General features: G+C 43.6%; 1 non-coding gene across 7 annotated transcripts; it reads right to left on the reverse strand.

Annotated features, from left to right (window-relative positions):
• Positions 1-30,660: 30,660 nt before the first annotated feature.
• LOC127300191 (uncharacterized) lies at positions 30,661-39,164 on the reverse strand. 7 transcript variants are annotated; one of them, XR_011745073.1, is made up of 11 exons: positions 38,801-39,164; positions 37,802-38,010; positions 37,587-37,719; positions 35,726-37,505; positions 35,506-35,584; positions 34,908-35,043; positions 34,723-34,806; positions 34,124-34,629; positions 32,832-32,900; positions 32,543-32,700; positions 30,661-31,514 (listed from the first exon to the last, which is right to left on the reverse strand). It is a non-coding gene; the product is annotated as an uncharacterized protein (transcript). The 7 variants fall into 7 exon arrangements; XR_011745072.1 differs by having other exon boundaries at positions 34,908-35,584; XR_011745070.1 differs by having other exon boundaries at positions 35,506-37,505.
• Positions 39,165-72,089: the final 32,925 nt, after the last annotated feature.

Below are 72,089 nucleotides of genomic sequence, written 5' to 3' on the forward strand. Positions count from 1 at the left end.
TCAAGCCATGGCTAACCGAATCCTTCGGGTGCCATCCAACAATCACATACCATGGAGGAGTGTCTATTTAGGTTAATTAATTTGGGACTGGGAATCCCATTGCCAGCTCTTTTTGCAAAATTATTGGATAAGCGGATGAAGCCACTAGTCCATTGGTGAAAGTCGCCCAACAAGATTGAAAGATAAAACACCACATACTTCCTCATGAGCTATAAAACATTGACACAAATAAGAGATAATAAATTTTGAATTATTTAAAGGTAGCACACGAAGTATTTACTTGGAATGGCAGGAAATACCATGTAGTAGGTAGATATGGTGGACACAAATGGCATAGGTTTGGGTTAAGGTTTGGATGCACGAGAAGTATTCCCTCTCAGTACAGGTCTTTGGCTAGCAAGGTTAATTAGCAAGCATAAGAGTCGAAGGAAACAAACAAATATACATGTGATAGAAACAATCATGCATCTTCCTTGTAAGCACAAACAATTTTAACTTCAGAATAATAAGCTATGAGCTAACAAGAAAAGAAGACAATGAAACAACTACATGTATTTCCCTTTTCTACTTAAACCTCAAAGTGTTATTGCAATTGACCAATGCTAAGTTTGCCAAAACCAAATAGATTCATTCAGTGCTCCCAAAGTGATACCAATACTAATAACAAGATCAATCATATAATAGAGATTGCAAACTAAAATAAGATGCGTAATATGTAAATGATAAGACATCTCATTAATATTCCATAACGATAACTCACACCAAGGGATACATAGACAACCAACTAAAGGAGAGATACTTCCACACTGCAACCCATCTTATATGATAACTTCCCTACTCATGATATAACACTACTTGATAGTAAAAAGTAAAAGATAGTGATGATGTGATACCGCGGCACTCCCCCAAGCTTGGAACAAACCAAGGGGATGCCAATACCGATGATGAATTACTCCTTCGGTGATGGTGGTGATGAATTCCCATCATCAGATTTCCAAGGAAGAGGCTCTCCATCAACAAACGACATCTTGGTCTCGGGAATCCTGAAACTAGCAGCATAGCTTATGTGTTTAAACCTGTTTTCATACTCACGGTTCTGATTATGAACGTCATAGAGTTGAGCTTGGAGTTTGTAGTCTCCTTCTCATGTGCATCAATAAGTTCAGACACAATCTTGTGGAAGATGTCCACCTCACGCTCAGCCATCTTCTTGTAGTTGAAGACCTCTTGTTCTAGCTTCTCCATCTTGTCTTCCAAGCTTCCTTCTCCTTTAGGACCCTGGACATCTTTGATCTGCAGCTCTCCATCAACGAGCAGCAACTCCTTGGGGTGCATCTTCAGCTCGTTCATGTACAAGTTGTCAACGTGCTTGCAGGAGCTGTCTTTCGGAGTTTCCGACGAAGACATGATGGCTCTAGATCCGAAGCAAATCCTGGCAGAAACAACTCGAAACAAAACACGTCGAGAAAATGATATACGGACCTCCAGGGGTCCGGGGGATTATATAGCAGGAATTTGTATGTCATAAGGAAAGTACCAGGTCGAACCAGAGTCGGAAAGAGGCGACGAGGCGGCCAGCTCATAGGGCGGCGCGGGCCAAGGCCTGGCCACGCCGGCCTATGGGGGCACGCCCTCGTGCGTCTCCTCCACTCCGTTTCGATCTCGTAATTTTTTCATATTTTCCAAAAATAGCAAAAACATTGTTCGGAAAGTAAATCGCGAACTTTATATTACCAGTACTGTTACCTATTCAAAGTCGAGTTCTGGCGGTGTTGGGGGGATGACCCCCGGTATGCCAAAGGCATGCCAAACCGGATGGTTTGAGCCATCAAGATACCGGTTTAATATTCTTACCGGAGCTCAAAGATAAGAATTTGGCTAAGTGAAGCTAAGCCGGTATCCCCAAGAGGGGTATACCGGAACCGGATAAAAAGATACCGGAAAGACGGCCTGTCGGCAGGACTGGTCAAAGATTCTCTTTAGAGCTAGAAGACAAGGATGAGCTAAGCAAAGCATCTTTAATCGAAGCCCTGGCGCCAAAGAGAGGGGTGACGCTGAAAGAAGCCGGAGGACGTCAGCGTCCCTGATTAAAGAAGACCCCGGCGTCATCCATGATTAAAGTAGCTTTGTAAAGTAGTTTGTCCAGTCAAAGATGCCATTAGGGTTTCTTGCTCTGTAAGCCACCCTCTCCCCTATATAAGGAGAGGGGGCACAGCCTCTTACGGGCGCGTGTTGACAGAAGAGATTAGACGATAGACCTTGTATCCAAGAACCTGTATCCATGTTGAGATCAATGAAGCTAGCGATCTAGTAAAGAGTTCTTCCTCTTGTCTCTCTTCTTGCATACCGGCCTTTGGCTGAGTTCTTGAGGAAAGCATCCGGAAGTTCATCCCATCTAGTCGCAAACCCTCCCCCGAATCCTCTAGCGCCCATTCGGCCCCAACTTAAGCCATCCCATGGCATCTGCTCGTTCGCCACGATGACAGTTGGCGCCCACCGTGGGGCAGACAGTGGCGCTTGCTGGAGTTCACATTCGGGCGGGCATCCTCGACGTCGCCGGCCAGCGTACGGTCTCCGCGTTGGTGCAGCGCATCTACGCCATGGACTTCATCAACGACAACGCGGGCTGCTTCGCCAACGGCGGCATCTTCCCCAAGAACGGCTGCATCATCGAATTCGGCAGCCACCGCATCTACTTCGTCACCGTTCTTGTGCGCCAGTGCCTCTCGCCGGTACTGGTAGCGCCGGATCCGCCAAAGTGGCTACATGCTGGCCGCACTCCAGGCAGCGTGGAGGTGATGATGGCAGGCGCGGTCGACGCCGACAAAGAAGCTGCGGAAGAGGGCGCTGGGCGTGCGGTTTCGACCCGTGCGGCCAAGCCACCGCTGGAACAAGGTGCAGGCGCAGCGGGAGCATCATCCGCGCCACCGGAAACACCACTCCAAGCGGCGATGAACGTCCTCGCCACCCCCATCGCACAGAACATCGACCCGGCAGCGGCTCAGGCGGAGCTGGAGGCGCAGCGCCAGAAGATGCTCGAGAGTGGCAAGGACATCGCCAGGGCGCAGCGCGAGCTGAACCTAACCCTACGTGAGTATAACGCTGCCCATGGCTTTGCTTCTGTTAGCGCTCATGCTGCAAGGCAACCGGAAAACCGGCTTAAGGCTCGCAATCTAGATCAGGATCTGCGCAAAGAAATTGCTGCCGGCAAAAGCACATCTGCATCTGTGAGCATTGTAGAGAAGCCTAAATACAGTAGCCCGGATAAAACAATAAAAGCTGCTAAAGCTGCTGTAGCACTGTGTGACTCGCTTTCCGGGGACGCTCTGGCAAAACAAGAAGAGCGTGTCTGGGAGCTTCTTGAAACTATCGAGCAGCAAAATGCTGAACAGCTTGATAGGCTAAACAAGGCTGTGGCTTCAAAATCCGCGCGTTCGACAAGGAATGCCGGTAGCAAGTCCCATGGGCAGGCTTCGTCCCCCCATCCGGACAGAAGAAGAGAAAAAGAAGTGAATGCGCAGCAGATGACTGTGTATGATCCGGTTCTTGCCGGAAAGCAACAAGCCGGGCAATATGATGCCGGCAGAAAAGGCCAAGGGGCAAACAGAGGCTACGCCAAAGAGGGCTATGCCGGAAACAATTATGCCGGTAGACAAGAAACCGGGCAAAATTATCGAGCTGCAAGGGCGGCGTATGATGAGGAGGAAATAGATCCCCCAAGGTACCGGCAGGCAAGGGCCGCGGTACCAGAATGTTACGATGAGGCTGATTCCGCAAGACCAGCAGCATACCGGAACCCATTGGGAGAACGCTTGGGAGAAAGATACCTACCGGAACGGGATGCGAGGCACCGTCTGGATAGAGTATACTTGTCAGAAATGATCGAGGAAGAAGGTCCCCCGGGCCCAAAGTGTTTTGGTCCAAGGATCATGAAAGAAAAGCCACCAGTTCGCAACTTTATGATGCCTCGTGACACAAAAACATATGATGGCACCACGAAGCCGGAAGACTGGCTCGCGGACTATGTGACCGCGGTGTACGTCGCAGGCGGCGGAGGAACTGTAGCTGGAGGAGGAAACCGGCGATGGGCCGTGAGAATCATACCATCGTTTTTGGTTGGACCGGCAAGAATCTGGCTAAACAACTTGCCGGCAGGAAGCATAAATGGCTGGTTGGATTTTGAGGAAGCTTTAGTGAGCAATTTCAGCAGCACCTATCAGAGGCCAAACAGGCCACAGCAGCTCGCTCTGTGCATACAGCGCCAGAACGAAACAGGCCGGGATTATCTGGCCCAGTGGAACACTACAAGGAACTCCTGTGAAGGGGTAATCGAGGCACAAGCCATTGCTTGGTTCAGCAGTGGGTGCAGGAGAGGTTCACCGTTGTGGCAAAAGCTGCAGCGGAACATGCCGACAACGTTGGCAGAGATGATACGTGTGGCTGATAGCTATGCGTTGGGAGACCCAACGCAGCCGGCAGTGCAACCTGAGCCGGAACAGCAGCGCCAAGAGCAACACCGGGATAACCGGAACAACAAAAGAAGGGAAGATTTTCCGGATCGAAGGTACGGACCACAGCAAGTTGCTGCAGTGCAAGAAAACTCTGAGGCCAGCGGCAGTCAGAGGCAGAGAACCGGATCGCAGCCATGGGCGGGTCCTAAAAAACAGTGGGTAGAAAAGAAGCCTTGGGTTCAGAAAAAGAACTGGCAAGAACCTGCAAAGTACACCATGGAAGCTGCCATGGACCAACCTTGCCGGTGGCACACACCGAATCCGGCACACCCGTCAAACCATCTGACGAAGGATTGTACCTGGACCAAGTATTTGATGCAAAAGGGAACGGTAAAAGATGCACAACCGCCGCAAGACATGCCGCGGCAGCAGCAGCTACCACCACCACCACCGCTTACCGGGGCAAACGCCTTACCGGTGCAGCCAAACCGGCAGCAATATCAGCAAGTCAACCAGGTGGTGGAAGGCAATGGCCAACCACCTCCACCGGCACCTTTGGGCCGGAACATTTACAAAGATCCAGATATGTGCTGCGTTGTGTTCGTAACTGAGCCAACCGACAGACAGAGCCTATATCGCCGTTCTATGGAAGTGAACGCGGTGATGCCAGTAGTACCAAAGTACATGCTGTGGTCTGATCAAGAGATCTCGTGGTCATTCAAGGATCACCCTAAGATCATGCCTAACCCGGGTGGATATGCGCTTGTCTTGGACCCAATCATGCAGGGGCCAAATGCTCGAGTCAAATTCAGCAAGGTGCTGATAGACAATGGGAGCAGCATAAACATCATGTACCGGCACACCATGAACATGCTAGGCATAACAGAAAACATGCTTCAGCCAATGCGCACGACGTTCCATGGAATCGTTCCGGGACTGTCCTGCGCACCGGTTGGAAAAGTCCGGGTGGATGTGTCGTTTGGAGGACGTGACAATTGCCGGGTTGAGAACCTTGAGTTTGAAGTGGTGGACTTAGATAGTCCTTACCATGCTTTGCTGGGGAGACCGGCATTGGCTGCTTTTATGGCCTCGACTCACACGGCATATCTCAAGATTAAGATGCCGGAACCTCGTGGACCCTTGACTGTGGTGGGAAACTACAAAGTCTCGCTGGAAACAGCTTCAGCCGGATCTAACCTGGCAGAATCGCTGGTGATCGCTGAAGAAAAGAGGAGGATGCAAACTGCGGTTGCGCTGGCTCAGTCCTCACAGCTGAGTTTGGCGGCAATGAGTGCAAACCTGGGCGCACCGGCATTTAAGCCGACAAAAGAAACGAAGGACATTGTGCTGGATCCGGCTTACCCTGAGCGCACCGTTCGTATCGGTGCCGGCATGAATGAAGCATAGGAAAGCGCGCTCGTCAGCTTCCTCCGTGAGAATCGGAATATCTTTGCCTGGTCTACTGATGACTTGGTAGGTGTTCCGAGGGAGCTGGCTGAGCACTCGTTAAATGTCCGGAAAGATGCAAAGCCGGTAAGGCAGCCGCTGCGCCGGTTTGCTGAAGACAGGAGAAAGATCATTGGAGAAGAGGTGACAAAGTTACTGGTTGCCGGTTTCATTGTGGAAGTACTGCACACTGAGTGGCTAGCCAATCCGGTGCTGGTCGAGAAGAAAAAAGAAGAGAACATGGAAGCAAAGGCTCCAAAGGTGTGGCGCATGTGCATCGACTACACCAACTTGAACAAAGCTTGCCCGAAGGACCCTTTTCCTTTACCGAGGATCGATCAAGTGATTGATTCCACTGCAGGATGTGAGCTGTTGTCTTTCTTGGATGTTTATTCCGGTTTCCACCAAATCCCCTTGAAAAAGGAAGATCAAATAAAAACTGCGTTCATTACCCCGCACGGGGCTTATTGCTATGTCACTATGCCTTTCGGTTTGCGCAACGCTGGTGCAACATACCAGCGCTGTATGCAAAAATGCTTGTTTGATCAAATTGGAAAGAACATGCAAGTTTATGTGGACGATGTTGTGGTGAAAACAAAGGTAAAAGAAACCTTAATCGATGACCTCCGGCAAACATTTGATAACTTGAGAAGATTCCGGATGAAACTCAATCCGGCAAAATGTACCTTTGGTGTCCCTGCCGGAAAGTTGCTTGGCTTTCTCGTATCAAGCCGAGGCATTGAGGTCAATCCGGTAAAAATCCGGGCAATTGAAAGAATGACTATACCGCGTGATCTCAAGGACATGCAAAAGTTTACCGGAAGCTTGGCATCGCTAAGCCGGTTCATAAGCAGGTTGGGAGAAAAAGCTCTGCCGCTCTATGCTCTCATGAAAAAATCTGACACGTTCGTCTGGACCCCTCAGGCAGACGCAGCGTTTAAAGAGCTAAAAACTATGTTGGCCACAGCGCCTATACTGGCTTCACCTCTAGAAAGGGAGCCTATGCTATTGTATATAGTAGCAACAAACCGGGTTGTGAGCGTAGTGGTTGTAGTTGAAAGAGAAGAGGAAGGAAAAAACCGTCCAGAGGCCGGTATACTACCTGAGTGAGGTGCTCTCCCTCTCAAAGCAAAACTACCCTCACTTCCAAAAGATGACCTATGGCGTGTACATGGCCGCCACAAAGCTTAAGCATTATTTTGAAGAACACCCCATGAAAGTGGTGAGCGAGGCACCCATTTCCGACATCATGTGCAACAAGGATGCTAGCGGTAGGATTGCAAAGTGGGCAATCCAGATATCACCATATGTGCCTGTGTATGAAAGGAGAGATGCCATAAAATCACAAGCTTTGGCTGATTTCCTCGTTGATTGGGCGGAAATGCAATACAAACCGCCAGATCAGAGAATAGAGTACTGGAAGATGCACTTCGACGGATCCAAATTGAAAGAGGGTCTAGGTGCTGGTGTGGTGCTTACCTCGCCTAAGGGAGATCATCTCCGGTAAGTTCTGCAAGTGCATTTCAGGGCATCGAATAATGTCGCTGAGTATGAGGCTCTGATCCATGGGCTCAAGGTAGCAAGAGAAATCGGTGTGCACCGGATCATTTGCTATGGAGATTCAGATCTTGTGGTGCAGCAATATTCCGGAGATTGGGACGCAAAAGATGCTAACATGGCTTTGTACCGGTTTCACGTACAAAAGATTGCCGGCTTCTTTGAGGGCTGTGAGTTTCACCATGTACCGCGAGCGGAAAACGAAGCCGCGGATGCTTTGTCCAAACTGGGCTCATCTAGGCAGGAAATTCCTCCCGGAATAGCCTTGGAACACTTAAGAGTACCATCAATCAAACCAAGCCCGGAATCGGAATCAATTTTTGTACCGGAATCACACATAGTACCCATGGACGTTGATGAAGGTAACCCGAGGACTGCTCCGGTAAACTCGGGGACTACTCCGGCGAGCTCGGGGACTGCTGCAGCCGCACCGGAAGAAACAATGCTGGTGGATAGCATGGAGATAGATGCACCGGTGTTTTTGGTTCGAGAGACACCATCGTGGGTTAAACCTATTAAGGAATTCCTGATCAACGGCACCTTGCCGGATGACGAAAATGAGTCAAGAAGAATCCAAAGAAGATCCAAGGCATACACATTCATCAATAGCGAGGTGTACAAAAGAAGCGTTACCGGTGTCCTACAAAGATGTGTAGAACCGGAAGAAGGAAAGGAAATGCTTGGCGAGATTCACCAAGGAGAATGTGGGCACCACGCTTCATCAAGGGCGCTGGTAGCAAAAGTGTTCCGGCATGGGTTCTATTGGCCCACCGCATTGGAAAATGCTGAGGATTTGGTAAGAAAATGCAATGGGTGCCAGAGGTACGCCAAGCAAAATCATACCCCAGCGTCCGGTTTAAATACAATACCACTAACATGGCCATTTGCTGTTTGGTGCCTTGATATGGTTGGCCCATTCAAAACTGCAAGGAGCAGCATGACTCACATCTTGGTTATGGTGGATAAATTCACCAAGTGGCTAGAAGTGAAACCTATCGCAAAGTGTGATGGGCACACAGCTGTGAAGTTCTTAAAGGATGTCATTTTGCGGTATGGATACCCGCACAGCATCATCACTGACAATGGAACCAACTTTGCTCAAGGTGAGTTCAAAAGGTTTTGTGAGGACAACAACATCCAGTTGGATTTGTGCTCGGTGGCACACCCGCAAGGCAATGGCCAAGTGGAAAGAATGAATGCTTTGGTACTTTCCGGTATTAAACCGAGGCTCATCGAAGCGGTAGAAAAGTCACCGGGATGTTGGCTTGATGAGCTACTATCAGTGTTGTGGAGCATAAGAACAACTCCAAACCGGTCCACCGGATACACTCCATTCTTCATGGTATATGGAGCAGAAGCGGTCATACCAACCGATATCATCCATGACTCACCAAGGGTACAGCTCTATACTGAGCAGGAGGTCAAAGAGGCCAGAGAAAATGATGTGGATTTGCTAGAAGAAGCAAGGGAATTGGCATTGGCAAGAACAGCCATCTACCAGCAAAACCTCAGACGCTATCATAGCCGGAAGGTTAACCCGAGAGTTTTTCGGGAAGGAGATCTGGTGCTACGCCTAGTGCAGCGCACTGAAGGCCAGCACAAGCTTTCACCACCATGGGAAGGTCCCTTCATTGTGAGCAAAGCTCTTCACAATGACTCCTATTACTTGATCGATGCACAGGAGTGGAAAAAAGGAAAGGCGGACAAATCCGGAGAGGAGAGCAAACATCCATGGAACGTAGCTCTGTTGTGCCCTTTCTACTCTTGAAGTTGTGTAGTAAGAAGTTCCTTTTTTGTACCTTATATGCTATGAATAAAAAGATGTCGGAACCTCGAATGAATCTCGGGGACTACCCCTAAAGTTGCATGCAATATGTTTATTTTTTCAGTTCACCGGTTGCTTAGTGAACATTTTTTCTTTCCGGTTTAGTAGCGTGCTAAACCTACCGGAGTCTTCGACTCTGCTGCTGTCCGCAAACCGGCTTCATGGCAAGCAAGATAAACCGGTAGCAACTAAGCACGCGAACTGCGAAAAGAGAGAGTGGGAACAAGCAATCCGGAAAATTTAACTAACCCCGGTTAAACCGGTTTTTTGCAAAATTTCGAAGTTATTTCTAAGTTCAAGAAAATGCTTGTTTGGTGAAAGAATCTTGTGCTCATACGCAAAAGAACGCCCAGAGAAGGCAGGCAGAGCCAAGGCAAAAGAACCAAGTGTGCATCGAATTGGATGCGGAAACAATTTGGAAATCTTTGCGGTGCAGGATAAAATCAAAACCGTGAGCAAATATGCTAAGGCAAACATAAGATAATTAACTACCGGTATAACTTACCGGCATAAACTGTGGTGCCACAACCAAAGGCAAACTTAGAGTTTTACATCATAAACCCCGGCATACCGGGGTAGAATTTAACGAGGCATTGTTTTAAGTCGAACAGGACCAACAGATATTTCACAGGCAAACATTTAATAGAAGATCATCAGGCAGCGGGGGCTTCCGGAGGAGCATCGCCAGCACCGGCATCGTCCAGAGGCTCCTCATCGGCTTCATCCTCCTCCTCGTCGAGATAGTCCTTGACGTCAGGAGGGGGAGGGATGAAGGTGCGCATGTCGGTGTACTCCGCGATGTGGTACGCACGATCTTGCCGCTTGGCGGTGAGGATCGGGTCCAGATCGGTTTCCGCGCCTTCGCGCACTCCAGTGAGGGCATCCAGGTTCAGCTCCGGATACCAAGAGCAGGCGACGCGGAGTGCAGAGTCTGCCCCAGCACGGGCAGCGGAACACTGCCACTCACGGATCCTCCTGCCGGCACCCTTGAGACGGTCACTGATCAAGGTGAAGGTATCCGGCACCACTTCGCCAGGCCAGAGAGTCCTGAAGAGCTGGGTAGCCACATCAGGAATATCAAAGAGATTGCGGTCAATGGCGCGCATGTGAGACACCCGCGCGTTCAGCGCAACCAGATGGTCGTAGGGGGTCCATGGCACGCCAAGATTCTCCTGGGCCTGGCTAACGCGGTGATCCTCAACCCTCTTTATGGCGAACGACTGGGAGTCCGGGAAGAGGCCTGCGCAAAGAAAGAAAGAGGCTAAGAAAAGGCAGCCGGAAGAAAATGCAACCGGAAGGAAATGCAGCCGGAGGAAAATGCAACCGGAAGGAAAGACAACCGAAAGAAAATACAATCGGAAGAAAAAAAGCTTATAAGAAGAAATCGGAAAAGGGAAAAAAAAAGAAGGAACTTACGGAAGGCATGCGCATCAGTCTGCGTGATTAGCCGGTCATATTCCTTCCGCTCCGCCTCCAGCCGCGCGGCCTTGTCCTCGGCACTTTTCAGCGCCTTGGCGGACTCCTCCAGCCCGGCCTGCAACACCATATTGGAGTCGCCGGCATCTTCAAGAGCTTCATGCATCTTGGCCGCTGCGTTGGCTTCAGCAGCCTTTAGCGCCTTGGCATGGTCAAGGCCCAGCTGGATGAACTGAGACTTGAGCTCCTGATAGCTGGTCTTTTGGGCGCCCAGCTCCTCCTGGTGCTGCCGGATAAGCTGCTCCTTCTCCCCTGAAACCCGGAAAAGAAGATGTTAACAAAGTTGTATTGTTAAGATGAACAGAAAAGCAGGCCAATCAGAAAACAAGAAAGTCATATATTGGGCGGCGGCGAGCTGCTCCTTGAGAGCCTCAATGGAAGCTTCCGGGATGACTGTCGAACAAAAATCGTAAGTGTTAGGAGAAAGAAAGATTTCCGGTAAAAAGATACCGGTGGTACAAAGTTTACCTTGGCACTTGTCATGTGCCTAAGCAAGATCCCGGTGCTCCCATAGAAGCTCCTCAAAGAGGACCTTCCGAGCGTCAGCCGTGAGCTGTTCAAGAAAAAGAGATTAGTTAAAGTTTTGCGCTAAGAATCTTGTTCTTAACCTGAAACTCGGGGACTGGCAATGCTAGTTTCGCGCGTTTTTAGTTAAAGTTTTGCGCTAAGAACAAAGTTCTTAACCCGAAACTCGGGGACTGGCAGTGCTAGTTTCGCGCGTTTTTAGTTAAAGTTTTGCGCTAAGAACAAGGTTCTTAACCCGAAACTCGGGGACTGGCAGTGCTAGTTCCGCGCGTTTTTTAGATAAGTTTTGCGCTAAGAACAAGATTCTTAACCCGAAACTCGGGGACTGGCAGTGCTAGTTTCGCGCATTTTTTAGATAAGTTTTGCGCTAAGAACAAGATTCTTAACCCAAAACTCGGGGACTGGCAGTGCTAGTTTCGCGCGTTCTCTAGATAAGTTTTGCCTAAGAACAAAGTTTTTAACCCAAAACTCGGGGACTGGCAATGCCGGTTTCACGCTAAGTTTTTTAAGTTAAGTTTCGTGCTAAGAGCTACGCTCTCAACACAAAACTCGGGGACTGGGAAGATGGACAAGAGAGAAACCGGCATGAAACTAAAGAAAAGATAGAAAAAATCCGGAAGTAAGGAGACCGGCAAAAATTGAAAAGAGTTGCTGGAAACTTACCCTCAGATTGTTCGTGGAGTCAAACCACGCATTGTCGAGCTCCTTCACGGCTCGGCGGAGCCGCATGAAATGCTCCTCGGAAGATCGGTCCCCGGCAGGGTCTGGCGCCGGCTGCCTGTCCTTGCCCACGCCGCGGGTCGCCGGGGTCACATCCGCGGCGTTCCACTTCTGGGCATAGGGCAGCAGATGCCCCAGCTCCCGGCCCCCGCGCTGGAACTCAGTGATGCGGCCGAGCAAGCCGGTGGCCTTCTCGCTGGCAGCGCTAGCAGCCTTGGAGACGTGCAGCACCAGAGACTGCTGACCGTCAGAAGGGGCGTTGGAGGCCATCGCTTTCCCCTTGATAAGCTTGGAGATCTTGGGCGGCGGCGCAGTTGGAGCAGCCCCGGAGGGCTTGATGCGAGGAGCATCCGGCGGTGGTGTTGGAGCAGATCGTGGAGAAGGAGGAGCGCTAGGCGCGTCACCCCGGTTGGAACCTTCCGGCGCGGAAGTTGTCTTCTTTTCAAGGATGGGAGGAACCAAAGGTTCCGCTCGCCCGGCAGCTTCTTCCTCGGCGCCGATGTTGATGGCGCTAGTATCTTGGGTCTCTGGAGGGGAGACAAAGTCCTCCTCCGCGCGGTGTTCTGGCGGTGTAGGGGCCGCACGCCCCGAACTTGTAGTGCCCCCCAGAGGGGAGGCAGAGATGTTGCCGGCACCAGAAGGTGCCGGGCTAGAGTGAGGAGGAGGGGTTGAGGTCCTCGCGGAACCCTCAGAGCCCGCTGGCCTTGAGCCAAGCTTCAGCGCAGGGCTAAACAAGAGAAAAAGCAAAGAGTTGGAAAGAGTAACCGGCAAAAGAACTTGGTAAGAAGAAACAAGTAAAGAGAAAAGGAAGAAGCTTACCCAGTGGCGGTCGGCATCTGCTTGCGCTTGTAGCGCCGCATGCCCACTTCCTTCTCCCCCAGAGGCTCCGTCCGGAAGCGCTTAGAGGGAGGGGCCTGGCTGGAACCGGCATCAGACGCCGGCGCCTTGTTCTTCTGGCCTTGGGCCATGAGCTTGTCCACAAACTCATGACCGGCCTCGGCTTGCAAGGGCGGCACGTGCTCGTGGATCTACGAGTTCAAGATAGCTGAGAAAAGATTCGCAAAAGAACAATAATGAAAGAAGTAAAAGAAACCGGAAAAGAAAGGTACCTCGATCAAGGTCAGGTCATCAGAGGAACCGGTTGGTTTCGGCACGGATCTGCCGAGGCGCGAGGCTTGGGTCTTGCCCATCTTCAGATCCTTCCAACCGATGTACGGATCCGGATCGAAAAAATCAAGCGCGCGCTTCACGCAAATCCCGTGTCGCTCTGCGAGGATGGTGGGGAAGCGGTCCTTGGCCTGAAACAAGTAAAAAGAAGGTTAATCACGGTAAAAGTTACCGGTAAACCGACCCGAATTGCGTAATTTCTTACTTCTTGGGTCGGAGGGTTAGTAGTGCTGAGAGGAAGGAGGCCCCATTCTCGATCCAACCGGCATGGCGATGCGGCAGATCTGCCTAGCCTTGCGGACGACGTCCTTCTTGGAGAGGGGAAGGCCGGTGATCTTGGTGGGATCGCCAGGGCCATACATCTCGCTCATCCTATGCTGCCGGCGCTTAAGAGGAAGCACCCGGCGCGAGATAAAAGTGCGGATGATATCATCCGAGCAGATGTTGGTCTCCTTCATGAGGTTCACCATGAAGCGTACCACCCGGTTGGTTTCGATGTGATCCGTCTTCGGGTTGTAGCTCCAGTTGGCCCTGCTGGGAGGCGCCGCGTTGAAGGGCGGCAGATCGATGAGGTTCGCGGGGCCATTGTTCTTCACGTAGAAGAAGGTCCCTTGCCATTCGCGGCAGGACTCGAGGCCGGAGAATTTGAAGAAAGAGCTCCCTTGGCGGGAGCCGATAATGCAAGACCCGCACTGTACGGGGGGTTTGGGCTTAGGAATATCTTTTCCCTGAACGGAATTGATCCGTAGAGCAAAGAAGCGGGCAAACGTCTCGCGAGTGGGACGAATGCCAATGTAGGCCTCCATGAAGGTGGCAAAGCAGGAGAGATAAAAAATGGCGTTGCCAGGGAGGTGATGAGGTTGGAGTTCATAGAAATCTAAGAACTTCCGGAAAACGGCGAAGCCGGAAGGCCGAAGCCGCGCTCAAAATGAGCAAGGAAAACAACGTGTTCACCGGGCTCAAGCACCGGTTCGATCTCGTCGCCAGGAAGCTGGTAGGTTACCCCTTCCGGAATCCTTCGCGACCGGTAAAGCCAGTCAATCTCGTATTCAGTAACGTTGGAGCCCATCCAGGCTCCACGAGTGACGGGGGAAGGATTCACGCTGGAAGCTTGGCTAGAGCTACCGGATTCCTGGTGGCTGCCGGATTCTTGCTGGCTGCCGGAATCGGTATCCATCGGATCTGAATCGGTTGATCTATCGGAGTGTTGCCTACGCCGGCTACCGGAAGAGGAAGCAGAAGAGGAAGCAGAGGAAGATTCCTCGCTAGACATTGATTCAAAGGTAGAAAAACAGAAATCCCACAGTTGGCCCCCGCGCGAAGATCTACGAGTAAGAGGAAAATCAAAGAAAAAGGGGAAATAAGAACACTGTCGACCCAAGATCTGGAAAACGAGCAAAGGGCGAGCAAACTGAGATTGGTACTAACCTGGGGCAGCGCGGTCGCTGGGGAAGACGTTCACCGGTGAAGGAGCGGGCCTACGGTCGCCGACGAGCCCCGTCGACGGCGGAGCGGAGAAGGGCGCGAAGAAGCTTGAATGCAGTACTCGCAGCGAGAGCACTGCGACGAATCTCCGCACGGGGAGGTCCGGCGGAGAAGCGGCGTGAGTTCGCCGGGCGGTAGAGCTCGAGCGAACGGCGGCGAACGGAGAACGGCGGAGGCACAGCGAGCGAAGAACACTATGCGCGAAGGATGGAGAATGCAAGAAGAGGAAGAAGAAGGGGCAGTTCTCCTTATAAAGAAGAGAGAAGATGGGCCGAAAACCGTCGGGCCGCGGCGGTTCGCTCCGCGGACCGTGACGGTTCGCACCACGGGCCGCCACGTGGCGAGGAGGTACACGCGAAAAAATAGAAAGGCACACGGAGGCGCACACGGATCTGAAGCGGCAAGTGGGATCCGCTGAGGAGCATTTAATACACGCGCGGGAGTCGAAGCGAAGTGACCTCTGACACTGGCGCGCCAGTTAACAGTGCGCATGTCACTGACAGGCGCGGGGCCCGAGATATTCTCGACTTCGCCGAGGAGAGAGTAAATGCGGAAGATACCGGAGAAAAAAGATGCCGGGGAATGCCTCGCAGAGAGAGGGAGAGCGCAAGTCCGGGCAAAGATGCCGGATCCAAGCTAAAGCATTGAAAGGATTAAACCGGTATCCTATAAAACAAGAGAACCTGGCATGGTCTGTAGGATAGAATCCGACAGACTATACCAGCTTCGGGGACTAATGTTGGGGGGATGACCCCCGGTATGCCAAAGGCATGCCAAACTGGATGGTTTGAGCCATCAAGATACCGGTTTAATATTCTTACCGGAGCACAGAGATAAGAATTTGGCTAAGTGAAGCTAAGCCGGTATCCCCAAGAGGGGTATACCGGAACCGGATAAAAAGATACCGGAAAGACGGCCTATCAGCAGGACTGGTCAAAGATTCTCTTCAGAGCTAGAAGACAAGGATGAGCTAAGCAAAGCAGCTTTAATCGAAGCCCTGGCGCCAAAGAGAGGGGTGACGCTGAAAGAAGCCGGAGGACGTCAGCGTCCCTGATTAAAGAAGACCCCGGCGTCATCCATGATTAAAGTAGCTTTGTAAAGTAGTTTGTCCAGTCAAAGATGCCATTAGGGTTTCTTGCTCTGTAAGCCACCCTCTCCCCTATATAAGGAGAGGGGGCACAGCCTCTTACGGGCGCGTGTTGACAGAAGAGATTAGACGATAGACCTTGTATCCAAGAACCTATATCCATGTTGAGATCAATGAAGCTAGCGATCTAGTAAAGAGTTCTTCCTCTTGTCTCTCTTCTTGCATACCGGCCTTTGGCTGAGTTCTTGAGGAAAGCATCCGGAAGTTCATCCCATCTAGTCGCAAACCCTCCCTCGAATCCTCTAGCGCCCATTCGGCCCCAACTTAAGCCATCCCATGGCATCTGCTCATTCGCCATGACGACAGGCGGACTGTCAATTTGACCTTTGATGAAAGCCTCCGGTGTTTCCACTCGAATAACATCAACATCTACATTATAAGAATCACCTGAGATATAATGCTTGAGTCTTTGTCCATTCAGCACTTGTGTGGCATTCCCTTCGAGAGAGCTAATTTTTATTGCTCCTGAACGATACACCTCCTCAACAACATATGGTCTTCCCATTTCGAGAGTAATTTCCCTGCAAAGAATCTGAGACGAGACCGATACAATAGGACTTTATCCCCAATATTAAATTCTCTTTTGATAATCCTTCTATCATGCCATTTTTTAACTTTCTCTTTAAAGAGTTTAGCATTTTCATAAGCTTCACTTCTCCATTCATCTAGAGAACTCAATTGTAGCAACCTCTTCTTACCGACAAGTTTAGGATCTTTATTTAGTTCTCTAACAGCCCAATAAGCTTTGTGCTCTAGTTCTAAAGGTAAATGACAAGCTTTTCCATAGACCATTTTATAAGGTGACATTCCCATGGGATTTTTATAAGCAGTTCTATAAGCCCATAGTGCGTCCTTCAATTTACTAGCCCAATTCTTTCTAGTTTTATTAACAGTCTTTTGCAAGATAGATTTAATTTCTCTATTTGATAGTTCTACTTGCCCACTAGTTTGAGGATGATAAGCGGAAGCAATTCTATGATTAATACCATATTTAGCAAGAGTTTTTCTAAAACCACCATGAATAAAATGAGAACCTCCATCAGTCATAATATATCTAGGAACTCCAAATCTAGGAAAAATAATATCTAAAAGCATTCTTAAAGAGGTCTCACCATCAGCACTTTTTGTAGGTATGGCTTCCACCCATTTAGTAACATAATCAACAGCAACAAGTATATGAGTGTTACCTTCTGAAGAGGGAAAAGGTCCCATGAAGTCAAATCCCCAAAAATCAAACGGTTCAATAACAAGAGTATAATTCATAGGCATTTCATTGCGTCAGGAGATATTACCAACCCTTTGACACTCATCACAAGATAAGATAAACTTCCTTGCATCTTTGAAGAGAGTTGGCCAATAAAAACCTGATTGTAGAACCTTTTGCGCAGTTCTTTCTCCGGCGTGATGTCCTCCATAAGCACTACCATGACATTTACTCAATATCTCTTGTTGTTCATATTCGGGAACACATCTTCGCAGAATACCATCCACTCCTTCTTTATATAAGTGTGGGTCATCCCAAAAATAATGCCTCAAGTCATAAAAGAATTTCCTCCTTTGCTGAGCTGAAAAGGTTGGAGGCAAGTACTTGGAAACAATAAAGTTAGCATAATCAGCATACCAAGGACTGTCTCGCGAGCTCACCTTTATTACAGCCAATTGTTCATTCGGAAAACTATCATTAACAGGAACAGGATCATAAGCAATATTTTCTAATCTAGACAAGTTATCAGCAACAGGATTATCAGCACCTTTCCTATCTACAATATGTAAATCAAATTCTTGCAACAGAAGTACCCATCTAATAAGCCTTGGCTTAGCATCTTTCTTTTGCATAAGGTATCTAATTGCAGCATGATCAGTATGTATAGTAACTTTTGAATCAACAATATCAGATCTAAACTTATCACAAGCAAAGACTATAGCTAACAATTCTTTTTCAGTAGTAGCATAATTTCTTTGAGCAGCATCAAGGGTTTTACTAGCATAATGAATAACATTCAATTTTTTATCTACTCGCTGTCCAAGAACAGCGCCTACAGCAAAATCACTAGCATCACACATAATTTCAAATGGTAAGTTCCAATCAGGAGGTTCAACTATAGGAGCAGTTGTTAAGGCTTTCTTTAGAGTTTCAAAAGCTTCCTTACAATCATCATCAAAAACAAAAGGTACATCCTTTTGAAGAAGATTAGTAAGAGGCTTTGAAATCTTGGAGAAGTCTTTAATAAACCTCCTATAAAACCCAGCATGACCAAGAACACTACGAATACCTTTAACATCCCTAGGATAGGGCATCTTCTCAATTGCTTCAACTTTAGCTCTATCAACTTCAATACCTCTCTCGGAAATTTTATGTCCCAATACAATTCCTTCATTAACCATAAAGTGGCATTTCTCCCAATTAAGAACAAGGTTAGTTTCTTCACATCTCTGCAAAACTTTATCAAGGTTCCGCAAGCAATTATCAAAAGAATTCCCATAAACGGAAAAATCATCCATGAATACCTCTACAATACTCTCGCAAAAGCCATGAAAAATAGCAGACATGCATCTTTGAAAAGTAGCAGGAGCATTACATAAACCAAAAGGCATACGTCTATAAGCATAAGTTCCATAGGGACAAGTGAAAGTGGTTTTCTCTTGATCCTTAGTTTTAACAGCAATTTGTGAAAACCCAGAATAACCATCAAGAAAGCAAAAGTGAGTATTTTTAGATAACCTTTCTAACATTTGATCAATAAAAGGCAAAGGGTAATGATCTTTCTTAGTAACTTTATTAACTTTTCGATAATCAATGCACATTCTGTAATCTACAACTACTCTTTGGGGTATGAGCTCATCGTTATCATTAGGCACAATAGTCATTCCTCCTTTCTTAGGAACACAATGCACAGGACTAACCCATCTACTATCAGCAATAGGATATATGATACCAGCTTCAAGAAGTCTTAATACCTCATTTCTTACCACATCCTTCATCTTAGGAATTAGACGACGCTGAGGTTCAACAACAGGCTTCGCATCATCTTCCATATTAATGGCGTGTTGGCAAATAGAGGGAGAAATCCCCTTCAAGTCATCAAGAGTGTAGCCAATAGCTCCTCGGTGCTTCTTCAGTATTTCCAATAACCTTTCTTCTTCAAACTCTGAAAGCTTAGAACTAATAATAACATCATATATTTTCTTGTCATCAATATGAGCATATTTAAGATTATTACGCAATGGTTTTAAATCAAAGACATGATCTTCCTTTGGTGGTGGTGTTGTACCCAGATCTTCCACCGGTAAATCATGCTTAAGAATAGGTTGACGAAGGAAAATTTCATCAAGCTCATTTCTTTCTTCCCTAAAAACTTCACTCTCACTATTCTCCAAATGCTGCTGCAAAGGATTATTAGGAGCAAGAGCAATAGATGCACACTGTTCAACTTTAAAATCATTATTAGGCGAATCAATTTTATAAGGAGTTTTGGCAAATTTAGAGAAGTTAAACTCATAAGATTCACCAGCAAATTTAGTCAAAATTTTCTCTTTCTTGCAATCTATAACAGCTCCACAAGTATTTAGAAAAGGTCTACCAAAAATGATAGGACAATATTTACTAGCAGCAGAACCAAGTACCAAAAAGTCAGCAGGATATTTAATCTTACCTCATAGAACTTCCACATCTCGAACAATACCAATTGGAGAGATAGTTTCTCTATTAGCCAGCCGAATAACCACATCAATATCTTCAAGTTCACAAGAACCAATTTCGTGCATAATCTCCGTGTAAAGCTCATAAGGAATAGTACTAATACTTGCACCAATATCACATAAACCATAATAACAATGATCACCAATTCTAACAGATAGCATAGGAACACTAGCTTTCTTGGACTTATTAGGATGTGAAACAATATTAGAGGCATCTTCACAGAAAATAATATGACCATCCTCCACATTTTCAGTCACAAGATCTTTAACTATTGCAACGTGAGTTCAACCTTTATTTGTTCTTCAGGTTCTATAGGTTTCTTTTCACTTTTATTAACCGCACTATTTATAACAGAGTACTCCTTCATTTTAGCAGGGAAAGGAGTTTTTTCAATATAAGCTTCAGGAATAACATGATCAACAGTTTCAACTACAACACATTTATTTATAGATGAATCAATTTTATCTTTATACGGTTCATGATACTTATCAAAATTCTTCTTAGGCAATTCATAATGAGAGGCAAAAGCTTTATAAAGATTTGCAGCAACTTGAGAATCAAGACCATAAGTAGCACTCATATTACGAAATTTATCAGTATCCATAAAAGCTTCAATGCATTTGTAATCATAATTTATACCTGATTCTCTATCCTTGTCGTTCTCCCATCCTTCAGTATTTTCCTGGATCCGATTAAGAAGGTCCCTTTTAAACTCTTCTTTGTTGCGTGTGAATGATCCAGAACAAGAAGTATCCAGCAAGGTCTTGTCTTGAAAAGAATGTCTTGCATAGAAATTATCAATAATAACATTACCAGGAAGCTCATGAATGGGGCATTTGAGCATTAAAGACTTCAATCTCCCCCACGCTTGGGCAATACTCTCTCCATCATGAGGCCAAAAATTATATATGCGGTTCCGATCTTTGTGAATTTCACTTGGAGGATAGAACTTAGAATAAAACCGGTGCACAATATCATTCCATTCAAGAGATTCCCCATTATCCAGTAATTTATACCAATGCGCCGCTTTACCAGACAGCGATATAGAGAATAGTTTCTTCCTCACTTCATCCATAGCAATACCTACACACTTGAATAAACCGCTTAATTCATGTAAGAACAGTAAATGATCTCCAGGGTGGACAGTTCCATCCCCTGTATAACGGTTATCCACTACACGTTCAATAATTTTCATAGGTATTTTGTATGGTATTTCTTCCTCACCTGGCGCTTCATCCACTACCTTTGCAGTAGTAGTAGATTTCCCAAATAAAAACTCAAGAGAAGATCTCTCCATAATGAATTATAGCAGCAGGCAGAAATAAAATCAGCACAAACAGTAGAAATTTCCCTTACCAATTCCACTTACCAATAGCGCTTCACTCCCCGGCAACGGCGCCAGAAAATAGTCTTGATGACCCACAAGTATAGGGGGTGTATCGTAGTATCTTCGATAAGTAAGAATGTCGATCCCAACGAGGAGCAGAAGGTGTTGACAAGCAGTTTCGATGAAGGATTCACTGTAAATGCTCACAGACAAGTATTCAGGGGGTTTTGATGTAACAGATGAATAAAGTACGAGTAAGTAAAGTGCGAGAGTAATAATTGCAGCGAGTGGCCCAATCCTTTTTAGCACAAAGGACAAGCCGGGTTGTTTACTTATAATGACCAAACGTTCTCGAGGACACACGGGATTTTAGTCTAGTGCTTTCGCTACATACGGCTAATTAATCTTCATTGTTTTGATAAGTGTTGTGTGGGTGAACCTATGCTAATGTACCGCCCTTCCTAGGACTAATACATACTTGTGATTATACCCCTTGCAAGCATCCGCAACTACAAGAAAGTAATTAAGATAAATCTAACCACAGCCTTAAACTCTGAGATCCTGCTATCCCCCTCCAGCATCGATATACCAACGGGGGTTCAGGTTTCTGTCACTCCGGCAAACCCGCAATTGGCAAACGAGTACAAGATGCATTCCCCTAGGCCCATAAAGGTGAAGTGTCGTGTAGTCGACGTTCACACGACACCACTAGAAGAATAACACCACAACTTAAATATCATAACATTGAATATTACTCAACCATACTTCACTACTAACATTTAGACTTCACCCATGTCCTCAAGAACTAAATGAACTACTCACGAGACATCATATGGAACATGATCAGAGGTGATATGATGATGAGTAACAATCTGAACATAAACCTTGGTTCAACGGTTTCACTTAATAACATCAATAACAAGTAGAAATCAACACCGGGAGAGTTTCCCCTATCAAACAATCAAGATCAAACCCAAATTGTTACAGCGGTGACGGCGTGCAGCGGTGGAGACGGCGGTGATGATGATGGAGATGATGATGATGGTGGTGGAGATGATGTCCAGCTCGATGGCAGTGACGATGGCGTCGATTTCCCCCTCCGGGAGGGAATTTCCCTGGCGGATCTCAGCCTGCCGGAGAGCTCTTTTCTCTCTGGTGTTCTCCGCCCCGCAGAGGCGGCTGTGACTCTTCGCGACTTATCTCCTGGAGCTTAGGTTTTCGAGACGAAGAAATACGCGAAGGAGAGGAGGCCAGAGGGGGCTGTGGGCCCCCTCCCCACAAGGTGGCGCGGCCAGGGCAGGGCCCGCGCTGGCCTGTGAGGGGGGCCCATGGTGGCCCTCCTCGGCTCCTCCTTCTGGCTCTCGTCATCTTCTGGAAAAATAGGATTTTTCATATAACTTTCGTCAATTGTTGATCTTCCGAAATATTGCATTCTGACGGTGATTTTTCCAGCAGAATCCTGACTCCGGTGCGCGATCCTCCAATAATCATGAAACATGCAAAATAGATGAAATAACACAAGTATCATCTCCAAATATGAAATATATCAATGAATAATAGCAAATTATGATATAAAATAGTGATGCAAATTGGACGTATCAACCACCTCGGCTCATATCCTTAAGGACCAACTTCGGGACTTGACCCGTTACGGCGGAACAATCCTTATCGCGTGACTCATGGTCTAGGCGACAGGAAGGTAAAGGTCGTGGTCAACCACCCTCTGTCGGCTTTCCAAGGAAGAGAGCTAATGTACTGGCATTAAGAGTTGGTTGGTACGTGTGGGTAAAGTTGTGCACCCCTGCAGGGTTATAATCTTTTTGAAAAGTCGTGTCCACGGTTACGGACGACTTGGGAATGGATTTTGTGATCATAGAAAACTTTAACCTGATCGTAAAACTTGGCAATCAATGTGTGTTTACGGACGCCTTCTCCGGGGTGTTGAGGGGGTGATCCGAGGATTGTGGTTCGAGTTGTTGAAGATTTGGTGGATACAATATGATGCTCAGTAGAGCTAGATATATCGCTCTCTTATCCCCTTTTAAAAGTTCTGAGTAGTCGAGCTTCTTCTCCCTCTTATTTAACAAAGGAAAACTGGCTTTACGCAAAAGAAGCTCTACAGAAAGCCCGCATACCAGCTTTGCTAAAAGGTTGTACTAAGTCTTGTTGAATCACTGTTCTCAGCTTTGCATGCTTTTGTTTCAGACGAAGTTGCTCCGACAGATGGTGGTTTCTAGGTCAACATCAACGAGTAGCTTGGGGTTCCCAGGTGGCAACCTGGAATTTATGGGCTGGGACGTCGCCGTTATGCTCCTGGACTCTTAGGACTTTTGCTATCTTGCTATGTCTAATAGCATAACTTCGCTTTTGTTGATTGATGTAATGTTAGGTCAGTGACCTATGCTTGTAATGCTTTGGTTCTTTGCTCTGTTATGAGCTTGTATTACTTATTTGACTCGTAGAGTCATTGTGGTGTTACCGATTCTCTCACTGTAGGCTCTCGAGCTCTAGGTTAGGCTTATGTCAGACGAAGATCAGGTATTTGTCTAACCCTGATCCCGGGGGTGCCACAATAGCCCTGACCAGCAAGTTAGGTTGGAACAGTTGCGCCCTGCAAACAAACCGGGGCGTGAAGACCGTCTTCATCTGAGCATAGTTCGTGACCGGGGTCCCGACGTACTGACGATGCCTCGGGTAGCGCTGCAATCCACAAGGAACAACTGTTAGTGCGGACGACAATCACATACTTTCAGATCTATGAAGAAACTCAACGAGGCTTACTATCTGAATGTACTTGTCCGCCGTCTCTTCATCAGCAGCATAGAAGCAGCAACCACTTCGCTCCAGTCCAGAAAGCGATCAGATTTCATCTTCAGTATGACGCTCCACTTGGTCCTCTAGTTTCTGATGTGGTGGTAGAGCTGAAGAGTGGTCACATGTATGCCAACAAATGCAAGAACATCAACAGCTACATTCGTTATCTGCTCATCTTTGAATGCCATGTTAAAGCAGACGCCGCTACGGACGAGCTGAACCAACCGGTTGAGCACAAACTCTGAAAGCTCAGGTTTCTAAACCATGGCATGTTTGCTTGAAATCAGACATTGGTGAGCATTGACATTAGGAGCAGAAAGATCAGGGGAGCCCAATGGTATGATCGCCTACATGACAAACACTAGCACATCAATGAACTACCACTTCCACGTCCACATCCTTAAGCACTACCACATCAATGAACTAGCACTACCACATCAATGAACTAGCACTACCACATCCACATACTTAAGCAGTAGCACATCAGTGAACTACCACTTCCACATCCACGTCCTTAAGCGCTACCACATCAACGAACAACGAGAAAATAAACAGCGGCCTTACTGTCAGAGGAGCCACACGCAGCACGGAGATCGGGGAAGCAGTAGACCCTAGCAAAGATGCAGGCATCACCACCGTCCCAGTGGAAGAGTCAGATGCAACGGCGACAACCGTCCCCGTGGTAGAGTCAGATGCAACCTAGACAACCTTGACCGGCGACGAATGAATGTCTTACAATGGATTCGTTCAGACCCCCCTGTGTACCCAAAAGATCTAGATCTAAGGCTAGGATTTGCAGAAGCTTACCACAACTAAAGTCATCGACACAGAGGCATAAGACGACCATCCACAGCTAGTAGCTACTGCCACAGCCGCCGAGGGCCTCACCGACCGTGCGGGTGAGGAAGAGCTGGCTATGTCGCTAGATCGAGAAGGGTAGATGAGCTCGAAATAGGGGGAAATGGGGATTTGGATTTGGCGGTGAGAGAGCCGCCCCTATATACGGTGGCAAAATTTGAAGTGCGGTGACCGAATTCTTCCCGCCGAGATTTCGCCATCCCGTGCCATCTCCCGCGGTGGCTCTGTGGGAACGCGGCGTTCTCAAGTTTTCCGGTGACGAGGGTAGCTCGCTGAAACGGCCGATCCAGACGTTACTCCAAGGCATGGCCCGAGGGTGCTTTGAGAACCAGCTTCCGATGCGAGCCTAAATTGTTGGCCCGATGCGAGCCAAGACGAGCACAGACTACCAAACGGGCACTAAGTGCAGATGGAGAAGATTCTCGAGGGAACATTCACGAGGTGATGGATCGGCGACCCTCGTAATTCTCAGCGCCGGCCACCGGAAACCCAAGTCGTGAAAGGCAGGAAGTTTTTCATTAGGTGAAAAGCTTGGAGCTTGAGAGCGAGGAGATGAATTCGTGAGTGTGGTGCTTGGTTTTTTTACTTCATGCTATGGCCCACATGTCAGGCTCAAAACGCTCACACCCAGCTTGGCTTAGGCTGGTGCCAACGCGGGCGGTAGGAGGGGCGGTAGCGCCGGTGTCGGGGCGAGAGGGAGGCGAGACGAGAGCGCGGGGCGGTGGCGCGGGCGCCCGGCGGTAGCGCCCGCTACCGCCCGGCTGCCGCCCGCGCTGGGGGCGATAGGGGGGCGAGAGGGGGGGCGAGAGGGAGGCGGCAGCATTGGCACCAGCGGGGCGATAGGCGGGGCGAGAGGGAGGGGTAACGGCTAGCTGAGGTGGCGCGATCTGATTCGTCCACCTCAGCTAGCCGTTGGGGTAGCCGTTGCTGGCTCAAAAAATTTGAAAAAAATGCCAAAAACCCCAAAATTTCATCCCCACCCCCTATAAATACCCCCCCATATGGTTTCACTAATTCCACACCTCACTTCATCTCCTCCACTCTCCATTTCCACTCCTCTCAACGCCATGTCTTCGTCTAGCAGCAGTTCGAGCGACGGAATGGAGGGTGATATGATCGGTGCATTCCAGGCGGAGTATGAGGAGGCGATGCTCAACGAGGAGGCAGAGCCAAGACAGCCGCAACGCCGCCGAGAGTTCATCAGGCGTGATTGTCTGGGTGCCCACGATCGGCTCTTCGAGGACTACTTCGCCGACGACTGCAATTATCCTCCGAGCTTCTTTCGGCGAAGGTATCGGATGAGGCGATCCCTTTTTCTGCGCATTGTGGATAGATTGGGTGAATACTCTCCGTATTTCACCCAAAGAGTTGATGCTCTCAACCATGCTGGTTTTTCGCCCCTACAAAAGTGTACTGCGGCTTTGCGTCTGTTAGCTTATGGAGCCGCTGCAGATACGATAGATGAGTGGCTTAAGTTAGCTAGACAAACTTCATCAGATTGTCTAGATAGATTCTGTGAAGGCATCATTGACTGTTACGGGGAACAATTTTGCCGTCGACCAAATGTCGAGGATACTCAGCGTCTGTTAGCGAAAGCCGAGGAGCGTGGCTTTCCGGGCATGTTAGGGAGCATCGATTGCATGCATTGGCAGTGGAGGAACTGCCCAGTGGCGCATGCCAGTCAATTCACAAGGGGAGACATCAAACACCCTACCATAATCTTAGAAGCCGTTGCGTCGTATGATCGTTGGATCTGGCATGCCTTTTTGGAGTGGCCGAGTCCAACAACGACATCAATGTACTCAACCAGTCGCCGTTGTTCACTGATGTGCTTAGGGGAGAAGCACCCATAGTGAACTTCACGGTGAATGGACACGAGTACAACTATGGTTACTACCTTGCCGACGGCATCTACCCCTCCTGGCCGGTGTTCATGAAAGGTGTTACTCTTCCATAAAGTGAAAAGCATCGACTGTTCACTGCTGCTCAATCAGCTTGGCGCAAAGATGTCGAGTGTGCCTTTGGAGTGCTGAAGGCTAGGTTCAACATTCTAGCAGTTCCGGGACGCTCCTACTCGAGGCGTACTCTTGGGTTGATCATGTGTGCATGTGTCATTCTGCACAACATGATCATCGTGATACAAATTTGGAGAACATCTATGAGACAGTTGATTCCAATGTCGGTCCTGCGATACACAACCATGCACCACCAAGCCTAGCAGCCAGGATTCAGATGGACAACGAAATGAGGGACTCACCGATGTATACACAGCTCCAGCATGATTTGATTGAGCATGTGTGGGCTAATGCCTACATTATGTAATTTTTTCAAATTTTTATGTAATTTTTTCAAATTTTTATTTAATTTTTTTATAATGTAATCGGTAACAATTTTAGTTGAATAAAATAATTTTCTTGCATTATTTTGAATGTTGTAATCTGAAAATAAAATGCTAATGTCGAGGAGAGAGAAAAGCTGATGTGGAGGAGAGAGAGGTGAGGGCTGGTACTATAGCCCGTGCACTGGCACCGTGGGGTGAGAATGGGGTGGGAGTGGGGTGAGAGTGAGGAAAAAAGCTAACGTGGCGAGGCTATAGTGAGTGATGCATTGGCACCAGCTTAGAATAAGTGAAATAACAACCTATTCCTTATGTTCCAAATTAATTGACGCAGATCTATCTATATTAAAATCTAGGCAAATCTGGGTTACTCCCTCCGTCCCGGTTCATAGGGCTTGCGCGCATCTTTAGATCGTAAATTTAACAATAATAATATTAAATATATATCATTAGAAAGCTTAGATGTTCTACTTTCTAATGATATAATTTTTATATTATATAAATAATATTATGTTAGTCAAATTGAGAACCTAGGAATACACGTAAGCCCTATGAACCGGTAATTAATTTGAAATGGAGGAGTAATCATTACGAATATGAACGGGAGTAGAAGTCCGTGTAAATGCTACAGTACAAGTTTTTTTCTGACGACAACCGAAGGCAAGATGTCAAACAGATATGTCTAGTATGGTAATACTGAAAATACCAATTTTATTGCTTGAAGGAGATGTAGGTGCTAAACTGCCAACGAAGCTGCCATTTACAAGATGAAAGTACAAACAAACATTCTATACCACTCCTTAGAGTTGAAGCCGTGTGACCCGTGTCCTATAGAGGAGTTGACTGAATCTTAACGAACACCCTAGTTATGAACACTTGTGGTACCAGACCCAAATCTCTCTGGTACACTCTTTATACACTCTTTACACTATAAATTTGAAATATAGAGGTATTTTGGAAAAAACATAACGTGCTGGATAACACTACTATGCTAAGATCTTTTTGTGTAAATGGCTATTTTGGTGTTAATGAAGTACCACGGTTCAAAAAGTAGAAGAGGAAAACTGACCACTAGTATTAAATGGCATGCATAAGGCTGCTCATAGTGGAGAGTAACTTGGTCTAGTAACATATGTCATGTTACTAGTCTAAGTTATTATCTCCATAGTGAGTAGTACTTCCTCCGTCTGAGTTTACTAGTCTTTCCCGTACCCCTTGGTCGCCAATTTAACCTATATAATTTAAATTATATAATACAAAAATTCTATCATTAGAAAATATAACATCTAAATTTTCTAATGATATAATTTTTGTATCATATAAATAATGCTAACTTGATCAAAACTGCGATTTAGGGATACGCGCGCGCCTAATAAACTGTGAGAGAGGGAGTAACTTAGATGTGGTTTCATACAATGTGTATGTTGTAGACTCATATTGTTTTGGGATGTGTGATGTTATGGTAACATAGCTAATTACCACCTCACTCTCTTTCTTCTTTTATTATCATGTCATGTTACCAAAATGCCTTAAGATGTACGATGTTATCAACTACTACTTCCACTATGAGCATTCTAAGAGTAGAGCATAAGCATATGGGCAGGCCTAGCTAGCGGTCGACCGCGCTTAATCCCGCGAGCGATCAATTTCCGACCGTCTGACTTTCCCTTTTCGGCAAATCCGCGCGCGGCTTAGTTTCAATTTTCGGCAAATTCGCGCGCTGACAAAAATCTGCGGCTGAGGGTACTTGAACCAGCGCCCTTCCTCCGCGGGGGCAAACAGCCCAGGGCTAACCAACAGGAAAATGATTCTTTCATGTCCACAATAGAGATGCATATATTTTATACTGGATAATTTACATGGATTGAAGTAGTCCAGCAAAACGAACGAGTACACTCTGGCTCCGATCCATAAATAGAGATACATATGTTTTGTACTAGACAAACTATCAACCCGGTGACCCATAATTTATCGATGATAAAAATAAATAGCTATCAACCCTAAAATAGTTAATTTAATTTAGAATATTTTAGCGACTCTTTTTTGTTTACAAGTTATCAACCCAGTGCCCCCGTTATTTATCAACAGTAAAAAGAAATAACTATCAACCCGGTGTCCAGTTATTTATCAACGGTAAAATATAAATAACTATCAACCCTAAAAAGTATTTCATTAGTTTACTTTAGGAATTTTTTTTAGTTTACAAGCTATCAACCTGGTGCCCCATTATTTATCAACAGTAATTATAAATAACTATCAACCTTAAAAAGTTAATTTTATTTAGAATATCTTAGCGATCATTTCTTTAGTTTACAAAGCTATCAACTCGATGGCCCGTTATTTATCAACGGTAAAAATAAACAATTACCAACCCTAAAAAGTATTTCATTTAGAATATTTTAGCGACTCATTTTTTTAGTTTACAAGCTATCAACCCGGTGACTTATTATTTATCAATGAAAAATATAAATAACTATCAACTCTAAAAAGTTAATTTTATTTAGAATATTTTAGCGATTCATTTTTTAGTTTACAAGCTATCAACCCGGTGACCTATTATTTATCAATGAAAAATATAAATAAGTATCAACTCTAAAGAGTTAATTTCATTTAGAATATTTTAGCGACTCTTTTTTATTTGTTTACAAGTTATCAACCCGGTGCCCCGGTATTTATCAACGGTAAAAACAAATACCTAGCAACCCTAAAAAAATTAATTTCATTTAGAATATTTTAGTAACTATTTTTAGCTTACAACTTAAAAATGGTACTTAATTTAACTAGCAAGTGGTAGTTCATTTGAGTTGCAAGTGAATCTCCCACCCGTTATTTCCCCCCTAAAAACCACTAGCCCGAAAAAGAGAAATATAAAAGTTAATCCAAAAAAACATGAATTAGCGTACGAAATAACAACCAAAAGGGAATTGCTAAAAGAAAATTGTCAACAGGGAATTGCTAAAAATTGGTCTGAAAAATATAAAGTAGTGTACTATAAAAAAATAATTGTACAAAAGGAAAAAAAGAAAAGGGAATTGAAAGAAAAATTGATGCCATGCGTCGATGCAAGCTACAGGCAACAAATCCGAGCTGGGCATGCTGGCAGACTCACGCGAGGAAAGAAAAGGAAGCAGCAAACCCGGCATGCAGCAGCCCATGTGCGACCGGAAAAAAGATAGGCCCAGAATTAGTACTACTATTAAAGCAGGATCGCTAATTAATGCAAAACGACAAAACAAACGAAAGGGAACTGACTCGCGCTAGCGGCGCGCTCGCGCCAGTTGACCGCTCCCGCGATCGACTGCCAGGGAGGGTTCTCGTAAGCATATTTATCTCTTTACTACTATTAAATTGCAATGCGTCTGTACGTGTACGTCCTCCGCATCCGCGATAGATTGCCTCGGCTTCCTTCTTTCATCCCGCCACCGCGCGCGGGCCAACTGGCAGGCCCAACAATATCACACGAATCGGTTTTTTCCGTGAGCGTTGCTTGCTCACCAGCATAACGTCAAAGATTAAAAAAAAAAAAACGACCTGGATCTGAGCGGAAGTCGAGGTCTTGGTGACCTTCTGTGCGGCTGACGACGACAGGCACCTCGCAGAGTTTCAACTACATTAGGAACGCATCGGGACGGCGCACGAGCTCGGCCATGGCGGCATGGCGTAGTGCAGACAACGGCGGCCGTTCCTTCCAGACAAGTCACGAGTCTTGTTGAGGCGTGCTTCGTGGAGCGGGTAACGGCCGAGACGCCGCCGGTGCAGCTTGAACAGAGCGAAGGAGAGACACAGATCACTGCGCCTGGCTGCGGCTGCTTCTCCGGCGCTCAAGTCTGTACATTGTGTCCTTAGATCGGAACATGTTCTCAATACAAGTTCTCGATCAAAATCCCCTCCAATGGCATCCAACACTTCTGCAGGCTCCTCGAGGATCCCCCGAATTGATTCGAAGAAAAAAATCCGGAATTCAGGACAACCTGCCGCCAAGCTAGAGGGGTTTTTTTTTTCAAAAAAAAAAAAAGCTAGAGGGGCAGGCCCTCGGTGGCACTGCAATGGGCCTGACGCTGGCACGTAACAGCAACATCAGCACACCGTCGGCTACGGGAAGCAATACTCGGCCTTCAGGTGGAGCAACTCATCCCGGAGCAACCTGGACGGGACTACGGCTGATCGGTGAATCGACGATGGACGGGTTCAGGTCCTTCATGTTCGACAACGACGACTTGCTGCTGATTTCTAGGAACGGTGTCATAGGTTCCTGACCACACAAGAGAATGAAGAGCTGAGGAGTGGTTATGCAGCATGCACCCTGTGGAGCTGCCCGACGGCTCCAACGACACGGTTAACACGACGGGTTACCATTTACCATAATAGTTCTCTGCAAATTTGATTATACATCAGCATAGTATGTTGCTGGCAGTGGCAGGTAAGAAATATAGAAGGGATGATTATACCTTCTAGTGTGCAATCTTATGTATCTTTCGTGGTCCTCTGGCTATGCATAACATAATACTACTATCTAGCAACGCGCTGATCCTGGCCATCCGCAGCGCGGGCGACCCTCCTCGTCGCCAGGACAGAGAACTCGACTTACGACAGACATCTAGGAGGACAAAACCATGCCCGTTCACCGAGGCCAAGAAGACGCCACCGCCGACCACAACTGCCACTGGGACGACTGAACCTACAAAGCCCAGAGTTCAGTTTAGTTTCAGAACACCAAAGCCAACACCATATATGCAAGCATTTGACTACACAGGAGCATCACATCAGTTCTAAATTCAGAGCATTATTATTATATTTTCAGAGATTAGTATGGAAGAAAATTAGTTAAATTACCATGTAATAAGCTCACATCATACACCCCCACTACTATGGCTAAAACTAAAGCTACAACTTTCTCCTGGTTGGTCTTCATTTCTGAACTCTTCATTCTTCAACATATATGCAAGGAAAATGTTACTATAGAGAACAACGGTAGCTACATGAGTTCTTAACTTCATCCATATAGCATAAATTTTAGGTTCTTTTCTTTCCCTTTCTAATTTTATATTTCCCCTCTTTCAAATAAAATCATGACATCGGAAAAAAGCTTGAGTCGATTTTAGTTCAGAGAAACAATTATTTGTGCCCTTTGACATAGATTTACTAATTTATCCTTCTTTCTTGCCTACCCTTGCTCTGCTTCACCTCCTCTATTTCGGAGGCTATCCTTGGGAGTTATTCCATGTCTCGGATGAAATTTAGCAGCCTGGCTTTCACAATTGAGCTTGCTAGCAAAGAGTTGTACAATAGCAGTAGAATTTTATTTTTTAATGGGTGCTGATCATTTACACAAACATATGAAAACGAAAATACCTTGACTATATTGGTTAATGCTAGATCTAAATCGTGTGGACTGGGGGAAACATAAGCTTCAGTAAACCAATATCTTCCATTATCTTTGTGGTGCAGAAATTATTTGTTTCAATTTTTCTATGATAATGTTGTCAAACCTGACATTATAGTGATATAAATGAGAGGATAACATGACGAAGTTGTGGTCCATCAAATCTGGATTACATTGTATTTGTAGGCAAAGGAAGGGCCACACATTGTTTCTGATAATTCGAGCAATTTATGTAGAGAGGAGTAAATCAGTTGAGGCAGCGTTATGAACTCATTGGTAAATGAGAGCAAGAAAATCAAATGTTTGGATTTATGTAGGAATACCTCACGGCCAACAAAGTGAAGTCCAACTCATATAAATTTTGATGTGTTTCTTGATCCTTTTATTCCTAGATGCATGCAATGAGCAAAAAGGCTTTCCAGTGGTAGCTTGGGCCCGACACATCCTTGATCGATGAAATCCCCATGTTTCCACCTTTAACCTGTTCGCAAGTATGATTTTTTAGTATAGAAAGGCGCGTATTGGAAGACATGGATTAAATCCAACATAGTGGAAATGCAAATAATCTGAGCACAAGGCTTAGCAAATATAAAGTCCAGTTAAGAACAATACCTCAAGTTCACAAAAGGATTCCTTCATGTGGGAACAATATCATTTCCACACCTCCCTTGGTGGGGAAAACTGCAACAAAATATGCACTAAAAACAATGAATGTTTCTTCATGGAAATATAAATGGCCAAACTGCAAATGCTCAAAAAAGCATCAGTTCACTTGCATTATTATTACATATCAAAAAGTACATGCTGTCAAGTACAAAGAACCAAAATGAACAAAATGATAGCTCATATGGCATTGGATTGATCGATAATACTGATTGCATACTGTTAAAGCAAGTGTAGTAAACATCTTACAAAAAACCAAAAAAAAAACGGAAGACGGCTAAAATAAGCTAGGAAATGTCAAATTCTATGCCCAGGCATTAGGCACCAACATCAGCATTTCCTGACGTGTTGTAACACCTCCAAACTGTCCAAATTAGTTAACTAAGAAAATCAATCAAGAAGAAAAATGAATGGGCTGAACCAGAGAAACATGTTTAGTTGCAGTCCAAATGGTTCATCATTAATGCATGTGTTGCTCGTCTTAGAACACTTGAGAGCACGCAATTCTCTAAGAAATTTAGTCTAGGAAGGTGCACTTTTTAACTTTACTAATGCATTTTTGTGGAACATGGTTAGCTCAGGTACACAATAACAACACAAGTTGAATAAATGCTAGGAGATTTTTTTTTGACCTGGAAAATGCTAGGAGATCAGATTCTGAGGCATTATGTGTTCCTTTAGCATTATAAGACACTTAACAGCAGTTAAATTAGCTTCTCACTGAAAATGACAACATGCTTTCCTTGGGTATGGTAGAATTGGGCAAAAAGTAATTGGACAAATAATACATACGTTCAATTTAGGGAGTATAAATCGAAATTCGTTTCTTATAGCTAACCAAGGGACATGGGAAAAGCAGTAGAATTTTCTTTTACTCTTGCAAGGGCACCTCTATGATGTATTGGGGAAAAAACCACAGTTGCGACCTAAAGTTGTTCAGTACACCTGTTAATTTTGTCATTTGAGTCATGACACACATGACCTTATATGGCATTCATATCAGATGGATGCTTCTTTCATATACAAATTGCAAGCCATGAATCTCGGTTATACAATGTAGGAACGACTCACAAACTAAAACAAATGGACCATCTGCAAAAATCCCTTTCTCTCAGTTCCTTATTTCAAAAAAACTAACTGAATAAAAGAACATCTACTGCACCTCCTGTAGATTTTTTTTACATATTTGTATATTAGGAAAGGAATTAAACGTGTTCATGTTTATAAGCTGAAAGCAGTACCTGCTGGCTGATGCGGAGCATTAACAAACAATGATGTTGACGGCTGCCTGGACGCAGAGCAGAAGCAAAACAGAGTGGGCTGCCAAAAAAACACCTCAACGGTTCAACCTGATGTAAAGCAAACGACGGGCAAGGAAGCAACCTGATGCAAAGGAAAGAACGGGCAAGGAAGCAACCCGATGCAAAGCAAATGACTGTCAAGGCGGCAAGAACGACGAACAGGACCGTCCAGGTGAAGTGCGGTAACGGCCGCAGGGCAGAGGTAACCACTGAACCAGACCAATTAATCTAACAGCTGTGCGAGAGGTGAAATCCACCCGATGAGGCACAAATGCAGAGCCCGGCCGGGCCGGCCAGCTCTACACGCCGGCGGAGCACCGTGTGATAGGACAAAGCCGGTCGCCTCGAGTTAGACACAAGAGGTGGAATCAACCAAGTGCGGAAGAATATGGCAGCATGGTGAAGAGAAACGAAACCATGAGAGGCCACGAACCTACAAAATTTCACTGAAGAAACAACAGATCAATACTATAGCTACTCTGAATCTCTGATACAGATCGCTTGAAAAGAAACATAGAAAACATAAGATAAGACCGTACTGTATTGCCACTCCAGGAGACCTCTACTTGAAGACCAGACCACGCAAATTTTGTACAGCAAGACCAGACCATTCGAAAAAAAATCTGCAGTAAGCGATTTCACATGAACAAAACTGAAGTTCTCATTTTTATATAAGAACAAAACAAACAAAAATTTAATCAACCAAACAGAAATACAAACACACCTCCATCGCGTGATTGTCGCCGCGAGCGTGGCTGAGCTCGGACGATGCGGCGGAACTTTCTACACCCAGTCAATGGAGGATGGGAGAGAGCAACAGAATTTTCTACACCCAGTCAAAGCGGTGCCAGACCCTAAAGCTGCTACATACACACAAAGGAAAGGATCAAACGCACATGAAACGGCACCCCATAGACCCAAAGTACCCCTGAAAATTTCTAGAGAGCACCGTAAGTCCGTAAGTGCACACACAAAATATGCAGCAGAAATTTAAAGATCTAAAGTGTAGACGTGTAAGCTCCACGTTAATTCCGACCAAGCCTCAAAATTAAGACAAAATAGATGTTGGTTCCCGGTTAGTATAGTAAGTACTTATTCATACACATGAGCACTAGCGTCAGTACTGGACATATGTAGTCGTTAGTTTGGTGTTGGGTAAACAAGAGGAGGGTGAAACGTGACTACCTTTGAGTCTTTCACATTGTTTTGGAGATAGTATTCATGGTCAAAACCTTTCTTTTAGGGAACTGAAGGACTTTGAGGGTTTAGCCGAATGAATTCTTTCATTTAATAGCAACATATCTATGTTTTATGGAAATTACCTGATGTTCTCCAGTACGTGGATGAGGGGAAGTACTTCGCCTTGATGATCTAGGACAGGACCAAAGGAGCTGGTCACATCTACAGTTCAAACACGGTAGACAATGAGAGAGCTACATTAACCCTTTTTGTCTTGATGATCGAGGCCCAAAGGGAGCTGGATACACTACATGCCTCCAAGCTAGGCAGATAAGGGGGCAGAATTAACAACAGATCCCTCACAGGCTCATGCCTAGTCCTCCATGACTCCTAAGAATGCATTTGTTGCGCCCAAGCTCTTAGATGCATAGGCCTCTTGCTGCAGTCCAGTTGAACACCATGCCACCAAAAATGTCTGGCAATAGCTGCGAAACTTCTATGTCAAGTATTTAGGGAAAGGAACATTAGAATTAGATATATATGGACCAGAAAAAAACAATCTAGGTCAGTCTGCCAACATAAGAAAGTTTGTCAGTCTTCCAGTTACTAATGTTGACTTAAACTTATCATCATCCAGGAATCTGTAGATTTTTTATATGAATTGAGAAGAGATGAAGAGTACAAGAAAAGTTCCATTGTCAGTAGTATTGACCAATTTGGACATTCTATAGAAACTGCATTAAAATACTTTAGTTACCTAAGCTTTCTGGACAGATGCAAATATAATCAGATCGCCTAGCACAGAAACAGAATGTATGGAAGTAGCTGCACCTTGAGTGATGAGTTGCTGCTGAGGTAGGGTTTTTTTTCCTTTTCGAGAAAATGCAAAGAGATCTTTACATTTCATTGAAAAGGTAGAATTTGGTACATGCCTCCTAGGAGGTGAGACAAAATTACAAATGGAGTTCTTGATGTAGCATCGCTGAGCTATGAAACTTCATTCTACTATCAAATCAAAAGCTTTGGCTGGATCTATCTTGAGGATGAAAGTTTTAGGATTTCACATATTTTATGATCAAATGAGTAAATAACTTATGACAAAAAATGATGATACTATCAGTTATCCTTTTATCTTCAGAAAATCGCATATTGAAATGACTAGCACAACAGAATAACAGATGGCTATATCTTCTATATGTGTATGTGTATTTCAAGCTGATCAGTGCACAGGTGACTCTATCCTTCTTTTTTCATTTAACTACTGCACTATGGAAGAAGGCGATATTTATGTCTCCTTTAACAATCCAATGTTCTCTACATCTTTGCCTATACTCCTTGATGTTTTTGAGAGTTTTAAATCCTTAGTTGATCCAGACTCAAGGTGAACCTAGTCTAAGAGGCACGATCGTGCCTTGACAACAACCGCACATCAAGATCACAGATGAAGTATATTTGCTTATTCAGTGCTTAAGTCAACCAAAGGATGCGGCCACCCATGTATGCATAGCTAATCCTAGCATTCCTTGGTTACTTGATCTGGGATGCTTAACTACCATTTGTAACTATGACAGGCTAGATAAACCTATAGAGATAAATATCCTTATATGCATAGCCTGCAACTCTAAGGGCCGTACAATATGATCATAGAGAATTATTTGACATCTTAGAGAGGGAAACAAACCTTTGCCGAAACAATTTAGTTCTATAATAAAAGTTAGATGAGCAGATACAAGTTCCAGAAAACTCGTCTTCATAAAACCAGCAAGGCAATGTATAGAATTTGTATAGGTCGATCTATTCCTTTCGATACCAATTAAGACAAGACACCTCACAGCATGGAAGAAATTATGTGTAGGTTAAGTTTCATCACATGACTGAGTCACCCATGCATACATATATAACTCGGCTTTCATCACCAAGATATCTACAAAATCAGCTTATTTTCCAATTAGACATTGGAAGCCCACGAGCTAACGTTTAAGAAAAAAGATAATAAAACTGCAAAAAAGCTGAAAAAAGCAAACACTGACAAAGCCTGATAACTGCGACAGATGCTTGGCGCACACCACTTCATATCAGTACTAACAAAGTACGAGGTGCCACCTGCCATGCTTGCTGCGGTGAAAACAACTAGTCCTATAATCTGTAAATAAATAACAACAGTAAGTCAAACAGATTTTTACCAAGTAAGAAAACACAAAGCACAGTAGATATGTGTACTTACCCCATCTCCAATGATGAAGAACCAACCAAGTCGACGACGTCGCAAGCGACGCCCGATACACAACGCGTATGTATCCAGAATGGCCATTGACAGGCTCCACAAACAAAGCAAACTGGCAGCTGCAACAACAAAGCTGGACAAACACAAACCGCTAATTTGCATGAGAAAGGAATTAAAGGCGGCGTCATGATTAGAAAATAAGAAAATATGCTAACCAGAGGGCCGGAATAGCTGTGAAGTCAGTGGTAACCGTGACAGTGAGTGTAATGGAAGCGCAGATGAACTGTAGAGACCGAAAGAAGAGGCCAAGACGCGTCCCAGGCTTCCCTGGCACGTCGTCCATCCTGACCCCTGCGTGCGGCCCCTCCGGAAGCCCCGCTGGCCCCTCCACCTCAACCGCATGTACAAGCGGCCGGCTCATTTTCTTCATGAATTAACAAAAATTATAACGAAACCATGTTAGATAAACCAGTGGACAGAATAAAACATCAATAACCTTTGGAATACAAACAAACACAATGTTCACAAAAAACTAAGCTTCACATATTTATAATAATACTGAGGCTCCGTTGACTAACGTCACAGGATGCCTAACACTACAACTTAACAATAGATGGAGAAGTATTTGCATGTGACCACACTGAATCCAGCACAACTACCTAATCAGCACAACTAATGAACTACGACTATAATTCAGGAACTATTTAGTTAATCTGGTAGTTTCTTTGGACACACAAATATTTGATGAAATTAATGATAACAGCTAGGAGTGTATTTTCTGTATATACTAGGAAAATGATGTTTGCAAACAGGAATAGTTCAAGTACAAGATGTAAGATTAAAAGTGACGTTTGCAAGTACGAGTATGTAGAAGCTAGACAATGGTCATTTTTGTACCACACTTCTATCCACCATTATGTTATACCTAAAGCAGGAAATAGGAGATGGTGCACAGGCAAGCTGGCGGCAGGGGGGCAGGTCGTTTGCACTGGCGACGGGAGAAAACCAACCGGTCAGCGTCTGGACTAAAATTAGATTAAAAAAATATGAGAAAGAGAGGCCAATTCGACAACAAAAGTGTTTCAATCAATTTTAATAGTTGGCTGCAATAATCCTAAACAATCAATCATTCCTAACTTGCAAATAACTTGTAAAATGTGTACAATTTTGAGTTGCCAAAGCAGAACAGCAAAACTGCAGAAGCCAGAAGGTACCTAATTCGTGGGGCGGTGGGGGTGGGGCGCTGCCGGTCTTATTCACGCCGCCGGACGTCCGGACCGCCGAAGACGTGCACGGTGAACGCCGGAAGGGAAGGGGAGGCGTGGGGCGCCGCCGGCCTTCTTCTCTGCCACTAGGGTTTGGGGGGGGCGGGGAAGGGAAGCGGAGCCGCTGGGCGGTGGGGACCTGGAAGGTTCGGGCGGGGAGGAAGATCGGCGGCCGGAGGTCGCGTGCTGGCGGCGGCCGGAGAGTGGTGTCACCGGCGACGGAGAGGGAGCGACGGCATCGGGCGGCGACAAGATGCTCGTGAGCTCGTCGTCTCTGATTCGTTCTAGCAACGGCGTGCTGGACGGACTGGGATCTGACAGAGGCAGGGTACAGCATGCCCTGAGGCCTCACATCCATCATCTATTTCCCATCCAACGTCCAGGAACGACTTAACGGCCCAGGACACAGTAGTACTCGCACAGACACAGCGATTCAGTTAACTGCGGCTCAGATTTCAGCTAAACAGCAGATCAGTCCACCTAAACAGCATCTTGTATGCGCCGTAAACAAAAGCAGATGATACATATTTTGAGCAGTTCAGTCCAGCTAAACAAAATAGAAGCACAACGGTACATATTTTGGCCGATGGTTTCCATATAAATGATTAGATACATCATTTTTCAGCTAAACAGCAGTATACAGCAGAAAATAATTTAGTTGAGCAACAACAAAACAGTATGTTACTGTTGCAAAGTAACAGTTCACTACAGTCTGAACAACTGAAATTTGGAATCACAAGGCATAGAAATTAATTAGTACGTAGCAATTAACATCCAAAATCTGTGCAGCATTAATCTGCACTTACATAATATGTGAGGTACATATATTAGGCCAATCTACTGTACACTTAGGCCACAAATAACTATAGTTAGCTCCCAAATCCAAAATGATATAGTCAACCTTGTCCAAAATACTAGCCAACCATGTCCAAAATACTATCCGACGAGCATGTACATGCTAGAACATATCTTCGTCATTAAAATCGGAAGAGGGAGCTGTCAAGAGCTCCGTAAAACTCATGATCGCGCTGCACTCTTGAAGCTCCATGTTTCCTCCTTTATAGCTGTCATCTTTTTCCGCTCCTACTTGAGAATCCACACCATCCTTCTCCTGTTTCTTTTGTTGCTGCAACAAAAATTCTTGTAAGTAGCTTAGGAATGAATGGTATAACATATCATGTACAGATTGGAACAAACCTTTGCGCCTTTGTTCTTGGATGCACCAACTTTAGGTGGCTTATGCTTCCTCTTGAGTAACTTATCAAGCCAGGTCTTTGTTCTCCTCAGTTTTTTTGGTTAGACTTCTTTTTTCTTAAACTTTGCAGTAGTAAACTCAGCTGCTTGTTGCACATTTGGATGAATATTTTCTTGATCATTACATGGATTATTCGCAGCATTGATAGTTGCATTGATGAGCATGTCCTCTAGTTGTGGACGAACACCATCAATTGCATTTGCTAAGATCAAACAACACACTTCATAGTTGGCTATTTTATATGCCTAATTATGAAATTTGTAAGACAAATCCTTGTACCGAAGCTGAGCCTCAAACTTTGGATTTTCTATCAGGTTTCCTCCTTGTCTATCGTGTATGCTTTCATTGCGTGCTTCTCTTGTCCATCTCTTTAAGATGTAATGTGATGGCAATGTCTTTATATTCATCATATCAAGAATTTTGAGACCATGTGCACACAATATTCTGGTCCTATTGAACATACCACAACTACATGACACCGTTTGGGCCAATGGATCACCAATCACTATACGCTCCTCCTCATACTTCAAATCACCATGCAAACTTGCAATAGCAACCGCAAAATTTTTATGTTCATCCAATACTCTAGTGCACGCATCCATAGATCTTTCATAGGAAATTTTAAATTTGAGTAATTTTCAAATTTAAATAAATTTCAAAATTTGAACATATTTAATAATTGAATAAATTTCGAATTTAAACAATATGTACAAATTTTTAAAAAAAATCAATTTTAAACATTTTTTATAATTTGAAAGGTTTCAAATCTGTTAAAAATCGCAGCAGAATCTTTCCTTGGGCGACTGAGCCGGCCCAACACATACGCGCGCGAGGGGAACCCTGCGTGCGTGGGCTGCTCCCGCACGCACGCAGGCGCGGGGTATATAGGTGCGCCCTGTGTAGCGCCAGTGCATGAACCTGCATGCAGGCAACTTTTGTTGTCAGATGCTTCATAGAATGTTCTTTCCTTAACCCAGTCATTTGCATCTCAAGCTGCCTATAAATCTATGCCCTCGAGGGGTGATCCTCGTGACTACACGTTTCCTGCGTTCCTAGGAAAGTTCCTAGCTAGCTTAGCTAGAGCAGTAAGGAAAGGCAGAGAGTTGTATATATGTGTTGCCTACAGCTAAAAGCTCAAAGTGCCAAGATGCAAGCTCAAAGGGGCATTGTTTATTTCTCTCGCGGAAGACCACTGCTGGAGATGAAAAAGCATGGTCAGATTGATGAAGAAACCTTCTTCAGCGAGCCGGTGTGGATGCTGAACTGACAGGTTGATTCTGAAAAGTAGTGGAGGACTGCTTCGTTGGGAACTCTGGTGTACATATTGAAAATTGTGCTACAAATTAATTACAGCTAGCACTGTGCCGATTCTTTCTTTGCCATCTTGTTATCCTTGTCTACTACAAAAAAATAGCCAACGTTCCTTTCCAAAGAAAAAAGTGTGAATCCATATCTCGCGTGCAGGAAAAGAGCACGTACTTGTGTTTCGAACATATTTCTCCTACAACTTGTGCACCATGGTGAGTGGTGATCTTTATCTGGATCCGGTCTACTAGACAGTGGTATTGGTGAGTAAACTTTGAGGTCCCAGAAAGCTATAGAGGTCCTAGGTCTTTTCTTTCAGGCTCCCATCAGCATGGTGCACACGATATTCAGTAAACTATGGCAGAAGTATATAACAATCAACTAAGCTACTCTCCTAGTGACAGTTGTCACCACACCTATAAAATCGACGAGGAGGATGGTCATGTCATCGTGGTCGTGTGCCCTAGCCTCACAACGAAGCTCCCAACCAGCTAAATTCGGTGGCATCACCAAACCAGAGAAACTACCGAAAGATATAGAACGAGTACAAAAAATATGCCCTATGACATTTTGTCAAGTTTTGTGCGGTAAATAAAGGTTTTACCATAAAAGATCTAATGTGAGGAAACACAAATTGTTTCTTTCACGATGAATATTCTCATCCTACTGCGGCCAAGAACATAGTGCTATGCATTAAAGATTGTACAACAAGGATAAAAATTTGTGTTTTTCCTTTGCGCGGGGGGGAGGGGGAGGGGGGAAATGTCTATGTTAGCCTACAAAATAAAATAAGTTGCCTCTTGTGATCAAATGTGTTGTTGATACGGCCAACTATGTTTAGGCTTTGATGAAATTTTATGTTTGATATGGGAAAACTTAAACGGAGCCTCAGAGCTACACGTAGCCCTTTATTTGCAAACACTCAGAATTTATACTTTAATTTTAAAAAATTAAAAAATCCTAGAGAGAGCTAATGATATAGGGCAACCCTACCTGGCGGTCGATCGCGCGCCAGCCCGCGAGCGGTCGATTCCCGACCAGGTGAACTTCCGTTTCTGGCCTTCCCGCGCACGCTGGCCCACCCAGTAAAATTCCCTTTCCGGCCCCATTTTTCCGCTGTGGCAAAAACTCAATTGAGTTTCGTAGGATTCGAACCTACGACCGAGCTAGTGCTACTTCACGGCGGATACACGAGCCGAACATTTTTATACTGTAATCTATATAGTATTAAAACAGATAAACTTTGCATGCACTAAAAAAATGTACATTGGATACACGAGCCGAACATTTTTATACTGTAATCTACATTTTACGGTCACTGTTTCCAACCAATATTTTATTAGCTTAAAATTTATTAACCCCTCTGCCAGTTATTTATCAACGGTAAATGTGAAAAATTAACGACCCGAAAAACTAATTTAAGTTATAATATTAGGGGGACATTTTAGCTCATAATTTATCAACCGCTATGCCTATTATTTATGAAAGGTAAATGTGAAAACTTATCAACCCGAGAACCTAATTTTATTTAGAATATTTTTGGGAACATTTTAGCTCATAATTTTGTTGGAGATATGCCCAAGAGGCAATAATAAAATGGTTATTATATTATATCTTTGAGTTTGTGATAATGTTTATATACCATGCTATAATTGTATTGACCGAAACATTGATACATGTGTGTTATGTAAACAACAAGGAGTCCCTAGTAAGCCTCTTGTATAACTAGCTTGTTGATTAATAGATGATCATAGTTTCATGATCATGAACATTGGATGTTATTAATAACAAGGTTATGTCATTATGTGAATGATGTAATGGACACACCCATTTAAGCGTAGCATAAGATCACGTCATTAATTTATTTGCTATAAGCTTTCGATACATAGTTACCTAGTCCTTCGATCATGAGATCATGTAAATCACTTATACCGGAAGGGTACTTTGATTACATCAAACGCCACTGCGTAAATGGGTGGTTATAAAGGTGGGATTAAGTATCTGGAAAGTATGAGTTGAGGCATATGGATCAACAGTGAGATTTGTCCATCCCGATGACGGATAGATATACTCTGGGCCCTCTCGGTGGCATGTCGTCTAATTAGCTTGCAAGCATATGAATGGTTCATAAGAGACCACATACCACGGTACGAGTAAAGAGTACTTGTCAGGAGACGAGGTTGAACAAGGTATAGAGATACCGATGATCAAACCTCGGACAAGTAAAATATCGCGTGACAAAGGGAATCGGTATTGTATGTGAATGGTTCATTCAATCACTAAGTCATCGTTGAATATGTGGGAGCCATTATGGATCTCCAGATCCCGCTATTGGTTATTGGTCGGAGAGAAGTCTCAACCATGTCTGCATAGTTCACGAACCGTAGGGTGACACACTTAAGGTTTGATGTCGTTTAAGTAGATATGGAAATATGGAATGGAGTTCGAAGTTTTGTTCGGAGTCTCGGATGGGATCCAGGACATCACGAGGAGTTCCGGAATGGTCCGGAGAATAAGATTCATATATAGGAAGTCATATTCCAAGTTTGGAAATGATCCGGTGCATTTATGGCAGGTTCTAGAAAAGTCCGGAAGAAAGGCACTATGGAAAGTGGAGTCCCGGAGGGACTCCACAAGCTTGGCCAGCCAAACCCTAAGGGAGGAGTCCCAGGTGGACTCCACCTGAGGTGGCCGGCCACCCTCCCTCAAGGAAAGGTGGGAATCCCACCTAGAGTGGGACTCCCATCCTGAGTAGGTTTCCCACCAAAGGTAGGTTTTGGTGTTGGGGTCTTATTCGAAGACTTGGGATACAACTCTTCCAGGCTTCCACCTATATAATGAGGGGCATAGGGGAGGGGCCGGCCACACCAAGCCCTCCTAGGCCGCAGCCCCTAAGTGGCCGGCGCCCTAGACCCCCTCTCCCAAACCCTAGCGCTCCTCCTCCACCACATCTCCCACATACGCTTAGCGAAGCTCCGCCGGAGATCTCCATCGACACCGCCACCACGCCGTCGTGCTGCCGGGATTCCGAGGAGGATCTACTACTTCCGCTGCCCGCTGGAACGGGAGAAGGACGTCGTCTTCATCAATACCGAACGTGTGACCGAGTACGGAGGTGCTGCCCGATTGTGGCACCGTCAAGATCTTCTACGCGCTTTTGAAAGCGGCAAGTGATCGTCTACCGCAACAACAAGAGCCTCCTCTTGTAGGCTTTGGAAATCTTCAAGAGTTAGTCTCGTTCATCCCCTCGTTGCTCCCATCTTCTAGATTGCATCTTGGCTTGGATTGCGTTCTTACGGTAGGAAAATTTTTGTTTTCTATGCTACGAATCCCATCAGTGGTATCAGAGCCGTGTCTATGCATAGATGGTTGCACGAGTAGAACACAATTGTTTTGTGTGCGTTGATGCTTTGTTGTCTTTAGTTCGAGTACTTTGCATCTTTGTGGCATGGTGGGATGAAGCGGCTCGGGCTAACTTTACATGACCGCGTTCATGAGACTTGCTCCACGTTCGACATGCAACTTGTATTGCATAAGTGGCTTTGCGGGTGTCTGTCTCTCCCACATAGTGAAGATTCAATTTACTCTTTCTATTGACAACATTAGTATCACCGTTGTGGTTCATGTTCGTAGGTAGATTAGATCTTACTCGAAAACCCTAAACCACGTAAAATATGCAAACCAAATTAGAGACGTCTGATGTCTACGGGTGCTTCTATTCTTGTAGACAGTGTTGGGCCTCCAAGAGCAGAGGTTTGTAGAACAGCAACAAGTTTCCCTTAAGTGGATCACCCAAGGTTTATCGAACTCAGGGAGGAAGAGGTCAAAGATATCCCTCTCATGCAACCCTGCAACCACAAAGCAAGAAGTCTCTTGTGTCCCCAACACACCTAATAGGTGCACTAGTTCGGCGAAGAGATAGTGAAATACAGGTGGTATGAATAAGTATGAGCAGTAGTAACGGCGCCAGAAAAGTGCTTTGCTGTCCAGGACTGGCGTGTGGTTGATGGTGGTAATATTGCGGACAGTACAAATGCAGTAAAACAGTAAACAAGCAGCGATGATTGCAGTATTTAGGAACAAGGCCTAGGGATCATACTTTCACTAGTGGACACTCTCAACATTGATCACATAACAGAATAAATAGATAAATGCTCTACTCTACACTCTCTTGTTGGATGATGAACACCACTAATTGCGTAGGATTACACGAACCCTCAATGCCGGAGTTAACAAGCTCCACAATTTTCGATATTCATGTTTAAATAACCTTAGAGTGCATGATAGATCAACACAACTAAACCAAGTACTAACATAGCATGCACACAGTCACCTTCACGCTACGAAAGGAGGAATAAATCACATCAATACTATCATAGCAATAGTTAACTTCATAATCTACAAGAGATCACAATCATAACCTACGCCAAGTACTACACGATGCACACACTGTCACCATTACACCGTGCAGGAGGAATAGACTACTTTAATAACATCACTAGAGTAGCACACAGATAAATTGTGATACAAAACACATTGCAATCATAAAGAGATATAAATAAGCACTTCACTATGCCATTCATAACAGTGAATAAGTGATACGTGAAATATAGCCTAAGAGACCCACACGGTGCACACACTGTCACCTTTACACACGTGGGACAAGGAGTCTCCGGAGATCACATAAGTAAAATCCACTTGACTAGCATAATGACATCTAGATTACAAGCATCATCATATGAATCTCAATCATGTAAGGCAGCTCATGAGATTATTGTATTGAAGTACATAGGGAGAGAGATTAACCACATAGCTACCGGTACAGCCCTTAGCCTCGATGGAGAACTACTCCCTCCTCATGGGAGACAACAGTGTTGATGAAGATGGCGGTGGAGATGGCAGCGGTGTCGATGGAGAAGCCTTCCGGGGGCACTTCCCCGTCCCGGCGGCGTGCCGGAACAGAGACTCATGTCCCCCAGATCTTGGCTTCGCGATGGCGGTGGCTCTGGAAGGTTTCTCGTACCGTGGCTTTTCCGTATCGAAGACTTAGGTCAGGGGCTTCTTATAGGCGAAGAGGCGGCGTCAGAAGGGGTCTGGGGCCACCAGACACTAGGGCGGCGCGCCCCCCTGGGCCGCGCCAGCCACATGTGTGGGCCCCCTGTGGCCCCTCTCTAGCGGCTCTCGGGTGTTCTGGAAGCTTCATGCAATCCTAAGACTCTGGGCGTTGATTCCGTCCAATTCCGAGAATATTTCCTTACTAGGATTTCTGAAACCAAAAACAGCAGAAAACAGGAACTGGCACTTCGGCATCTCGTCAATAGGTTAGTTCCGGAAAATGCATAAATATGACATAAAGTTTGCATAAAACATGTAGATATCATCAATAATGTGGCATGGAACATAAGAAATTATCGATACGTCGGAGACGTATCAGCATCCCCAAGCTTAGTTTCTGCTCGTCCCGAGCAGGTAAACGATAACAAAGATAATTTCTGGAGTGACATGCCATCATAACCTTGATCATACTATTTGTAAAGCATATGTAGTGAATGCAGCGATCAAAACAATGTATATGACATGAGTAAACAAATGAATCATATAGCAAAGACTTTTCATGAATAGTACTTCAAGACAAGCATCAATAAGTCTTGCATAAGAGTTAACTCATAAAGCAATAATTCATAGTAAAAGCATTGAAGCAACACAAAGGAAGATTAAGTTTCAGCGGTTGCTTTCAACTTGTAACATGTATATCTCATGGATAGTTGTCAATGCAAAGCAATATAACAAGTGCAATATGCAAGTATGTAGGAATCAATGCACACTTCACACAAGTGTTTGCTTCTTGAGGTGGAGAGAGATAGGTGAACTGACTCAACATAAAAGTAAAAGAATGGCCCTTCGTAGAGGGAAGCATTGATTGCTATATTTGTGCTAGAGCTTTTATTTTGAAAACAAGAAACAATTTTGTCAACGGTAGTAATAAAGCATATGTATTATGTAAATTATATCCTACAAGTTGCAAGCCTCATGCATAGTATACTAATAGTGCCCGCACCTTGTCCTAATTAGCTCGGATTACCTGGATTATCATCGCAATACATATGTTTTAACCAAGTGTCACAAAGGGGTACCTCTATGCCACCTGTACAAAGGTCTAAGGAGAAAGCTCGCATTGGATTTCTCGCTTTTGATTATTCTCAACTTAGACATCCATACCGGGACAACATAGACAACAGATAATGGACTCCTCTTTAATGCTTAAGCATTCAACAACAATTAATTTTCTCATATGAGATTGAGGATATTTGTCCAAAACTGAAACTTCCACCATGGATCATGGCTTTAGTTAGCGGCCCAATGTTCTTCTCTAACATTATGCATGCTCTAGCCATTCTAGCGGTAAATCTCCCTTACTTCAGACAAGACGGACATGCATAGCAACTCACATGATATTCAACAAAGAGTAGTTGATGGCGTCCCCAGGAACATGGTTATCGCACAACAAGCAACTTAATAAGAGATAAAGTGCATAAGTACATATTCATTACCACAATAGTTTTTAGGCTATTTGTCCCATGAGCTATATATTGCAAAGGTAGAGGATAGAAATTTTAAAGGTAGCACTCAAGCAATTTACTTTGGAATGACGGAGAAATACCATGTAGTAGGTAGGTATGGTGGACACAAATGGCATAGTGGTTGGCTCAAGGATTTTGGATGCATGAAAAGTATTCCCTCTCGATACAAGTTTTAGGCTAGCAAGGTTATTTAAAACAAACACAAGGATGAAGCGGTGCAGCAAAACTCACATAAAAGACATATTGTAAACATTATAAGACTCTACACCGTCTTCCTTGTTGTTCAAACTCTTACTAGAAATTATCTAGACCTTAGAGAGACCAATTATGCAAACCAAATTTTAGCAAGATCTATGTATTTCTTCATTAATGGGTGCAAAGTATATGATGCAAGAGCTTAATCATGAGCACAACAATTGCCAAGTATCACATTATTCAAGACATTATACCAATTACCACATGTAGCATTTCCCGTTTCCAACCATACAACAATTAACGAAGCAGTTTCAACCTTCGCCATGAAAATTAAAAGCTAAGAACACATGTGTTCATATGAACCAGCGGAGCGTGTCTCTCTCCCACACAAGCATTTATTCAAACAAAAACAAAAACAAAAAACAAACAGACGCTCCAAGTAAAGTACATAAGATGTGACCGAATAAAAATATAGTTTCAAGAGAAGGGACCTGATAATTTGTCGATGAAGAAGGGGATGCCCAAGGCATCCCCAAGCTTAGACGCTTGAGTCTTCTTGAAATATGCAGGGGTGAATAATGACCCACAAGTATAGGGGATCACAGCAGTCTTCGAGGGAAGTAAAACCCAAATTTATTGATTCGACACAAGGGGAGGTAAAGAATACTTATAAGCCTTAACAACTGAGTTGTCAATTCAGCTGCACCTGGAAAAGCACTAGTAACAGGGGTGATGTGAAAGCAGCAGTAATATGAGAGCAATAGTAACAGTAACACAACAACGGTAACACAGGAGCAATGGCACCAGAAAATAGTTGATACTACTTCCAATGACATATAGAACGAGTATATGATGCTGAGAGATGGACCGGGGTTCCCAGCGATCTACACTAGTGGTAACTCTCCAATAAGTGACAAGTGTTGGGTGAACAAATTACAGTTGGGCAATTGACAGGATTGATAAAGCATTAAGATAGAACATCAATTCATTAATCATGTAGGCATGTTTTCCATATATAGTCGTACGTGCTCGCAATGAGAAACTTGCACAACATCTTTTGTCCTACCAGCCGGTGGCAGCCGGGCCTCAAGGGAATCTACTGGATATTAAGGTACTCCTTTTAATAGAGCACCGGAGCAAAGCATTAACACTCCGTGAAAACATGTGTCCCTCACATCACCGCCATCCCCTCCGGTTGTCCCGATTCTTGTCACTTCGGGGCCTTTGGTTCCAGACAGCGACATGTGCATACAACTTGTAGATACAATCTAAGCAATAAGTATAGAGCTTAAATCTAAGATCATGCCACTCGGGCCCTAGTGACAAGCATTAAACACAACAAGATTGCAGCAACAATAACTTCACAAACTTTATAGATAGACTAATCATAATGTATCATCCATCGGATCCCAACAAACACAACACCGATTACATCAGATGGATCTCAATCATGTAAGGCAGCTCATGAGATCATTGTATTGAAGTACATGGGATAGAGAGTACCAACTAGCTACTGCTAGAACCCGTAGTCCATGGGGGAACTACTCACGGAGCATGATGGAGGCGGTGGCATCGATGGAGATGGCTTCCGGGGGCACTTCCCCGTCCGGCGAAGTGCCGGGCAGAGACTTGTCCCCGAATTGGAGTTTCGCGATGGCGGCGGCGCCCCTGGAGTCTTTCTGGAGTTTCGTCAATTGGTACTGCGTTTTTAGGTCGAAAGGGGTTATATAGGCAAAGAGGCGGCGTAGGAGGGTCGACAGGGTGGCCTTCCCATAGGGGGGCGCGGCCAGGGTGTGGCCCGCGCGGCCCACCCGTGTGGTGGCCCCCTGGCTCTCCTTCGACTCTCCTTCGGTGTTCTGGATGCTTCCGGGAAAATAGGATGTTTGGCGTTGATTTCGTCCAATTCCGAGAATATTGCCCGAACAGCCTTTCTGGAACCAAAAACAGCAGAAAACAGGAACTGGCACTGTGGCATCTTGTTAATAGGTTAGTTCCAGAAAACGCATAAAAACATTATAAAGTGCAAGCAAAACATGTAAGTATTGTCATAAAACAAGCATGGAACATCAGAAATTATGGATACGTTGGAGACGTATCAGCATCCCCAAGCTTAGTTCCTACTCGTCCTCGAGTAGGTAAACGATAAAAAGAATAATTTCTGTAGTGACATGCTACTTACATAACCTTGATCATACTATTACAAAGCATATGAAATGAATGACGTGACTCAAGGCAATGATTTATAGTTGCTAACAAATAGATAACATATAGCAAAACTTTTCATGAAGAGTACTTTCAAGACAAGCATCAAAAGTCTTGCATAAGAGTTAACTCATAAAGCAATAGATTCAAAGTAAAAGCATCGAAGCAACACAAAGGAAGATATAAGTTTCAGCGGTTGCTTTCAACTTTCAACATGCATATCTCAGGATAATTGTCAACATAAAGTAATATGATGAATGCAAATAAGCAAGTATGTAAGAATCAATGCACAGTTAACACAAGTGTTTGCTTCTAAGATGGAAGGAAGTAGGTAAACTGACTCAACATAAAGTAAAAGAAAGGCCCTTCGCAGAGGGAAGCATTGATTGCTATATTTGTGCTAGAGCTTTGGTTTTGAAAACATAAAGAGAGCATAAAAAGTAAAATTTTGAGAGGTGCTTGCTGTTGTCAACGAATGGTAGTGGGCACTCTAACCCTCTCGCCAGACAAACCTTCAAAGAGCGGCTCCCATTTTATTTTTATTTTTGGGTGGCACTCCTTCCAACCTTTCTTTCACAAACCATGGCTAACCGAATCCTCGGGTGCCTGCCAACAATCTCATACCATGAAGGAGTGCCTTTTTATTTTAGTTTTATTATGATGACACTCCTCCCCACCTTTGCTTTCTCAAGCCATGGCTAACCGAATCCTCGGGTGCCGTCCAACAATCACATACCATGGAGGAGTGTCTATTTAGGTTAATTAATTTGGGACTGGGAATCCCATTGCCAGCTCTTTTTGCAAAATTATTGGATAAGCGGATGAAGCCACTAGTCCATTGGTGAAAGTTGCCCAACAAGATTGAAAGATAAACACCACATACTTCCTCATGAGCTATAAAACATTGACACAAATTGAGAAGCATTTTGAATTGTTTAAAGGTAGCACTCAAGCAATTTATTTGGAATGGCAGGAAATACCACATAGTAGGTAGGTATGGTGGACACAAATGGCATAGTGGTTGGCTCAAGGATTTTGGATGCATGAGAAGTATTCCCTCTCGATACAAGGCTTAGGCTAGCAAGGTTGTTTGAAACAAACACAAGTATGAACCGGTGCAGCAAAACTCACATAAAAGACATATTGTAAGCATTATAATACTCTACACTGTCTTCCTTGTTGCTCAAACACTTTTACCAGAAAATATCTAGACCTTAAGAGAGACCAATCATGCAAACCAATTTTAACAAGCTCTACAGTAGTTCTCCACTAATAGGTTTAAACTACATGAAAAAAAACTTAATCATGATCTACTTGAGAGCTAAAAACAATTGCCAAGTGTCAAATTATCCAAGACATTATGAGGCATTCTCTGTTTCCAACCAAATAACCATAAATGCTGTAGCTTCCAACTTTTATCATTGAACATTAAAAGTAAAACGAAGAACAGGTGTTCATATGAAAAAGTGGAGCGTATCTCTCTCCCAAACAAGGATTGCTAGGATCCAAATTTATTCAAACACAAACAAAATGAAAATAAACACACAGACGCTCCAAGTAAAGCACACATGATGTGACCGAATAAAAATATAGTTTCAATAGAAGAAACCTGATAAGTTGATGAAGAAGGGGATGCCTTGGGCATCCCCAAGCTTAGACGCTTGAGTATTCTTGAAATATGCAGGGATGAACCACGGGGGGGCATCCCCAAGCTTAGGCTTTTCACTCTTCTTGATCATATATCATCCTCCTCTCTTGACCCTTGAAAACTTCCTTCACATCAAACTTCTCATAAACTTCATTAGAGGGGTTAGTACTCAAAAAAAACTTGAATCCACTTTTAGTCCTGTAGTGACACATTGCAAGAACTCAATAAAACATTAGCTACAGCTCTCCACGTCTAGAAAGCCTTGCTTAAAGTCCACAAGAGACAATGCAAAAAACAGAGACAGAATCTGCTAAAACAGAACAGCCAGTAAAGACGAATTTTAAAAAGGTACTTCCGTTGCTCAAATCAGAAAACTCAAAACTAATGAAAGTTGCGTACATATCTGAAGAACACGCACGTAAATTGGCATATTTTTCTGAGTTACCTACAGAGAAAACAGCCCAGATTGGTTACAGATAGAAATCTGTTTCTGCGCAGAAATCCAAATCTAGTATCAACCTTCGATTAGAGGCTTCACTTGGCACAACAAGGCACAAAACTAAGATAAGGAGAGGTTGCTACAGTAGTAACAACTTCCAAGACTCAAATACAAAATAGAGGTACTGTAGCAAAATAAACACATGGGTTATCTCCCAAGAAGTTCTTTCTTTATAGCCATTAAGATGGGCTCAGCAATTTTAATGATGCACTCGCAAGAAATAAGAGTTGAAGCAAAAGAGAGCATCAAAAAGCAAATTCAAAACATATTTAAGTCTAACCCACTTCCTATGCATAGGAATCTTGTACACAAATAAATTCATGAAGAACAAAGTGACAAACATAAGAAGATAAAACAAGAGTAGCTTCAAAATTTTAAGCACATAGAGAGGTGTTTTAGTACCATGCAAATTTCTACAACCGTATTTTCCTCTCTCATAATAATTTCCAGTAGCTTCATGAATAAACTCAACAATATAACTATCACATGCAGCATACTTTTCATGATCCACAAACATATAATTCTTATCAACCTCAAAAATAGTAGGATCAAAACTTTCAAGCCCACTTTTATCAATAAAATAACATGATGATTGATCAATCTCAAGGGATATGGGACTCATAGAATAAGTCAAGAACTCTCCAATCCCATTTTCATTAGTAGTATAATTAATATTATCAAGTAACATAGGACCATCATCTAAAGATTTATCATAAACATTTGCTAAGCAAAATTCTTTAGTACCATGCATTTCGACATCAGGCACAAACAAAGCATTATCATAAGATTTATCAAAGTAGCATGGATTATCATAAATAACAGTAGCATAATTATTCTCACAAGTATTACTCATAGGTACTATTTCAAGAGAATCCACAGGAACATAACATTCAACCTCTTTCGGTAAGCATGGAGGACAATCAAATGGTGTAAGAGATAAAGAGTTACTCTCATTAGAAGGTTGGCATGGGTAGCTAATCCATTCTTCCTCCTTTTGTTCATCGCTCTCCTCTTCTTTTTCATCCAATGAGCTTTCAGGTTCATCAATTTCCTCCTCTTTTTCATCCAATGAGCTTTCAGGTTCATCAATTTCTTCTTCCACAGGTTCCTGCAAATTGTGAGTGCTTTCTTGTGCATTAATGAGTCTCTCTTTATAATCAATGATATAAGGATTATCACTGTAACATTATATGCAAGAATTAAGTGTAGGATAACGTTGCATAGAAAACAAAAATTTTCCTACCGCGAACACGCAATCCAAGCCAAGATGCAATCTAGAAGACGGTAGCAACGAGGGGGTATCGAGTCTCACCCTTGAAGAGATTCCAAAGCCTACAAGAGGAGGCTCTTGTTGCTGCGGTAGACGATCACTTGCCGCTTGCAAAAGCGCGTAGAAGATCTTGATCACGATCGGTTCCGGCGCCACGAACGGGCAGCACCCCCGTACTCGGTCACACGTTCGGTTGTTGATGAAGACGACGTCCACCTCCCCGTTCCAGCGGGCAGCGGAAGTAGTAGCTCCTCTTGAATCCGACAGCACGACGGCGTGGTGTCGGTGGTGGTGGAGAAATCCGGCGGAGCTTCGCTTAAGCGTGCGGGATGTGGTGGAGGAGAGAGACCGCTAGGGTTTGGGGAGAGAGGGGGGTTTGGGCGCCGGCCCTCTAAGGGGTGCGGCCAAGGCTGAGGCTTGAAGTGGTCAGCCCCCTCTCTATGCCCCTCATTATATAGGTGGAAGCCCCAAGAGTTCTAGTCCAAGTCTTCGAATAAGACCCCAACACTAAAACCTCCCAAAAGTGGGAAACCTACTCAAGGGGGGAGTCCTACTCAAGGTGGGACTCCCACCTTTCCTTGAGGTGGGGCTGGCCGGCCACCAAGGTGGAGTCCACCTTGGACTCCTCCCCTTTAGGGTTTGGCCGGCCATGCTAGTGGAGTCCCTCCGGGACTCCACCTTCCATAGTGCCATTTTTCCGGACTTTTCTAGAACCTTCTAGAACCTGCCATAAATGCACCGGATCATTTCCAAACTTGGAATATGACTTCCTATATATGAATCTTATTCTCCGGACCATTCCGGAACTCCTCGTGATGTCCGGGATCTCATCCGGGACTCCGAACAAATATTCGAACTCCATTCCATATTCAAGTTCTACCATTTCAACATCCAATTTTAAGTGTGTCACCCTACGGTTCGTGAACTATGCGGACATGGTTGAGTACTCACTCCGACCAATAACCAATAGCGGGATCTGGAGATCCATAATGGCTCCCACATATTCAACGATGACTTTATTGATCGAATGAACCATTCACATACGATACCAATTCCCTTTGTCGCGCGATATTTTACTTGTCCGAGGTTTGATCTTCGGTATCACTCTATACCTTGTTCAACCTCGTCTCCTGACAAGTACTCTTTACTCGTACCGTGGTATGTGGTCTCTTATGAACTTATTCATATGCTTGCAAGACATTAGACGACATTCCACCGAGAGGGCCCAGAGTATATCTATCCGTCATTGGGATGGACAAATCCCACTGTTGATCCATATGCCTCAACTCATACTTTCCGGATACTTAATCCCACCTTTATAACCACCCATTTACGCAGTGGCGTTTGGTGTAATCAAAGTACCTTTCCGGTATAAGTGATTTACATGATCTCATGGTCATAAGGACTAGGTAACTATGTATCGAAAGCTTATAGCAAATAACTTAATGACGAGATCTTTATGCTACGCTTAATTGGGTGTGTCCATTACATCATTCATATAATGATATAACCTTGTTATTAATAACATCCAATGTTCATGATTATGAAACTAATCATCTATTAATCAACAAGCTAGTTAAGAGGCATACTAGGGACTTCTTTGTTGTCTACATATCACACATGTACTAATGTTTCGGTTAATACAATTATAGCATGATATATAAACATTTATCATAAACATAAAGATATAAATAATAACCACTTTATTATTGCCTCTAGGGCATATCTCCGTCAGTCTCCCACTTGCACTAGAGTCAATAATCTAGTTTACATTTGTAAAGATATAACACCTTGGCCTTATGGTGCTTTATCATGTATTGCTCACGGGAGAGGTTTTTAGTCAACGGATCTGACACGCTCAGAAACGTATGTATTTTGTAATTCATTTGCGTCTCAACGCATCACTCATTTCCAAATGAGTTGGCATTAAATATGTTTGATCTTATGGTGGAACCTTAATTCCGCGGTCTGAAATAAGTCACTAATATTGTCACATACAATATAGCTTCAAAGTTCTGACACTATCGGAACTACACCAAGTTCTCAAAGAACTTCTTGACTCAACATCCTCAGTCATTTGTCAAAACAAATGACATACTCTGCCTTTGTTTTGTAGAATCCATCACAATATTTAGAACTCTTCTAAATCTAACATAGACAACTTCTAGTTCATTGTGCTACCTTTAAAACAACACTTAGTCTAATTTGAGATTGAAATTCTATTTTGATATGTGACAAAATAAATATCGGTGTAACACCTTACAGCGATTTGTTTGTCATTTCTTCATACAAAAATATATATGTATATCCTTAGTTCTTCTAAAGTACTCAAGGATATTCTTACTGTCGTCCAATGATCATCATATGAATCATTCTGGTATATGCTCATAACACTTTATAGCACATGATATCTGATTGTGTACATATTATTCGTGATCTATAATCACTCATGTGTTTTTACTCATTGAGTGTCAGATACACTCAAGTCTTGTTAAACCTTCACATGACAAGAACATTTTCTTAATATTTCTATATTGAACTACTTCAGTATCCATCATATGTACTTTGACTTAAACTTATTTATGTGTTTCAATCTATCTTCATAGATCTTGACACTAAATTTGTTTCAGTCCATATCCTTTCATTGAAGTTAATTCTCAATGAAACCTTTTAATCAAGTATATAATTACATCATTTATAACCAACTATATGTCACCTACATAAAGTATTATAAATGTGTCTTAGCGCTCCCACTTAATTTCTTGCAAATGCAAGCCTCTTCATCGTCTCTGATGAAATCAAAAACTCTTTGACTATTTCATCTGGTGAAGATTCCAACTCCGTGATACTTACTTCATCCAATTGAAGCTTGTATAGCTATCTAGTATTCCACGGACCAGCAAAACTCTTGGTTGTATCTTGTATACATACTTACATTAAGTAGTGTATTTTGCCATCCTACTAGCATATCTCATAAAAGAAATATGTAGTGATTACTAGAATAATCCACATAGACTATAAGCATTGCTACGGAAGATCTAATCTTATCGTATTCAACTCTTTGAACTTTGTCGTAAACAATTTTTCGACAAGTCAAGCTTTCTTCAAGGATATTTCATCCAAGTCTATCAATTTCATAGATCCATTTACTTTCATAAAGTATTCATCTATCTTGGATTTCATGGCGTATAGCCATTTTAACGGAGTCAGGACCCATCATAACTTCTTTGTTTGTAGTTGGTTTATCATTGTTCAAAATCAATCCTTTGTTCACAAATCATTTATTTGATCACAAAGTAAACCATACCTACAAGGTTCAATATGTACTTCGATCTCCATGGCTAAAACACTTTGTAGTCATGGGAGCCATGATCGTCGTGGCTGCTTCCGAAACAAATTCCGATGCTGCGCTACTCTGATCATTATGCTCAGGTTCATAAACCTTATCAAATTATATTGTCCTCCCACTCAAAAACTTCACTAGAAACAATTTCTTGGAAATAAGAAACATTGACAAACACTTTTGTCTTTGTCTCGTGGGAAGAATTCCCAATTAAATCTCTGGGATAACCAACAAAGACATTCATCCGATTTTGGTTGACTATTAGGGTTTATACCCATGCCATAACTTGTATGGTGTCATTTCAACGGATCATGATGATGCTCTATTCAGTGTAAAAGCGGTAGTCACTAAAGCATAATCCACAAAAATATAATGGCATCAATATTTTATCTCATCATTGATCCAACAAAATTTGGATATATCTCTTGGATACTTCATCATCACTATGATACTCCAAGAAACGTAAGTTGTAGAACAATTTCATAACTCTCTTAGATGTTCGCTAAAACTCGTAATTCAAATATTTCCACCATGATCCAATCATAGATATTTGATTTCTATTACGATGATTTCCACTTCATACTGAAATTTATTTGAATCTATTCAAATGTTTCAAACTTCTTCCTTATTGAATATATCCACATATATATACTCAATTCATTGTTGAAAGTTTTCATGAAGTAGAAGAATCTCCCGCACACAACTATGCCCAGTGAACCACATACATCATCATGTATTTTTCCACTAAGTTAGTTGTCCGTTCTACTTTTGGCCTATGAACGGTATTTTAATCATTCTCTTTAGAAAAGATTTGCAAGCGCCAAATGATTCAAAAATCAAATGACTCCAAAAATCCATTTGCATGGAGTTCCTTCATGCGTTCCTTTCTAACATGACCTAAATGGCGGTTCCACAAATAAGTGGAATTCAAATCATTTGCCTTATGGCATTTTAGCGTCAGTGTTATGTATGTGTGTTTCACCATTAAGATTTATAATAATTTATCCATCGTATATGGAGTAATGTCATAATTTGAACAACTCATTATTTTCATTTGACCAGAGCAAAATAACAATTATTAAGTTCTTTATTATAAATTCTAAGGGCTAGATAGAATGCTAACGACGAACATAATAACACTTTATTTTGTTCCAGGCGAACATTCTTATCATATTCCTTGTCAGTCACTTAGGCCATTGTATTCTTGTATTGCGTTGTTTTGTATGACACTTCATAACAACCAATATAGTACTAATACCCAAGAATTTCATAGTGTGACTTAACTAGAAATACAACCATAACATGTATATCATTTATATACACCTGAGCTAGACTTTCTAGTCTTTTCTTTTTCTTTTTGCCAAAATATCTTTTGCGGTTTCTCTTTTAGCTTTCCTCATTATTCAGAGAAACATATCAACTTCAATAACTTCTCGGTTTGTTGGTCAAATACCAATAACCTTGAGGTTCTTACTTTGAAGTTGATCATCATATGACAAGTGTTCCAGATTTCACTATTAGTAACTTTGTAATATGATGAACAATTTCACTCATAATTTTATCCATCATATCATGACGACTTTCCGAGACCATGTCTGTACATGCTAGGCTCGTAAAGTTTTAACCTTGGTATTTGCATGTGCAAATCTAGCTTGCACCTGTTGTATGCACTCGTAGAATCTATCACACCCGATCATCACGTGATGCTTCGAAACGACGAGTCTTAATAACGGTGCATATTAAGGATGGTCACTTCATGGATATGCGAATATTGTTAGTGCCCCAATAGTTGGAGGATTGTGACGCCTGGCGTCTTCAACCTTCATACATTCCCATAAAACTTATGAGTTTATGTAGTCTCACCAAATTATATTCTATTATCTTGTAATAAGGTCTTAGATATCACATATATCTCATACCTTGATTATTTCTGAAAACTAAATTTTCAGCTCCTTACTTTTCAAACAAATTTGAACTTCAAGTTTGACGGAGACAAGATAACTTTAGGTACTAATTGAAAACATAGCTCTTTGAATCAACAATGTGAGGTTTACTAAAAGTTTGCAATAGGACTTAATCAATTCTTGATTCTTTAACAATACGGTACCAATCCGTAAAGTTTCTTGTCAGATTTTAACAGTATTTCTATCTCAATAACAAGACTAGCGCATGGTAGAAAACGGATGCCAATACTACAAAATTAATTCAAAATACTACTCAGACTATGTTTATGATAATTAGTTCATGTTTTAATCTAATTACTAATGAACTCCCACTTAATACAACATCCCTCATAGTTGTTAAGTGGTACACGATCCAAATCCACTACACCAAAACCGATCATCACGTGAGATGATGTAGTTTCAATGGTGAACATCAACATGTTGATCATATCATCCATATGACTCGTGTTCAACCTTTCGGTTTCCGTTGTCCCGAGGCTATGTATGTACATGCTAGGCTCGTCAAGCAAACCCAAGTATTCCGCGTGTGCAACATGGCTTACACCCGTTGTATGTGAATCGTTGAATCTATCACATCCGATCATCACGAGATGCTTTGAAACGACGAACTGTTACAACGGTGCATACGAGGGGAGAACACTTTATTATCTTGATATTAATGTGAGGGATCATCTTATAATGCTACCGTCGCGATCTAAGCAAAATAAGATGCATAAAGGATTAACATCACATGCAGTTCATATGTGATATGATATGGCCCTTTTGTCTTTGCGCCTTTGATCTTCATCTCCAAAGCACGGACATGATCTCCATCATCAACGAGCATGATCTCCATCATTGTCGGCGTAGCGTCAAGGTTCATGGCACCGTCTTCATGGTTGTTCACCTCATGTAGCAACTATTACAACTACTTTGAAATACTACTCAACATGAAAATTAAAGACAACCATAAGGCTCCTGCCGGTTGCCACAATACAATAATGATCATCTCATACATATTCATCATCATATCATGGCCATATCACATCACCAAACCCTGCAAAAACAAGTTAGACGTCTCTAATTTGGTTTGCATATTTTACGTGGTTTAGGGTTTTCGAGTAAGATCTAATCTACCTACGAACATGAACCACAACGGTGATACTAGTGTTGTCAATAGAAGAGTAAATTGAATCTTCACTATAGTAGGAGAGACAGACACCCGCAAAGCCTCTTATGCAATACAAGTTGCATGTCGAACGAGGAACAAGTCTCATGAACGTGGTCATGTAAAGTTAGTCCGAGCCGCTTCATCCCACTATGCCACAAAGATGCAAAGTACTCAAACTAAAGACAACAAGAGTATCAACGCCCACAAAACCATTGTGTTCTACTCGTGCAACCATCTATGCATAGACACGGCTCTGATACCACTGTAGGATAACGTTGCATAGAAAACAAAAATTTTCCTACCGTGAACACGCAATCCAAGCCAAGATGCAATCTAGAAGACGGTAGCAACGAGGGGGTATCGAGTCTCACCCTTGAAGAGATTCCAAAGCCTACAAGAGGAGGCTCTTGTTGCTGCGGTAGACGATCACTTGCCGCTTGCAAAAGCGCGTAGAAGATCTTGATCACGATCGGTTCCGGCGCCATGAACGGGCAGCACCTCCGTACTCGGTCACACGTTCGGTTGTTGATGAAGACGACGTCCACCTCCCCGTTCCAGCGGGCAGCGGAAGTAGTAGCTCCTCTTGAATCTGACAGCACGACGGCGTGGTGTCGGTGGTGGTGGAGAAATCCGGCGGAGCTTCGCTTAAGCGTGCGGGATGTGGTGGAGGAGAGAGACCGCTAGGGTTTGGGGAGAGAGGGGGGTTTGGGCGCCGGCCCTCTAAGGGGTGCGGCCAAGGCTGAGGCTTGAAGTAGTCAGCCCCCTCTCTATGCCCCTCATTATATAGGTGGAAGCCCCAAGAGTTCTAGTCCAAGTCTTCGAATAAGACCCCAACACTAAAACCTCCCAAAAGTGGGAAACCTACTCAAGGGGGGAGTCCTACTCAAGGTGGGACTCCCACCTTTCCTTGAGGTGGGGCTGGCCGGCCACCAAGGTGGAGTCCACCTTGGACTCCTCCCCTTTAGGGTTTGGCCGGCCATGCTAGTGGAGTCCCTCCGGGACTCCACCTTCCATAGTGCCATTTTTCCGGACTTTTCTAGAACCTTCTAGAACCTGCCATAAATGCACCGGATCATTTCCAAACTTGGAATATGACTTCCTATATATGAATCTTATTCTCCGGACCATTCCGGAACTCCTCGTGATGTCCGGGATCTCATCCGGGACTCCGAACAAATATTCGAACTCCATTCCATATTCAAGTTCTACCATTTCAACATCCAACTTTAAGTGTGTCACCCTACGGTTCGTGAACTATGCGGACATGGTTGAGTACTCACTCCGACCAATAACCAATAGCGGGATCTGGAGATCCATAATGGCTCCCACATATTCAACGATGACTTTATTGATCGAATGAACCATTCACATACGATACCAATTCCCTTTGTCGCGCGATATTTTACTTGTTCGAGGTTTGATCTTCGGTATCACTCTATACCTTGTTCAACCTCGTCTCCTGACAAGTACTCTTTACTCGTACCGTGGTATGTGGTCTCTTATGAACTTATTCATATGCTTGCAAGACATTAGACGACATTCCACCGAGAGGGCCCAGAGTATATCTATCCGTCATTGGGATGGACAAATCCTTTGTTGATCCATATGCCTCAACTCATACTTTCCGGATACTTAATCCCACCTTTATAACCACCCATTTACGCAGTGGCGTTTGGTGTAATCAAAGTACCTTTCCGGTATAAGTGATTTACATGATCTCATGGTCATAAGGACTAGGTAACTATGTATCGAAAGCTTATAGCAAATAACTTAATGACGAGATCTTTATGCTACGCTTAATTGGGTGTGTCCATTACATCATTCATATAATGATATAACCTTGTTATTAATAACATCCAATGTTCATGATTATGAAACTAATCATCTATTAATCAACAAGCTAGTTAAGAGGCATACTAGGGACTTCTTTGTTGTCTACATATCACACATGTACTAATGTTTCGGTTAATACAATTATAGCATGATATATAAACATTTATCATAAACATAAAGATATAAATAATAACCACTTTATTATTGCCTCTAGGGCATATCTCCTTCATTAAGGATATAAGAGACATAATCTTTAAGGTCCTTACAAACAACACAAGTTTCATAATTCTTAACCATGAAGGATTATATCTCAGAGGCTCCCATAAATAAGACAAATTGTTCTACCTCTTCGAACCCATAATGAATATAGCAATTCCGATTATAGTTCTTAATTAAAAATTCCTCACTAAAGCCACATTGAAATTTAAGATGTTTAGTATCATGTTGAGAGCAACAGTTTATATTATGGCGTTTAAGCAAGATTTTAGCAATTGTATTCAATTTTTCTATCATAGCACTCATTACTTTACCAATTCTTGATTCTCTATAATTATTATAATATTCTATAAGCTCCAAATAAGTTGTTGGTTCTCCCATAACAGCAGTTTTTAATTTTTAGGTTTTTCAAATTTTTATGGATTTTTGGGTATATGAGAAAAGTAAAACAAGACAAAAAGAAACTAAGAAAAGTAATACTAGACAGAAATAAACTAAGCACAAATAAACAAGACAAAAGTAAACTAAGCAAAACAAAATAAAATAAAACAGAGAGAGAGGTAGAGTGTACTCCCCAGGTGAACTTATGAGTAGAGCTATGCCTCCCCGGCAACGGCGCCAGAATACAGTCTTGATGACCCACAAGTATAGGGGATCGCAGCAGTCTTCGAGGGAAGTAAAACCCAAATTTATTGATTCGACACAAGGGGAGGTAAAGAATACTTATAAGCCTTAACAACTGAGTTGTCAATTCAGCTGCACCTGGAAAAGCACTAGTAACAGGGGTGATGTGAAAGCAGCAGTAATATGAGAGCAATAGTAACAGTAACACAGCAACGGTAACACAGGAGCAATGGCACCAGAAAATAGTTGATACTACTTCCAATGACATATAGAACGAGTATATGATGATGAGAGATGGACCGGGGTTCCCAGCGATCTACACTAGTGGTAACTCTCCAATAAGTGACAAGTGTTGGGTGAACAAATTACAGTTGGGCAATTGACAGGATTGATAAAGCATTAAGATAGAACATCAATTCATTAATCATGTAGGCATGTTTTCCATATATAGTCGTACGTGCTCGCAATGAGAAACTTGCACAACATCTTTTGTACTACCAGCCGGTGGCAGCCGGGCCTCAAGGGATCTACTGAATATTAAGGTACTCCTTTTAATAGAGCACCGGAGCAAAGCATTAACACTCCGTGAAAACATGTGTCCCTCACATCACCGCCAACTCCTCCGGTTGTCCCGATTCTTGTCACTTCGGGGCCTTTGGTTCCGGACAGCGACATGTGCATACAACTTGTAGATACAATCTAAGCAATAAGTATAGAGCTTAAATCTAAGATCATGCCACTCGGGCCCTAGTGACAAGCATTAAACACAATAAGATTGCAGCAACAATAACTTCACAAACTTTATAGATAGACTAATCATAATGTATCATCCATCGGATCCCAACAAACACAACACCGATTACATCAGATGGATCTCAATCATGTAAGGCGGCTCATGAGATCATTGTATTGAAGTACATGGGATAGAGAGTACCAACTAGCTACTGCTAGAACCCGTAGTCCATGGGGGAACTACTCACGGAGCATGATGGAGGCGGTGGCGTCGATGGAGATGGCTTCCGGGGGCACTTCCCCGTCCCGGCAGGGTGCCGGAACAGAGACTTTTGTCCCCCGAATTGGAGTTTCGCGATGGCGGCGGCGCCCCTGGAGTCTTTCTGGAGTTTCGTCAATTGGTACTGCGTTTTTAGGTCGAAAGGGGTTATATAGGCGAAGAGGCGGCGCAGGAGGGTCGACAGGGTGGCCTCCCCATAGGGGGCGCGGCCAGGGTGTGGCCCGCGCGGCCCACCCGTGTGGTGGCCCCCTGGCTCTCCTCCGACTCTCCTTCAGTGTTCTGGATGCTTCCGGGAAAAATAGGATGTTTGGCGTTGATTTCGTCCAATTCCGAGAATATTGCCCGAACAGCCTTTCTGGAACCAAAAACAGCAGAAAACAGGAACTGACACTGTGGCATCTTGTTAATAGGTTAGTTCCGGAAAACGCATAAAAACATTATAAAGTGCAAGCAAAACATGTAAGTATTGTCATAAAACAAGCATGGAACATCAGAAATTATGGATACGTTGGAGACGTATCAGTGAACCACCGGGGCATCCCCAAGCTTAGAGCTTTCACTCTTCTTGATCATATTGTATCATCCTCCTCTCTTGACCCTTGAAAACTTCCTCCACACCAAACTCGAAACAAACTCATTAGAGGGTTAGTGCATAATCAAAAAATCACATGTTCAGAGGTGACACAATCATTCTTAACACTTCTGGACATTGCCCAAAGCTACTGGAGGTTAATGGAACAAAGAAATCCATCCCACATAGCAAAAGAAGCAATGCGAAATAAAAGGCAGAATCTGTCAAAACAGAACAGTCCGTAAAGACGAATTTTATTGAGGCACCATACTTGCTCAAATGAAAATGCTCAAATTGAATAAAAGTTGCGTACATATCTGTGGATCACTCACGTAAATTGGCATAATTTTCTGAGTTACCTACAGAGAATTAGGCCCAGATTTGTGACAGACAGAAATCTGTTTCTGCGCAGTAATCCAAATCTAGTATGAACCTTACTATCAAAGACTTTACTTGGCACAACAATGCAACAAAACTAAGATAAGGAGAGGTTGCTACAGTAGTAACAACTTCCAAGAAACAAATATAAAATAAAAGTACTGTAGCAAAATAAACACATGGGTTATCTCCCAAGAAGTTCTTTCTTTATAGCCATTAAGATGGGCTCAGCAGTTTTAATGATGCACTCACAAGAAATAGTAGTTGAAGCAAAAGAGAGCATCAAGAAGCAAATTCAAAACACATTTAAGTCTAACATGCTTCCTATGCATAGGAATCTTGTAAATAAACAAGTTATGTAGGCATAATGCAATAAGCATAGGAAAACTAGACAAGCTCAACTTCAAAATTTTAAGCATATAGAGAGGTGTTTTAGTAGCATGAAAATTTCTACAACCATATTTTCCTCTCTCATAATAATATCCAGTAGCATCATGAGCAAATTCAACAATATAACTATCAAATAAAGCATTCTTATCATGAGTCTCATGCATAAAATTATTACTACTCCCAACATAAGCATAGTCATTCTTATTAATTGTAGTGGGAGCAAATTCAACAAAGTAGCTTTCATTATTATTCTCATCATCAAATATAGGAGGCATATTGTAATCATAATCAAATTTATCCTCCATAACAGGCGGCACCAAAAGACTACTATCATTATAATCATCATAAATAGGAGGCAAAGTATCATCAAAGTAAATTTTATCCTCAATGCTTGGGGGACTTAAAAGATCATGCTCATCAAAACCAGCTTCCCCAAGCTTAGAATTTTCCATAGCATTAGCAACAATAGTGTTCAAAGCATTCATATTAATAACATTCCCATTAGCATGCATATAAAGTTCCATGGGTTTTTTAATTCTCTCTTCAAACACATCATGTCCTAATTCAAGATAAAGTTCATAAAGATCTCTCATATTTTTGTTGTTTTCCATTATGCCTAACTAGTGTAAACAAGAAACAAAAAGATGCAATTGCAGGATCTAAAGGAAATAACTTCGAGCACTTACAACTGCGCCGGAAAATAGCTTAGTAGCCGAGATCCAGAGTGTGAGTACCTTTTACCTTTCCTCCCCGGCAACGGCGCCAGAAAAGTGCTTGCTGGCGTGCAGTTGACGAGGGAGGAAATGGTGTAGCTTTCCTTCGTTCCTCGGCAACGGCGCCAGAAAAGTGCTTGATGTCTACGGGTGCTTCTATTCTTGTAGACAGTGTTGGGCCTCCTGTAGGGATTCGTTGCATAGAAAACAAAAAATTTCCTACCGCTAGAACGCAATCCAAGCCAAGATGCAATCTAGAAGACGGGAGCAACGAGGAGATGATCAAGACTCACCCTTGAAGATTTCTAAAGCCTACAAGATGAGGCTCTTGTTGCTGCGGTAGACGATCACTTGCCGCTTGCAAAAGTGCGTAGAAGATCTTGATCACGATGCCACAATAGGGCAGCACCTCCGTACTCGGTCACACGTTCGGTGTTGATGAAGTCGACGTCCACCTCCCCGTTCCAGCGGGCAGCGGAAGTAGTAGTCTCCTCTTGAATCCGGCAGCACGACGGCGTGGTGGCGGTGGTGGTGGAGAACTCCGGCGGAGCTTCGCTAAGCGTGCGGGAGTGTTGGAGGAGAGAGGGGGCGGCTAGGGTTTGGGAGGGGGTGGCCGGCCACTAAGGGGTGCGGCCAGGTTGTGGTCTTGGGGTGGCCGGCCCCCTCCCCTTGGCCCCTCATTATATAGGTGGAAGCCCCAAGTGTTGGACTACAAGTCTTCGAATAAGACCCGAACCCAAAACCTTCCATGTGATAGGGAAACCTACCCAAGGTGGGAATCCCACTTGGGGTGGGATTCCCCCCTTCCATGTGGGGGGTTGGCCGGCCACCTTGGTGGAGCCCAAGGTGGACTCCCCCCTCCTAGGGTTGGCCGGCCATGGGAGGTGGAGTCCCTCCGGGACTCCTCCTTCCTTAGTGATTTCTTCCGGACTTTTCTAGAACCTTCTAGAACCTTCCGTAGAAACTACCGGATCATTTTAAATCTTATAAAATGACTTCCTATATATGAATCTTATTCTCCGGACCATTCCGGAACTCCTCGTGATGTCCGGGATCTCATCCGGGACTTCGAACAAATCTTCGAACTCCATTCCATATTCAAGTTCTACCATTTCAACATCAACCCTTAAGTGTGTCACCCTACGGTTCGTGAACTATGCGGACATGGTTGAGTACTCTCTCCGACCAATAACCAATAGCGGGATCTGGAGATCCATAATGGCTCCCACATATTCAACGATGACTTTAGTGATCGAATGAACCATTCACATACGATACCAATTCCCTTTGTCACGCGATATTTTACTTGTCCGAGGTTTGATCATCGGTATCACTCTATACCTTGTTTAACCTCGTCTCCTGACAAGTACTCTTTACTCGTACCGTGGTATGTGGTCTCTTATGAACTTATTCATATGCTTGCAAGACATTAGACGACATTCCACCGAGAGGGCCCAGAGTATATCTATCCGTCATCGGGATGGACAAATCCCACTGTTGATCCATATGCCTCAACTCATACTTTCCGGATACTTAATCCCACCTTTATAACCACCCATTTACGCAGTGGCGTTTGATGTAATCAAAGTACCTTTCCGGTATAAGTGATTTACATGATCTCATGGTCATAAGGACTAGGTAACTATGTATCGAAAGCTTATAGCAAATAACTTAATGACGTGATCTTATGCTACGCTTAATTGGGTGTGTCCATTATATAATGATATAACCTTGTTATTAATAACATCCAATGTTCATGATTATGAAACTAATCATCCATTAATCAACAAGCTAGTTAAGAGGCATAATAGGGACTCTTTGTTGTTTACATATCACACATGTATCAATGTTTCGGTTAATACAATTATAGCATGGTATATAAACATTTATCATAAACATAAAGATATATAATAATGATACGTCCAATTTGCATCACTATTTTGTATCATAATTTGCTGTTATTCATTGATATATTTCATATTTGGATACAATACTTATGTTATTTCATCTATTTTGCATATTTCATCATTATTGGAGGATCAAGCACCGGAGCCAGGATTCTGCTGGAAAAAGCACCGTCAGAACGCAATATTTCGGAAGATCAACTGTGGAAGGAAATTATACCAAAAATCCTATTTTTCAAGATGACGAAGGAAGCCAGAAGGAGGAGCTGAGAAGGCCCAAGGTGGGGCCAGACCACAGGCCGGCGCGGCCCATGGCCTGGCCGCACCACCTTGTGGTGTGGGGGCCCCACAGCCCCTTTCGCCTCCTTTTCTTCGCGAAACCCTTCGTCCCGAAGACCTAAGCCACAGAGGGTACCTCGCGAAGAGCCACAGCCGCCTCTGCGGGGCGGAGAACACCAGAGAGAAAAGAGCTCTCCGGCGGGCAGGAATCCGCCGGGGAAATTCCCTCCCGGAGGGGGAAATCGACGCCATCGTCACCGTCATCGAGCTGGACATCATCTCCATCACCATCATCATCATCTCCACCATCATCACCGCCGTCTCCACCGCTGGACACCGTCACCACCGTAGCAATTTGGGTTTGATCTTGATTGTTTGATAGGGGAAACTGATGTCTCGTGAGTAGTTCGTTTAGTTCTTGAGGACATGGGTGAAGTCTAACTGTTAGTAGTGAACTATGGTTGAGTAATATTCAATGCTATGATATTTAAGTTGTGGTGTTATTCTTCTAGTGGTGTCATGTGAACGTCGACTACATGACACTTCACCTTTATGGGCCTAGGGGAATGCATCTTGTACTCGTTTGCCGATTGCGGGGTTGCCGGAGTGACAGAAACCTAAACCCCCGTTGGTATATCGATGCAGGAGGGATAGCAGGATCTCAGAGTTTAAGGTTGTGGTTAGATTTATTCTTAATTACTTTCTTGTAGTTGCGGATGCTTGCAAGGGGTATAATCACAAGTATGTATTAGTCCTAGGAAGGGCGGTACATTAGCATAGGTTCACCCACACAACACTTATCATAACAATGAAGATTATTTAGCCGTATGTAGCGAAAGCACTAGACTAAAATCCCGTGTGTCCTCGAGAACGTTTGGTAATTATAAGTAAACAACCCGGCTTGTCCTTTGTGCTAAAAAGGATTGGGCCACTCGCTGCAATTGTTACTCTCGCACTTTACTTACTCGTACTTTATTCAACTGTTACATCAAAACCCCCTGAATACTTGTCTGTGAGCATTTACAGGGAATCCTTCATCGAAACTGCTTGTCAACACCTTCTGCTCCTCGTTGGGATCGACATTCTTACTTATCGAAAATACTACGATACACCCCCTATACTTGTGGGTCATCAAGACTATTTTCTGGCGCCGTTGCCGGGGAGTGAAGCGCTATTGGTAAGTGGAATTGGTAAGGAAAACCTTTACTGTTTGTGCTGATTTTATTTCTGCCTGCTGCTATAAGTCATTATGGAGAGATCTTCTCTTCAATTTCTATTTGGGAAATCTACTACTACTGCAACGGTAGTGGATGAGGCGCCAGGTGAGGAAGTAATACCATATAAAATACCTATGAAAATTATTGAACGTGTTATGGATAACCGCTATGAAGGGGATGGAACTGTCCACCCTGGAGATCATTTATTGTTCTTGCATGAATTATGCGGGTTATTCAAATGTGCAGGTATTGCCATGGATGAAGTGAGGAAGAAACTATTCTCTATATCGCTGTCTGGTAAGGCGGCGCATTGGTATAAATTACTGGATAATGGGGATTCTCTTGAATGGAATGATATTGTGCCCCAGTTTTATTCTAAGTTCTATCCTCCAAGTGAAATTCACAAGGATCGGAATCGCATATATAATTTTTGGCCTCATGATGGAGAGAGTATTGCCCAAGCTTGGGGGAGATTGAAGTCTTTAATGCTCAAATGCCCCATTCATGAGCTTCCTGGTAATGTTATTATTGATAATTTCTACGCAAGACTTTCTTTTCAAGACAAGACCTTGCTGGATACTTCTTGTTCTGGATCATTTACATGCAACAAAGAAGAGTTTAAAAGGGACCTTCTTGATCGGATCCAAGAAAATACTGAAGGTTGGGAGAACGACAAGGATAGAGAATCAGGTATAATTTATGATTATAAATGCATTGAAGCTTTTATGGATACTGATAAATTTCGTAATATGAGTGCTACATATGGTCTTGATTCTCAAGTTGCTGCAAATCTTTATAAAGCTTTTGCCTCTCATTATGAATTGCCTAAGAAGAATTTTGATAAGTATCATGAATCGTATAAAGATAAAATTGATTCATCTATTAATAAATGCGTTGTAGTTGAAACTGCTGATCATGTTATTCCTGAAGCTTATATTGAAAAAACTCCTTTCCCTGCTAAAATGAAGGAGTACTCTGTTATAAATAGTGCGGTTCATAAAAGTGAAAAGAAACCTGTAGAACCTGAAGAACAAATAAAAGTTGAACCTGCTGTTGCAATAGTGATACGTCCAAAACGTATCTACTTTCCCGAACACTTTTGCTATTGTTTTGCCTCTAATTTGTGTATTTTGGATGCAACTAACATGGACTAACGCTGTTTTCAGCAGAACTGTTCTGGTGTCTCGTTTTTGTGCAGAAATCCAACTTTCGGGAAAATCCTCAGAATTTATGCAGAAGGCCCTATTTTCCCAGAGAACTGACGGAGCCAGAAGGACAAACCAGGTGGAGGCCCGAGGGCCCCACACCATAGGGCGGCGCGGCCCAGGGGGGGCCCGCGCGGCCATGTGGTGTGGCCCCCTCGGTCGGCCTCCGATGCCCTCCTTCGGACTATTTATCGGCCTCAACCTAAAAACACAGGGAAGAAGTCAAAGTCGCCAGAAACCCTCCAGAACGCCGCCACATCGCGAAACTCCGTTGCGGGAGCCAGAAGTCTCCGTTCTGGCACTCCGCCGGGACGGGGAATTGGAGGAGATCATCGTCGCCATCACCGCCAACACCTCTACATCAACCAGCCATGTTTCCCCCATCCATGTGTGAGTAATTCCCCCGCTGTAGGCCGAAGGGGATGGTAGGGATTGGATGAGATTGGTCATGTAATAGCATAAGATTGTTAGGGCATAGTGCCTAGTGTCCGTAATTGGTACTTTGATGATATTGTTGCAACTTGTTATGCTTAATGCTTGTCACTAGGGCCCGAGTGCCATGATCTCAGATCTGAACATGTTATTGTTTCATCAAGATATTCATTGTTTATGGTCTTACCTATAAGTTGTATACACATGTCGCTGTCCGGAACCAATGGCCCCGAAGTGACAAGAATTGGGACAACCGGAGGGGATGGTAGTGATGTGAGGATCACATGTGTTCACGGAGTGTTAATGCTTTGCTCCGGTACTCTATTAAAAGGAGTACCTTAATATCCAGTAGTTTCCCTTGAGGCCCGGCTGCCACCGGCTGGTAGGACAAAAGATGTTGTGCAAGTTTCTCATTGCGAGCACGCACGACTATATATGGAACACATGCCTATTGATTGCTTTGTACTTGGACACCGTTTTATTATTATCTGCAAATGCCCTGCTATGATTGTTACATGAGTTTCTCTCATCCATGCAACGCCCGTCATCCGTCCCCGTGCCTACAGTATTTTAATCCTGCTGTTTACTAAAATCACTACTGTTGTCTCTGTTACTCTGCTGCTGTTATTTCACTCATCTGCTATAAAACTGCATTACTCGATAAACCCTTGCGAGCAAGTCTGTTTCCAGGTGCAGCTGAATTGACAACTCCGCTGTTAAGGCTTCCAAGTGTTCTTTGTCTCCCCTTGTGTCGAATCAATAAATTGGGTTTTACTTCCCTCGAAGACTGTTGCGATCCCCTATACTTGTGGGTCATCAAATAGTTAAAGATCTTGTGACTGAAAATGTGGAGGATGGTCATATTATTTTCTGTGAAGATGCTTCTAATATTGTTTCACATCCTAATAAACCCAAACAAGTTAGTGTTCTTATGCTATCTGTTAGAATTGGTGATCATTGCTATTATGGTTTATGTGATATTGGTGCAAGTGTTAGTGCTATTCCTTATGAGCTTTATACGGAGATTTTGCACGAAATTGGTTCTTGTGAAC

The sequence above is a fragment of the Lolium perenne genome, chromosome 5, assembly GCF_019359855.2.
Source record: "Lolium perenne isolate Kyuss_39 chromosome 5, Kyuss_2.0, whole genome shotgun sequence".
Classification (NCBI taxonomy): Eukaryota; Viridiplantae; Streptophyta; class Magnoliopsida; order Poales; family Poaceae; genus Lolium; species Lolium perenne.